Raw genomic sequence first — 72,089 nt, forward strand, 5'->3', positions numbered from 1 at the left:
TGGCTGTCCTTGCAAAAATGGCTGCATGAAGACACTCCAATCAATATACACGCAAGAAAAACTTAGTGTGAAAGGAACTTTTTTTTTTCTCGAGCTAAGAAAAGAAAGAAGACTTACGAGGGCGGTTGAAGTATCGGTGTTCATAGTTGCAAAACCCATTCGACATGAAAAATTGGTCTTTGAAGTCATTGGGATGACTGGGCAGCATGATGACTGCAAACGAGTTCGGGAACTGGGTCAAGTAATAGAACCTGTCGCCTCGTCCCCTTTGGTCTGGGCTGGCTTTGAGGCAAAAGAAATAGAAGATATATTCTGGAGTTAGGACCTCCCACTCGTGCTTCAGAAAGAGGTACTTCAACCCTGCCAACAGCCGATACGAGTTGAGGGGGAGCTGGAACAGCGCCAAGCTCACATAGTTGAGGAAGTCCGCGAAGTATTGGTCGAGGGGGAGGAAGGCCCCGAACTTTAGGTGTTCATCACTCCAGGCCGCGAAATCATCCTGGAGTGGTGCACAACTCCGCTCCCCCTCGTAGGGAGGTCAGGCGATGAGAGGCCCCATCCCAACCTTGATGTTATGGGACAGCAGGATCTTGTTGACCCTTCCTTGGGTCGTATCTTGGAGACAATCCTTTCGGCCTCGAAAAAGGCGCCAGGAGCGACTGCGACCTCCTTCTCCACCACGGGGCCGAACTCAGGCAGGGGGAATCAGGGACGACCTCCTTTCCCTTGTGAGATTCCTGGGACAATGAGCTAGCTACGTTCTTCTTGGATGCGCCTTTCTTGGGTGCCATCAGCTCGCCCTATCGAATAAGAACGACAGAGTTTTTAGTGGGCGACGTAGAATTTTTTGAACAGGAGAAATAACAAAGGCCAGGGGTCCTAGCACACGAGTTGATGCAATATCAGCCCGTGTGATGCCACACGTTGCCTATGCTATGCACCTAGGTTTCCCAACAGCCCCTAATATTTAGGGATCCGTGTGTCAGAAAGTCAGGCCACCACCCTCCTTGGGGAACGGTCTATAGCAAAACTGCCCAAGAAGCGTAGCCCCTACGGAACCTAATGTCTAACCCTAAAAACCTTTCATCTCCTACATGCCTAATGGGTATTTTCTAAAAATTTCCCAGGAATCACCTAAAGATTTACCCAGTTGATGAACACCACCATCCTAGGTATATTTTAGAGCCTACTCAATAAACCTAAACTGAAACATGTGTGCCAAAAATATGTGGGAACAACCTAATGCCAGTAATGGTGAAGTGCAAAGTGGTGTTACAAAGAAGGAAGAAACACACAAAAAACCAGTAAAAGAAAGTTCCAATAAAATAGGGAACTTACAGTGTGTTCGTCGACCGAAGGAATGTGCAGCGTAGAAGGAGAGTTCATAAAAAATCCTTTGTGACTGGGCTCGCAAAGGTTTCAGTGGCAGACTTTTGGGATTTTATGGGAAAAGGAAGAAGGGTTTTCGAAGTTCAGAGGAAAGAAAACTAGGAAAAATTTCAAATGTGAGGTTATGGACACTGAAAATTGCCAGCACTATTTATACGTAACAAGCATAAAGAAACACGGACCGTTCGATCAAGCTAATGCGAGATGCGAGGGTCATGTTTTGAAAGATTAAACGGCGGCCAAAAAGGTTGACAGGCCATTTAATACAATCCTCGAAACCCGAACAGGCGCCAATCGTGGCGTCCCACGTGTCCAGTACTCAAGTAATGAACAAACATGGGTAATCGCAACATAAGTTTAAAAGTCCCCACCGTGTTAGTCAGAGAATGACGTCATAAGACACGGGCAGGGACTTGGGGGGCAAATGTACGCCCTGATATTCAGCCCGGGTCTTTTTTGTCACTCGAGTACAGCTGGCCACCTAAGAATAATACTGAGGGACCCACAAATTGACATCTCCTCGGCAGAGGCAGTTCGACCCCCCCCCCCCCCCCCAAGATAATAAGACGAGTTGAGAAGCACGAAACATTAAGGTACAAGCTAGAGATGGATGTAACTTACAGACTCATGGACGCGAGTTGGCATTATGCTCAGGTTGTAGTCCTCTGACCACCTGCCGCGCCCACGAGTTTGTTAAGCTGGATACGTTATATATAAAACGTGCGTGGTCAGGGATCGCATGTCCATTTATCCCTGAATTCTCGGACACGTAATATAAACGTGCGTAATCAGACATCACGTGTCTGATTATGCCAGGCGACCCCTGATCATTTTTACCTAATGATTAGACCTTACCTTAAGATATATTGTAATATTCACCATTTGTAGAGGACAGGTCACAAATAGGGATGTATATTCACGTGGCAACCCCAACACCTATCCTGGGATGGTTCTTCTATAAATACCAAGACCTTGGATAGAAAAGGGGTTGGGTTTTTCTTTGTGTAATGCAAATATTCTGTCAAAATATAGAGAGACATACAATAATAATTTCGACTCGTGGACTAGGGGGATTTTAACCTCCGAACCACGTAAAAAGGAACGAGTATTCTTAATATATCATTTTAAGTATCTTTAAGAGTGGTTATTATTCTTACAATTTACCCTTAAGCACTAATTTATTCCAGCTAAGTTTCGTAATACACTATTGGCGAAAAACCGCGTCAACAAATATAAATGCAAATGTTATAAAATATCATTCGTTGACTAGCTTTTTCGCTAACAACTAATTATATAAGAGTTTAAAGAAATATAGAAGGAGACACAAAGATTTACGTGGTTCAGGCTATTAATTAACCCTAGTCCACGAGTCAATTGTTTTATGATTAGAGAAGCTATAGTGTTTAAGCTTCTATGAAGTTTCAGGTAGCGTTTTAGCAATGCTCTGAATGCCAAAAATTGGGATCATTTACAATGTGTGCCATATCCCTATTTATAGATGGCTGAGGAAAGTTAATTCTATAATGAGAATTAATTACAATTATTCTCTTAATGGAACATTAAATGAACAAGAAACAACACATTCCAATAGTTAATATGCTGGTGGGCCCAGGCGTATCACAGTGGGCCCAATTACGAGGTTTCGGCCCACTACTTTTTTAGGTAGCACGTCCTTGACAATGTCAGGGACAGCTACGCATTTTCCCATGTTAGGCGGCGTTATGAGACATCTTGTTTGTCGCTTTTATGGAATCGACTCCACGACTTGTGCAACAGTAAAATGTCAGACAACTGCTTGTGGTCCAAGGTTGTAACGACTCGAATCTGCCATTAAGGTTGAGTGCCTGGAGGGCATAATCAGAATTATAGGCAGCATTAGTGGAACATATGTGTGATTATGCGGTATAAATGATTTATACGGTAATGTTAATTTATATATATATATGAATGTTTAGGTAATTAAATATGCATGTGGGACCTTTTTTGTTAATTGGGGCATATTTGTAATTTTTGACCCATTGAGGGTTTATTTTCTCTATGTATATGTTTTGAGCGAGACCCCAATGTTATGGGGATATATATGAGATGTGTGGTCCAAGACGGTCCCAGGGAGCGAATTAGAGAAATAGTCACAACGGAGTCGAATACCTGGCTTGGGGTGGGCCTAGGGGTTTTTGGGGAAACCTGGTGAGTATTCAAGATTTATCAGATAACGGCTAATTATTTAGTGATTATTTGGGTATGTCGGGATTAATTGGGAATTTATAGGGCTACTTGAGGATTAGCAAGAAATGTGGCAAATGACGATTTTTCCCTTGGGACCATTAAAGGATAAGGTTATGCTTAAGGGGCATTTTGGTCTTTTATCAAAGGGATAGACTCTGCTAAGTTGGAAGACCTTAGAAACTAAAAGAAACTATTACAAACACTCTCTATCACGTTTCTTTCTCTCTCCCTTTAAGTTTTTCTTTCAAAGCTTAGAAGTGTAGAATTTTGGAGCTTTTAACTTGGTGATGATCTGAATTAGACTTGAGGTGGTGAGTTTTGAATTTTGATGTCTAGAAATATTTTAGAAGCTATAGGTTGTTAATTATCGTGTATCTGAATTGATGGAATGATTTAGGTGGTTTATTTAGGGTAAAAACGGAGTTTGGAACGATTGTGGGGAGTTTAGGAATTTGAAAATGCTGGGAAAAACTAGGTTCGCAGGTCCAAGTCGTGGCCTTGTTCTTCAGACGGTGCGGCCTGCATGAACCTAGGAGGCTTGGGAGCCTCTGAAATGGTCCAGGCACCGCAGTGCAAGCTGAGAAGCGCCGTGGCCCATGTCCCTAAAAGAGAGCCTCGGGGCCTTCTGACTTGTAGCATGCCGCAGCCCTAAGGGGTTGGGCTATGGCTCAAATAGAGAATATTGGCCAATTGAGGGTTTTAAGCTCGGGAACTCATATCTAAAGGCTCGGGAAGGATTCTACTACCCGGTTTAGTAGAATTCATGGTCCTGGAGGCTAGTATATTATTCTGAAGCTTTTAAATTGGTTAAGGTATTAATGGTTATTCCTTATTGCATTGTGACTAGGTTTTACCACTCAGACTCGGGTTTAGGGGATCATGCTCAGGATCGTACTATACGGTCAGCTCAGGATTAGGTAAGAAAATTGTATGTGCTCATAGAGCTATGTTGTGCTTGGTGTTATGTATATTATTTGTAATTATTACGTCATACATGTGTTTGTGATAGCACGACAAAGACCAAGAATGGCAAAGGCTGGGAGCGGTGAAGGCCGGGAACAACAAAGGTCGGGAATGACATAGGCCGGGAGCAGCAAAGGCAGGAATCGACATTAAGCATGTTGAATGCAAGCTGCCAGGGTGAGACCCTCTAAGGGTGTTGTACTCACTCGCTCGGTGAAGACTATGAACTTGGTGCCTGGTAATGCACGTTGATTAGCGTAGGCTGCTGTTGTGAATTCTTATAGAAACTTGTAATTGTCTGTTGTGTTTGATTAATTATGAATTCCTTGAAATAAATTATTATATGTTGTGCTGTGAAGTTTTCTTGCTAGGCTTCAGTTCATGGGTGCTCTATGGTGCAGATAAGGGCAAAGGAAAGGCTGACCAAACATGGAGTGGCCCATACATGTTTGACCTACTTGGCCGCCACCGCTGGGGTAGTTTTGAGGAATATGTTGTAAATGTTTGATTTTGTCACCTAGGTCGACTGTAAAGTAAATTTTGAAAACATGTTTTAAACAATATTTTGGGATCCCAATGTAACACTTTTATGATTTAAATGAATGTTCGTCCTTTTATACTAAAATATTATTTAAATGACTCTTCATTTTAACTAATCACGCTTTTTGGCATAAAACCTCGATTAGCGAGTTAATTACACATTTTAAAATCACGTGGTAATGGCTCTAGGGTAGTAGGGCATTACAAAGGTCGTCGAGCTTGACACCTGACATCCTACTCCAGACCCGGAGGACTTGAATGGAGGAGAAGATCTGGAGAGGACATTTTACATGTGGTTCTTTGGAAGTAGCCTTTCTCGAAGACATACTTCTCTCGGGGCGGTGAATGGTCAATAAAAAAGCAAGGATTTCCTCCAGGTCAAGTGGCTTCCGCATAGACCTATTTACTCCTAATGCATGCCACATGTCACTTGTTGAAATCACGGAAAACATCATTAATATAATATATATAATCTTAATTTTTATTAAAATTTTTATCATTTATATTTCATAAAAAACATGTTATTTTTTTATTACTTAATCTGACTTATATAAATATATTCATATTAAATTACAACAAATATTATAAATACATTATATGTAAATGTCGTGTGTGTACAAATAATATGATTATGTAACTACATAAGAAATTAGAATAACATTTCTCTTTTATCAAGAATAAGCAAACTTCTTCTCTGATTATTGATGTATGATTTGAATAATATCATAAATGTTGTACCTTAAATAGGGGTGTAGTTTGTGATCTAAAAAGTTATCATATTATTATTAATCATAAAAAATATTTTGGTTAATTTTTCTTTTAATATGTTTTATTATTCTTTTGTATATTATATATTTTTTATTTATTTAAATTTATATGACAATCATAAAAACTTGATAAAATTAAGCAAACATGCATTGCACGTGACTTGCACCTAGTATATACATAAGTACTTAGAGTATAGGTAATTATTATACAAACCCGGTAGAAAAATTTTAATTTGATATTTTTGTTGATCCCAAAAGATGGTGTTTTAATATTTATACTTGCAAGTGCACGAATCGTTTTGGAATATAATGTTCATGTAAGTACGAGGTCAAATCCATGGGAGTTGACTAACATCAAAAGAAACTATTTCAAACAGAGCAAGAATATTCTAACCTAGTTCCAAATATTTGATGAGATTTTGTTTTAGAAAAATAAAAGACAAGTAATAAAAAGATTTAAGATTAAATAGAAAAATGGTTTTCAAATGAGATATGTAAAATAAGATTATTAAGATATTAGAATCCACAAAATGCAAGTTCAATAATATTTATGAGTATATTGATTCCCAAGTTTAGATATAGTTGAAATAAATCACACTATATTTTTTTTCAAAATACATTTTCTATTCAAGCACAAGTTACTTTAAAAAAGGTAGGATTTTTCTTCACTTATATAAGATATAATTTCTAAGCATTAGTTGTGTTACAACCTAATGAAACTACAAAAAATCAAAGAGATTATGTTTATGCAAAATATGATACTTATGCTCTAAGAATTAGATGTGAATAATTTAATGAAAAATATTTAATCAAAGAATATCATATTTTTGCATAATGAAGAACTAAGTGTAATATGCTTTAACAATCAATAATAGATGAAAAGTGCATATCTTTGATAGAAAAATCCATAAACAATGTTGCACAAATGGGAAATCAACATACAATAAAAATACTATCTAGTTACATTTTGCTTCATCATCATCTTAATAATCTTGAAAAGGATTAGAAGCTCATAACTAGATTGAAATAAAAATTACAAAATAACATACTTGACATGCTCTTCAAAAGATGAAAATGGTAGAGAGAAAATAGTGAAAAGAAGAGAGAAAAATATGAAATGTAGGAGAGGTTGAAAAGATGAAGAAGAGCTCCCCAAATGGTCTTACAAGACTCTATTTATAGGCAAAATATGGAGATTAAATTAATCAAATTAAAATAAATAAATTGATTAATTTAATTGTGTTGGGAAGTGGTAGGATAAATAGAGTAAGTGTAAGAGTATTGGAAAGATGAAATGTTTGGTTGGCTAAAAGATTAGTGAAAAGATAGGGTAAAAAAAATGAATTAGGAATGTTTATTTAGGTAAGAAAAATAGGGAAGAGTGAATTGATATTTGAGTGAAAAACATTGGGAATAAAAATATGATTTTTTTTTTGTCTTTTTTGTGGCTGTGGCAGGGTGGGTTCGGCTGAGTTGGTGTTGGGCCTGGCTGGTGGCAGGCGGCCCAGAAGCTGGTGAGGAGAGCAGCTTGATCAGTGGGCCTGGAGCTTGGTGGGATGAAGAATTCGGGCCTGTGTGGCTGGAAGGAGCAGCTGGTCATAGGCAGGCGTGAGGACTTGCTGAAGTTGATGGAGAGACACGGCTGGCAGGTGGAGCTTTGGAGGCTGGCGTTGGAGACAGGTGGCGGCAGGAGACATGGCCTTTGGTAGCTGGTGCAGGATTGATGCAGCTGGAGAGGAGGCACGGGCCTAGGCAGCTTCAGGCTGGGCCACGTTTTGGCTGGTGGGGAGTGGGCTTTCTTATGGCTTTTTAAAAATGCCATTCTTTTCTTCATTTCATTCCTTGAAAATACTACAATTCCTTTATTTTTCTTTCTTTTCAAGAGCAAAAGTGTCATAAATTTCCCTATAAAATAAATATAAAATAAATCATAATAAAATATTTTCAACTATATAATAAATCAATTTAATTTTTTGAAACTATTAATTATAACTTAATTTATATTTAGCATTTAAGCTCAACATTGCATCTTTTTACTCCTAACTTAACAATATTAATTTTAAATAATTAAACTATAACATTTTACAATAATATAACTATAAAAATACACAAAAATATATAAAATCAAAATAAACCAAATAAATTCAAAATTACTTTAAAACTTAATAAATTACTTAAAAACTCAAGAATTAAGCAATAATTAGCACATAAAAAGTGGTAAAATAACTCTATTTTGTAGAGTTATCAATTTTCTTAATTTTCAAATATATATATTTTTAAATTAGACGTGATTACTATAAATATTTTTAAAAGATAAAATATTAGACTGATTTTATCCAAAAAAAATTATATATTTAATAGAATTTTTTTTCTAATTAAACTAAGTGATTAGCAAATATTAATAGAAAAAATATATAATTTTTTTAAGAAGTACTATTATCATTATATATTATACAAATACTTTAGAGTTTAAACATCCAATTTAGATGTGATATATATGAAGTGATTTTTTTAAACTATAGACAATGTTTTGGTTTAATTTTCTTAATATGTTCATGTCATAGATATTAAATATCTTATTTTTATAATATATGACATTATTTAATTATTTAACATTTATACGACAATAGAAATAAATAATAAAAATAAATTAATATGATTTCTAAATAAAACTAAGCAAATGTGCATTGTATGTTGTTGTACCTGAAAAACACGAGCTGACGTGCCATGTTCGTGGTATAGTTGTGCAGCATTTAATGAAGCCTTTTTAGCTCCTGGTTCTTTGTGCTGACTTCCAAATGTTTAGGTTGGTCCAAGCTTAAGTCGTCAAGGAAATGGAGAGATCTTTTAGGTAGATCCTGAGATCGCCTAAACTTAGCTTGTGTGACCTGATAAGCAGATCGAGCTATCTTGGAATGTTTGAGCTCGCATAGTAAGACTTTAGATCATGATTGATAGGCTGGAGGTGCAGACATGAATCCCTAGAGATTCAGGATTTATATCAATATAAGAATTGTTGCGATTTTGGGGCTGGTTGGCTAGGCTTCCAAAAGCCACGTTTTGGCTTTTGAAGTGCTAAAAACACTTTTAGCACTGGTTGGGTTTCCAATGTGTTGACCCAAGATTTGGCCAACTGACACGGAGTCAGAATATGCTTGATATGAATGAATGTGTAGAGAAGAACGTAATGACAAAAGGTAGTAACAACACGATATTTTTATAGTGGTTCGGCCCCAGGATCTGGTAATAACCTACGTCCACTTAGACTGTTATTGATATGAGAACCAAAGGAGTGATCAAAGAACAAGGGTTCAATGAGTTTCACTAACCTCTCAAGAACAATACAATATCACTAGGAGAATTACTATAGTCTCAAATGATTCAAAAGCCAAAAGTCCCTTCCTTGAGCTATATCTTTCTATTTATAGGCTCAAGGGGGATTACATAAAATCGTTACAGATATTCTTTCTTGAATAATCGGATACTCAGGAGATTGTGTAAGTTAAATTCGGGATTTACAAAGATCTTCTCATTAATGTTGCTTTGTATGCGGAACTATCGACCAGACTGGTCGCAGGTAAGACTAGGCTGCTTACTGCTCCGAACGCGTCTTCTGGTTGATACTCTAGCAGAACTTTCCTAGGTGTCAGCCACGTGTCCAGGGACCACTTGCCACGTCATCAATGCCAATTTTTTGGATAACATTTTCCCCCCAAGTTTATTTATTACGAGAAATAAATAAACTTTTGGACGAACGACTCTTCGGTAACCCCACCTTACGTGTCAGAACCCTTCGTGTGTTCTTGGAAAAAGTAATCTACTTCCGTCTAATCACGTCTTTTCGGTTCCCCAGAAATAATTCGACGGCCATTCCGCTTCCCCATACTTCGAAAAAGGGAAACTGATGATTACACCTTTTTAATGCCACAGACAAACTTATATAATACCTTCGAAATCTTCCTTTCCTTTTTACGCACGCCATTGTATTCACAAGAAACCCTAAAAGCCAGAGCTTTAATCGTCCCCAGAGACCGTTTCTTCTGTACTTCCAAGGCTCAGACCGAGAGTTCCTTGATCTCCGAAGGCCCTTTTTCCATCTCCACGATCATTTTCTTGGTAAGTTTTCGAATCCTTATGCTTCAAATTTTTGTGGTGCATGCTTCTGTATGTTGACTGTATGAGTTTATCTGTTTCTGGTTCGAGATGCTTGTGAGTAGAATGTATTGTAGGCAAAAAAGGGTTACGAGTTAGTTTAATAGTCAGGATCATACTTTTAGGACGTAAGATCGAAGTAAAAATTTGACCTTTATGCTAGTTGGAAAATAGGTTTTTCCCGCCCTAAGGGGAGTTGAAAAAGCTATTTTGAAAAACTTTTTACTTTCACCCTTTGATCCGTCTTTCAAACTGTTCGTATGGAACACTTAGCTTTTTGTTAGAATGCTGTTGTATAAAAGCTTGGCTTTCATACTCGACCAGCGCTATTCTAAAAAGCTTTTAAAAATTCTTTATCCTCACCTCCCCATTCTTCTGTTTGCAGACATTGATGCCAGATTTGTGGGGAGGTGAACGGCCCATCGACGACGACCTTCTCGCCCAGCTGCTCGAGGGTGAAGAACAACCGGCCGTCCGAGTTCACGAGATTCCCTTCTCATGATCTTCTACTAGACCCCGTCCTTCTCATCCTCAAATGGTCCGTTCCAAATCCGTAGGCAAGAAAAGACCTGAGTCTTTAAACAGTCCAAACCTTTGTCCCCAGCCTGATTCGTAGGCTAGGGCTCCCTCGACCAGTGGTCGAGAAAATCCTATTCCTGACCCTAATATCCAAACTAGGGCCGCCCTCGCCATCAGAATCTGCCTGATGTCGAGTGGTATACTTCTCCGACCAGCTCAGTGACCGTGCGGATGGTTGCTAACTACTTCAGGAAATACCCTCTTACAGGGGTTTCCATTATAATTCATGCCGCAGACCAAAGGGCTAACCTCCTTGGGGGCATATACATTGCCTGGTCTCGGTACCACTTAGAGGCGGGGGCTTACCTCCCTCTACATCCTTTTTACGAGGGGGTGGCAAATTATTTCGGTGTCGCCCCCTTCCAAATTACTCCAAACGGATATAGAATGTTGGCCGCACTCTATATCCTGTACAAACTCAAGAAATGGGCAGAACCTACCCCTCACGAGGTCAACTATCTTTTTGACCTTAAATCCAACTCGCAACAATATGGAACGGGTTTCTTCCACTTCTGTCACCAGGAGACCAACCGGACGTTCCTGAGTGACACCACGCATATATCGAACGTGGGGCAGTACAATATGGAGTACTTCCTTACACCGGACATAACCAGCAACAACCTGTCCTTCGCTCGAGGAGGTAATTGCTTGTCTTTGACTGGTCGATACCTTTGATCAAAGAGTTTCCTTTCATTTTTCTCAAATTGCACTTTGTCTTTCAGGCCCATGGTTACGTCCGACCCCAACACCAGACATGGTGTTGAGGTCCAACAGACTGGCCAGGATGACAGACGCAGAAAAGAGCGTCAAGTCCCTGGTCACTGATGAAAACTTGAGGCTGTCTGGCCTCCTGGCTCCTCACCATGAAACAAGAGGGTCCGTGGTAGACGATGCCACTGCCGAGGGGGTTCCCGAGCAGCAACCTCCCGCGTCCCCTCGTCGAAGGAGGCCAACGAGGGTTACAATCATGGAGCCCACGAGTAATCCTTCCGCAGAAAGGCCTTCTGCTCCCCAAGGCAAGGGGAAACAAAAGGATCAGGAGCCAGTTGTGGACCTAGGGGAATCCTCTGATGAAAATGGAAAAGTTATTTTGCTTTTAAGTAGCTTGCCAATTCCCTGTCATTTGTTTGACGGGGAAGGCAACTTTACATATACTCCAAATCTAGGGCCAGAGTTCTTCATGCCAGATAATGAGTGTGTGACTAATAGAGTCAATAGTATACCGACCAGTAGTTGTAGCTCGGGTACTAACTTTGTGACCTTCTTCTTCGTTTTGATCGATAGTCTTCATCTGCTTTTATCTTTACCCATTGCATGTTTTTTCTTGTGTGCAGATATGGCCACTCCCAACGTCTTCGATCTATACAATGCTGAGGAGGAAGAAGAAGTTCCTCAGCTCCGAAGGAATTCGTCGCGGAGACAAACTGGTGAAACAAGCCAGAGACCGGCCAAGAAAGGTCGAACAGAGGACCCTCCCAGGGACGTGCCAGCTGGGCAAACTACTATTCATCCTCCAGCTCCTGCTGAGAAAGAGACTCCTCCCGCTCCAAAGATCCCTCCTCCGGCTCCAAAGAACCCTCCTCCGGCTGCACCCAGCAGGGAACAAGATAGGCGGGAAGAGACCCTTGCGGCCAAACTCTCGAGCCGTGCCGTACGAGTAGCAAAAGACCGCATCGCATACATCGGGAAAAATGACCGTGTCAAGGATGCAATGGTTGAGGCAGAAAACATGACGGTCGACCTGATCCTGAACAGGACCCTGAACGAGATAGCCAGCGTAAGTACTTCTTTAATCCTTTTGGCCTTAGTCTTTTAGTCTTTGCCACAGGTTATAACTCTTATCCTTTGTCTTTAGGCTTTGCTGTCCGCCACCACTGCTCGCACCTGCACCCAGGCCACCATCGAGCAGGCTAGGGCAAAGGCCATTGAGGGGTACTAAGTGAAGGCAGCCGAGGAGCTTTCGGCTGCAGAGGCCAGGCACGCCAAGGAGTTGGAGGCGATGGTCCAACAGAGGGACGCTGCAGTGACAAAGTTGTCGGAGGCTGAAGCTGTGAAGGAAGCCACGATAAAGTCGAGGCAGGATTATCAGGATGCCAGCCGCACCCACCTTCGCGAAATCAGAAGATTGGAAGAGGTTCTCAAACCCAAGGACGAGGCCATCGCCACTCTCGAGGGCAAAGTAAAGCAGTTGAAGCTCGACAACTCCAAAAATCTGGAAAGGTATAAAAGGACGACGCTCCGATGTTTCTACAACTTTTGGAAAGACAATCAGGGAGCCGACTTCAGCTATCTTTCAGAGGATATCAGGGCTGCTGAGCTAGCTCGCTGTGCTACCCAACTGGCCGAAGAGGAGGCAAGAGCGAGGATCCCTGCTTCCCCAAGCTTGGCTGGTGCTGAAGAAGAAGGGGCTGTTGAGGATGCTGTTAACCAGAATACTGCTAATGACCCTCCGGCCCCAAATGCCTCTTGAGCCTTTCCATTATTTTTTCTTTCTTTTTGATTACACGACCCACGGGTCGTGATGTAAAGACAATATTTTTATTTTAAACTTTGCTGCACGGGCAGTAAATCTTTTTCTTTTATTTGAACAATTACATCCAAGCAGTGATGCTTGCGGTGTAAAAGGTTGCATGATGTTATAACATTTTGATTTATTATAACATTTGTTCGTATGACCGAACTTAGCATAGTACTTTGGCATGATTTAACAAAATATAAATTTTGAAAAATACTCTAAGTACCTTAGCATGCTTTCACTCATTTTGTTCATGTGTTTACATACCTCATGGTATGCTTTGCTATCGATGTGCCTTATATGCCCCCCAAGTGATCGAGGAGCTTTAGGTCCTTGGTCACTTGCCTTGACCATGACCTGTTCGAACATTCCTGTTCGTGTGCAAAAATAATACTTGTAATACAGCAAAACAACACACGTAATGAACAAATACTTGCAAATATAAATTCACAATGGTTGGCAAGAATGACTGGCTGCGCACAGTCCCTTATAATCTCGTATTAAAAATGGACTAAACATGTCTTTACGAGTGATTCTGAAATAGAATCTTACATATACGAGTGATTAGCCATATAGCGTGGCTAACCCTCTTTGCTAAACTTGTAAAAAGAAAAATTAATACAAGCCAGTCCTTTAAAATAGACTGTTCATTGATAATACTTGCGTAGGTGTTCTCCATTCCAATAGCGTGGAACGAGATCTCCGTTTAAGCGTGCAAGTTTGTAGGTGCCCGGATGAAGGACTTCTTCAATTTGGTAAGGCCCTTCCCAATTAGATCCAAGCACTCCAGCAGTAGGGTCGCGGGTATTTAAGAAAACTCGTCATAGCACCAAGTCTCCGACGTTGAATTTTCTTTCTTTAACTTTGGAGTTAAATTACCGGGCGACTTTTTGTTGGTATGCAGCAACTCGGAGTTGGGCCTTCTCCCGTATCTCATCAATCGAGTCTAGGGATTCCATCATTAGTTGGCTGTTCTCGTCCTGGTCGTATGTTAGACGTCGATGTGAGGGGGGATCTAATTCGACATGCAACATCACCTCATATCCGTAGGCCAAGGAAAATGGGGTATGTCCTGTTGCTGTTCGGTGAGACGTTCTATACGACCAAAGGACTTCAGGCAACTGCTCTGGCCACGCTCCCTTAGCTTCTTCGAGTCTCTTCTTCAAGGTGTCTTTAAGAGTTTTATTCACGGCTTTGACCTGCCCATTCGCCTGGGGGTGTGCAACTGAAGAAAAGCTTTTAATGACTCCATGTCTTTCGCAGAAATCGGTGAATAAGTCGCTGTCGAATTGAGTCCCGTTGTCTGAAACTATCTTTCTAGGCAAACCATATCGACAGACAATGTTTTTGATAATGAAGTCAAGGACTTTCTTGGTCGTGATGGTAGCGAGTGGTTCAGCTTCAGCCCATTTGGTGAAGTAATCGACTGCTACGACTGCGTACTTTACTCCGCCTTTCCCTGTAGGTAGGGATCCAATCAAATCTATTCCCCATACTGCAAAAGGCCACGGACTTTGCATCTATTTTAATTCGTTTGGAGCTGCTCGTGGAATCTTGGAGAATCTTTGACATTTATCGCATCTTCGTACAAACTCCATCGAATCCTCGTTCATAGTTGGCGAGAAGTAGCCTTGCCTTAGAATCTTCTTTGCCAAACTCTACCCCCCAGCGTGATCCCCACAGAAGCCTTCATGCACCTCCTTCATGAGTTCCTTAGCTTTTTCTGGTGTAACGCACCTGAGTAGTGGCATTGAATATCCTCTTTGGTACATAACACCATCGACCACTATGTACCTAGCGGCTCGCCTTTGTAGAGTTCTGGCTTTGTTCCTATCTGTTGGCAGCGTACCATTTGTCAGATACTCCAAATAAGGTGCCATCCATGTGTCTTCCATCCGTATCTCTATACTGGATTCGATTGTTTGAATGCTTGGCTCACCTAGTCTCTCTACTGGCACGATGTTCAAAGTGTCAGCATCCTTCGCGCTCGCGAGTTTGGCTAAGGCATCTGCGTTCGAATTCTGATCTTGCGGGATTTGCTGGAGGGTGTACTTCGTGAACTGGGATAGCAGATCTTTTGATTTATTTAAGTAGGCCACCATTTTCAAGCCTCGCGCTTGATATTCTCCCAGGATCTGGTTCACCACCAGCTGTGAATCACTGTAGATATCAAGCATCTTTATGCTCATATCCTTTGCCATTCTCAAACCAGCGAGGAGTGCTTCATATTCCACTTCATTATTTGACACGGTAAATTCGAACTTGATGGCGTAGTTAAATCGATGCCCTTCCGGCGTTATCAATATCACTCCCGCTCCAACGTGGGATTCGTTGGATGAACCATCCGTGAATAGCTTCCACGAAGGAGCTTTGTCTTGAGGCTCGGGCGCTTCAGGATGTTCGTACTGCTCGTTGTCTGGGAGTTCGGTAAACTCCGCAATAAGGTCGGCCAAGACTTGTCCCTTGACTGCTACTCGTGATGAATAGGTTATATCGAACTGCCCCAGTTCGACTGCCCATTTTAATAATCGTCCAGCCGCTTCTGGTTTTTGGAGGACTTGCCGAAGGGGCTGGTCAGTTAGAACTGTAATAGGATGGGCTTGAAAATAGGGGCGTAGCTTCCTAGAGGCCAGGATCAAGAAGTATGCTAACCTCTCAATTGGTGGATATCTCAATTCTACCCCAATCAGTCTCTTGCTGACATAGTAGACTGCTTTTTGTATACCTTCTTCCTCTCGCACTAGTACCGCGCTAGCAGGAACTTCAGTAATCACCAGGTAAATAAACAAAGTTTCTCCTTCAATTGGCTTTGATAAGATGGGAGGTTGTGCCATGTGGGATTTCAAGGCCTGGAATGCTTGCTCGCAGTCTCCTGTCCATTCAAACTTCTTATTTCCTCTAAGTAGATTGAAAAAAGGGACACATTTGTCTGTTGATTTTGAAATGAATCTACTTAGGGCTGCGATTCTTTCGGTTAAACTTTGTACATCTTTGATCCTTTCTGGCGACTTCATGTCGATCAGGGCTTTTATCTTGTCGGGGTTGGCCTCGATTCCTCTTGAATTCACAATAAACCCCAAAAACTTCCCTGATCCAACTCCGAAGGAACATTTGAGGGGATTTAACTTCATCTGGTATTTGTTCAATACACTAAAGCACTCTTGCAAATCCCTCACATGTCCTTCTGCCTTCTTTGACTTTACCAGCATGTCGTCCACGTATACCTCCATGTTTACTCCGATCAGCTCCTTAAACATGTCGTTGACTAGTCGTTGGTAAGTCGCACCTGCGTTTTTCAGTCCGAAGGGCATTACTTTGTAACAGTATAAGCCCGTATCGATCCGAAAGCTGGTGTGATCCTCGTCAGGGGGGTGCATGCTAATCTGGTTGTAGCCTGAATATGCATCCATGAACGAGAGGATCTCGTGTCCTGCAGTTGCATCGACCAGCTGGTCGATTCTTGGGAGTGGGAAGCAGTCTTTTGGGCAGGCTTTATTGAGGTCCGTAAGATCCACGCAGGTCCGCCATTTGCCATTAGGCTTGGGAACCAGCACTGGATTTGAGACCCACGATGGGTAAAATGCCACCCTGATGAACCCATTCTCCTTTAGTCTTTCAACTTCTTCTTTTAAGGCTCTTGATCTATCTTTATCGAGCAACCTTCTCTTTTGTTGCACGGGTGGGAAGGTCTTGTCTATATTCAGGACATGGCTGATAACTGCGGGATTTATCCCAGCCATGTCTTTATGCGACCAAGCGAAAACCTCCTGGTTCTTTCGCAAAAATTCCACCAGTGCGTTCTTCGTGGTAGGCTCTAAGTTTTTCCCAACCTTTACGACTCTGGTCGGGTCTTCTTTGTTGAGTTGGACCTCCTCCAGGTCCTCGACGGGTCGAACATTCTCTTCAAAGTCCCCAAAGAGAGGATCCAAATCTCTATCCTCACTTTGGGCAACACCCTATTTGGTGACTTCATCACCGGATTGGGCTTGTGTATCAACTACCATCTGCAACCTATCTGAGGTAGCGATCTTCGACGTTCCACTCTTCGCCTTTGTGATTGAGGCGTTGTAGCACTCCTTGGCTTCCCTTTGGTTTCCCAACACGCGACCTACCCCCGCGTCTGTTGGGAACTTCATGGCCAAGTGCCACATAGAGATGATGGCCCGCAGATCAACCATTATGGGTCTTCCAATAACGACATTGTACGCCGAAGGACAATCGACCACTACAAAAGTGGTGAGTAATGTCCTTGTTGCAGGCGTTGTACCCGTCGTTACTAAGAGTTTGATCAATCCGGCGGGGGCGAGTCCTTCTCCAGAGAAGTCGTATATCGTTTGGTTGCAGGGCTCCAAGTCCTTAACGGACAATTTCATGCGTTCCAGCGTAGATTTATACAGGATATTCACTAAACTTCCTGTATCGACCAGTACTCTCTTCACCATCATGTTGGCCATCTGGATGTCCACGACCAGCGGATCGGAATGTGGGAACCTGACGTGTTGGGCATCGCCATCAGAGAAGGTTATCTCACCCTCCTCTGACCGTGCCTTTTTTGGTGCACGGTCCTCCACAGTCATCATCTCGATGTCCTGGTCGTGGCGCAGAGTCCGAGCATATCGTTCCCTGGCCTTTCCGCTACTTCCCGCGAGGTGTGGGCCTCCACAGATGGTTAAGAGTGTTCCAGTCACGGGGGTAGGCTGCAAAGGTGGCGAGCGTTGGCGTGCGGACGCTTGCTCGTTGCTACCCAGAGCTTCTCATTGGGAATTTCCCGAGGCCCGTACGTATCTTCTCAAGTGTCCTTGTCTAATAAGGAACTCGATTTCGTCTTTCAACTGGTTGCATTCATTGGTGTCATGTCCGTAGTCGTTATCATAACGACAGAACTTGGTAGTGTCTCTCTTCGAAATATCCTTCCGAATGGGGCCAGGTTTTTTGTAAGGCACACTAGAACTTGTGGCCTGATAAACCTCTCCCCAAGACTCAACGAGGGCAGTTTAGTTAGTGAACCGAGGTTCATAACGATTACCCTTGGCTGGTTTGTTGTCGGAGGTGGAAGGCTAGTTATACGGCCGTTTTCCACTGTTCTTGCCATTGCCGTTGCCGTTCCCGTTGCCTTTACCGTTGCCATTAGGTTTGGACCCATTGGCAGCTTTGGCGGGTTCGGAAGCCTTCTTACCCCTGTCTGAGGGCTTCCCGTCATCAGCAATGGCTTCTTCGAGCTTGATGTAGCGATCAGCTCGGTCGAAAAATTCTTGGGAAGTTCTCACTCCTTCCTTTCGGAGACATTTCCAGAGGGAAGAACGACGTTTTACCCCTGCGGTAATGGCCATCATTTTGCCTTCGTCCCCCACCGTTTTTGCTCTAGCCGCCGCTCGCATAAAGCGCTGGATGTAGTCCTTTAATGACTCCCCATCCTGCTGACGGATTTCGACCAGCTGGTTTGCTTCGGTTGGATGCACACGACCTGCATAGAACTGTCCGTAAAACTCCCTTACGAACATTTCCCAGGAAACTATGCTTGCAGGAGGGAACTTAAAAAACCATTCCTGCGCAGCTTCAGAAAGTGTTGCAGGGAAGATCCTGCACCGAGCGTCTTCGGACACTTTCTGAATGTCCATTTGAATTTCAAACTTATTGACATGAGACACTGGGTCTCCATACCCGTCAAAGTTTGGGAGTGTAGGCATTTTGAACTTGCTTGGAGTTTCGACATTAGCTATCCTCTGTACGAAAGGAGTGCCTTTCCTCCTATCGTCGAAGTAAGATGTCCTTCCCCCGACCAGCTGTTGCACTGCCTGGTTGAGGGCGTCTATATGGGCCTGTACAGTGACAGGAATCGCTGCGGCCTCTGTTGCCGGGGGGACATTCTCGCCATGCCATTCGCGGCGATCGTTGAGTACGTCACGCAAATCCTCATCTCTTCTCCGCTGCTCGCTACCCCGGAGCCTGTTGAAGACATTATTTTGTTTGGGCTGCCCCCCGGCATCCCATCTATTGGGTTGGTCATCTTGAGGTACCTGGCTCCTGCCTTTACCTCTTTCTTCATTCCTTCGGCTAGCGTTCCCCTTGCCTGAGTCAGCCTCATTATATCTGTGGCCATCTCTAAACCTCGACTGGCTATGGGATCGACTGTTCCCTCGGTTTCCATTCCTGGCTGAAACGTCCTGAGCGTTAGAGGGTGGCCTGCGCTGGTCGTGGTGTCCCCGGGCACCATCGTACCGTGGGGGACCTCGGACCGCAGAGCCTAACTCTGAGTCCCTCCTGTTACCAGGGGAATATTGACCTCTGTTCGGTAGGTTTTGCTCATCACCCCTACGACGTCTTGGACTGCGAGGCTGATGCTCGGCCCTATTCTGCCTTTGTTGCGGGGGATTGCCGCGACCAGCCTGGGATGGTGGTTGCGCCTCAGGGTCCAGCGGGACGTCGTCATGGGGCGCTTGAGGCTGCTCGGGCCTTTGTGGACTTGAAGGCTGGATCGGTGGACTTGGATTAGGACCCCTCTGGGGTGGCCCATTGCCAGGTTGGTCAGGTTGCGACACAGGTGCGGCCTGATTCCTTGCCAGCTGCAAGGCCGCCTCAAGGGCTTCCATGGCTTCACTCTGGCGGCTGTCCATCTCCGCCTGCCTTTCGCTTAGTTCCGCGCGTTGCCTTTCAATCTCCTGCTGCTGCCGTGCCACAACTCCGGCAGCAGTCTCCTGACTGGCTCTCAGATTAGCTAGCTCTTCCTGCAACGCGCCCAGGGTACTCTTCAGCGTTGCATCATCCATTTCTTCCTCCTCAAAGTCCAGATGTGGCTCATCCTCTGCCACGCTTGCAGGGGGAGGAGGAGGTGGATTTGATGGCGCAGCAGCGACCGCCTGTCATCAATACTCTAGCAGAGTACCCTGCTTACTGCTCCGAATGCGTCTTCTGGTCGATACTCTAGCAGAACTTTCCCAGGTGTCAGCCACGTGTCCAGGGACCACTTGCCACGTCATCAATGCCAATTTTTTGGATAACACAATGCACTTTGACTTTGAGCTCTAAAGAGTGATTTTAGAAGAAGCTAGTCCCATCAACTTTTGGGGTACTACTACAATAATAGGCTTTACCTTCGGTTTTTATATATAGAATTGTTGAGAAATACATAAAAAGTGAAGTTAAAGCTTTTAACGGACTTTTAACTTCACTTTTTGGTTTGGCACTCAAAGGAATTAACCTATTACTTCGGTTTTATTAAAGATAAGTAGAACAGAGCTTTTAACTTAGCTTTTTTCTTTTTTTTTTTTAAAACCGAAGTTAAAAGGTACCATTTAACTTCGGTTTTTTTAAAAAAACGAAGTTGAAAGGTACCCTTTAACTTCGGCCATTTCTTAATAGCCGAAGTTAAAGGGTACCTTTCAACTTCGGTTTTTTAAAAATAAACCGAAGTTAAAGGTCTTTAAAACCCTTTTCCACCTGCACGTCTCCTCATTCTGAAATGCAAACAAACCCGAAAACCCCCATTACCACCGTGAGAGAGAAAAGAGTTTCACCTATTTTCCATCATTCTTTTTGTTTTCTTCCAATTTCTTCCATCATTTTTGCTAAAAATACTCATCTTGATCATAGAAAACTGATTATACTTAGTTTTTAGTGGAAAAAGTTGTTCATTTTATAATGGGTATGGTTGGTGGTAAAAAATACCCATTGTTTTGGGTTTTTGAATGGATTTTCAACATCCAAACACGTTTTTGAGCTTTGAAATAGGTATGGATCATTAAATATTTGTTCGCATGATTTTTTTACATTTTTTTGCTTATTATTTCAGATTTATTATATTTTTGATAATGTATAGGTTCTTAAGGGTGATAATCTTGATTTGGAGTTGCATTTGACTATTTAAAAAGGTATGAATCTTCCAACTATGTGTTTATTATAATTTTCTTTATTAATCCGAATTTAATATTATTATATTAATAAATTGATAATTTTTTGTTATTTTATAAAATATTATTATTTATAATAACTATTTGGTGTATTAATCAAGTAAATATTTTCTTGTTGAAAAAAAAACAAATTAATATGTTGTTGTTATAAAAAAAATCAAGTTAATATTTTGTTCAGAGAGTCATTTGTATAAATATTTTTTAATGTTAAGTTTGTATTAAATTAAATATTAAATATGTCTGGTACTAGTTATATTTAAACTCAATAATTTAATACTTTATTTTTGTTTAAACTTTTTAGGATGATTATTATTTTGGCGGTATTTTGGTTTTGAATTGGCAGTTACTAACTTAAAGATTAAATTGAAGGTGAGTAAGTATTTTAGTTTTATTTATTACTATTGCATATATTTATAGAATTATAGTTAATTTATATTGAATTTAGTAGAAATTAAGTTTAAGAACTAGTGAAGTAGGTTCTGGAAAATTTGTATGTTGTAGTGGTATAAAGATTGAATTATGCATGTTGATTGTTGTTTTTCTTTGTATTGAATTAATAGGTACTTATGAAATTGGGATATGTTGTAGAAACATAGGAAACTCTGCCCAAATTTTTAGGATTTATTAATTGAACATGTTTTTAACTATGTTGTATTTATTCATAGAGTTGTAATTTAAACTTTTTAGGTTTGGCGGTAGGTTTTGAGTAGGATATCGAGAATTTGTGTGCTGCGGTGATAACCATAAATCCCTAGTTTGAAGTAACATTATCATGTCTCTTGACTAGATAATGTTACTTTGAACTACGAGGCTTATGGATACCGTCAAAATTCAAGGCAAACATTCAAGATGGAAAATGGATTAACATGAGTTCTATTGTAATTGGAGACTAAGCTTTGCTCCAATTTTTTATAAACTTGACATGATTATGCTATTCTGCTCTATGAACTGTTGCAAATTTTAGTTGTAAATTGAATGTCAATAGGTTTGGGTAGTCTTATTTATATGGAAAATTTTGCTAAGTTTTTTAAAAAAATATTTAATACGTAAGAAATTTCAATATTTCAAATAATTACTTAGGTGAACTTCACATGTTTAGTTGTATGAACACTTTAGATATTTATGTGGTACTTAGCTTTTATTTCTGTATGAATGTATATATATATATACATTAAGTCTATATAGTTGTGAATTTATTTTATTTTAAGTTTATTGGAATGTTCAAATATATTTATTAATATTACAATAATTGAAAATTAGAATTAAAAAAATAATTATGAAAATATTTTATAAAAAACCAATATAATAATAAAAATGATATAAATTTTTTTTTTTAGGAAAAAATACATTTAACTTCAGTTATTACAGTTATTAGGTAATAACTGAAGTTAAAGTGTACCATTTAACTTCAGTTATTATATTAAAATCGAATTTCGGTTATTATGTAAAAACCGAAATTAAAGGGTTTTAACTTCGATTTTTAAATAATAACCGAAGTTAAATGCTACCCTTTAACTTCGATTTTTACATAATAACTGAAGTTAAATGGTACCCTTTAACTTTAGTTTTGAAATAATTTTAACTTCGCTCGGATTAACTTCGGTTAATATCTCCACGAGATCTGAAGAATAACAAGTGAAAAAATCGAAGTTAAAGCCTATTTTTGTAGTTGTTGGGGAAGTACTTTTTGAGAAGCTAAAAGTTAAAGCAAAAGGCCAACCAACTGGACCCTTTGTATAGTAAATGTAATCAATCAGGTAATTGATGTAATCAATGTAATAAAGGGTGGTTGCCCACTTTTGTAAGTTACCGAAACTTTTCTATTTTCCCCTATAACTAGAGAGGGAATGGACATGAGAAGGGACGAAAACTTTTGTATACCAAAAATCTGGAGAAATTTTATCAAACGATTCCTTGAGAAAATACAGAAATAACATTGACTCATAGACTATGTGGATTTATCCACTAAATTATGTAAAAAAGTGTGTGTTTTTATTATTTATGGTTTATAGCAAGCTTAATCTCTCTTTCTAATTTCTTAATTCTCAGTTTACGAAAAACCGCACCAATAGTTTGGTGCTTTCATTGAGAGAAAAATTAGGCTTGAATTTTTTATCCAAAGTTTTGAAGAAATGGTGATGGTAACTAGAGGATCAATACGTGAGGATGAGTCAGCCCTGCTTGCTGACCAAAGGGACTATCAGCTACCAATCCGAATTGGAGAGGGCACTTCTCGACGTGCTAGAAAACATCCCTGTAATAATGTTGGAAACAACCAGGATACAAGCAGCTCGTCGATGCGTCCTATGAGAGAAGCATGCGTATCCTTGTATTATGTGGGACTGGTTGAATAGGAAAATGCTGAGCTTGAGGACCAACAGGCCCACGCTAATAGGCGTATTGATGAGACTATGTCTTGATTACCCTTGTAGCTAACCTAAATGTTGGGAAGAGAGCTAGAGACTCTCAAAGGACCAGGTCGCATAGATGTAACTGTGCAAATATTAGTCGCTCGGATAGAACAGCTACTCTTAGCTTCATACCTTCGGGACAAACCCCCAAGAATGAGCAACTTTCTCAATGAGCTAAAACCAATGTTATGTGAGCAAAAAGAGATGGGATTCCCCTGAAGCCACTAGCGCAAGTCTCATCCAATAATCAAAATCGACAGGAAAGTCCACTAGCAGAAAAATAGAATGTGGTGGATGAAAGGAGACCTCAGACTGTACGTCCAAGTGGTCGATTAGCAACTTCCTTTATATGGTATCCTCCATCATCCACTCATCATTCGTCACCTCCCTGAGCTTTGACTCCCTTAAATCGAGCTCGGAAAAACTCTGCTCAGAGAGAAGTCACACATGTTACTCGATCTTTTGACATTGGGATCAGAGTCCAGATCAGCAACCAACATCACCGACCATAAAAGAGGGTAGTGAGCTTTGCTAAAATGAGCTATTGGATGGAAATTTGTCATGAGAACAGGATGGAAAGTATTCATAACACTTTATCTTGGAGGCAAAAAAACCCGACCTAAGAAATCATCACTTGAATTCTGCTCATAGTATTCGTAGTAACTATCAACCTCACCTGCGTGAGCACCTTAACTCACACTGAAGGAAACATAGTCGAGATTGCGAGCTGAGTTATATTCAGCCAAGGGATGACCCTACTATCAGGCACGAAGATAGGAGTGTCCCAAATAATCGAGCTCATATTTGGAGGGACAATAACATGGATAATGTGTAGCTAGTGAGCTAATAATTAGCTCCCCCATCAACTCGACAGTATGGGTTCCAACCCAGTAATAACTCGTGTTCATAGAAGAGCAAATGAGACTCTTTCTGGCAGAAAAAAAGAAGGATGATTATAATTCTAATGAAGATCTCGAGCCCTTTGCACCCCATATTGTTGCAGCTTCTTACCCACCTGGGTTTAAGATGCCCCACATGGCGACGTATGATGGGACCCCTAACCCATCTAACCACATTAGGGCATTTAACACTCTGATGCGAGCTCATAATGTGGGTATCGATCTTCTATGTGTTCTATTCCCAACCACATTAATATTTGCTGCAAAAATGTGGTTGACAAGTTTCAAAGACTCGATCACCTCTTGGAGTTAGCTATCCTCGAATTTCAAGAAACAATTCTGAGCTAAGATAGAAAGAACTTGTACTGTTTGGTCTACATCATCAAGAAAATCAATAGATAAGTGTAGTGGCCAAAAATTGCACCAGGCCCAAATCAATTATGCCATCGGCCCAATCAGAAACTATAGCCCATTAAACACTAAAGAGACCATCAAGTTAAGTTCGTAAGAAACTACTCTAAACAACCAGGCCCAGTCTTTTCCACAAACAAACCTTAGCCCACTCATCAAGAGTAGAGTTGGACTCTGACTACTCTGTAAGCCCAAAAAGCTTTATAGCAACAAAACAAGTCAAAAATGTGGGCAGGGGAGTTGGGTCAATCTATAACTCACTCAAGAGAATAGGTCTTCCTCCTTTTCAGGAGGAAGATCGCTTCTCACACTCACTCCTCAGTGGCTAAGAAACAGATTATTGAAAACTCTATAAAAGCAAGTTTTTGGACCTGAAAGGGAAAAGACATTTTTTAATTCAAAAACTCAATCTCTCTTGAATACTGTCAGACCGATCACTTAGATCATCCCTCACCACCACTTTATGGTGGATTTATTCACTTGTTGTTTACTTTTTTTTTTTTACATTTTCTTTAATCTATACTTGAATTGCTTACTGACTTGACCATCGGAGTCCCTTCGGCTGGCACCACCCCGGTGTCCCAAGGCTTTTACGGTCTTTCTTCCTTTGTTCTACAGGCTGTCAGTGCCCGCGATCCATCCTTTCCGATCATTGTAGATTTTAGCCTCTACAATTTGGCGCCCACCGTGGGGCCCTGACAGACTGAATCAGGAGCAAAGGATGCACATCCATCGCCATGGAAAACTTGGAAGAAGGAGAGATCAAAGTCCAAGCTCAGCTAGCTGCCCTGATGGCCCAGATGAGAGATACTAATGAAAGCCTTAGAATGGTGCAGCAAGAGAACATAACATTCAGGGAGGAGAATGCCTTATTGAAGTCAAAAATGGAGATGTTGGAATTTGCTCAACGCAGCGCAGCTAAATCCCAGATAAGGTTCCGCACTCCAATTCCACCCATGCAACCGTTCGATACTACCGCAGGAGCGGCGTCCATCCAAGCCTCAGGCCAACAATCGACGGTCACAGAAAGACCACAAGATCATACAACAGGCCAACAGTCGACCCCAACAACTAATGGAACTGGTGGATTAATTCCAGGGGGATCAACCCAAACCCATGGACCTTCGTCGGTTGTCAATAATCCTATGGCAAACGAACAAGTGCCACCTGCTCCAATAGGAGACAACCCAGTGTCGAGTACTCCAGGGGGCCCACCTAGGACCTTTGATCCAACCCTTCCAACTACTCTACCATCTAACATTTCTATTGTTCCATCTGGAGGACGGAGCACTACGTTAACACACGAAGAGATGATTGAGTAGATGGTGGCAAAGAAGCTTGAAGGCATGGAAGCCATGATCCATAGGATCCCAGAGGTCCCAACGCCAATCTGGAAGAGCTTACCTAGTAGCTTTGCAGACTCTCCATTCGTGGATGCCATAGCACTCATGCAGATGCCAAAAAAGTTCGTCTTCCCACTAATGAAGATGTACGATGGAACGACAGATCCAAATGATCACATAGCAAGCTACAAGCAACGAACGTTCACAGCCGCCATCCCTCGTGAGCTACGCGAGGCTTGTATGTGTAAGGGGTTCGGATCCAGTTTGGTAGGGCTAGCCCTCCAATGGTATACGAACCTACCTAATAACTCTATCTCTTCATTTGCTCAATTAACTAACATATTTGTAGAGCAATTTGCTAGTAGCAGGAAGCTGGAGAAGTTATCTGATGATCTTTATAGGATCAAACAAAGGAGGGGCGAGTCACTTAGAGACTACGTTGCTAGGTTCAATACAGAGAAAGTATACATCACGTCATGCAATGTTGATACAGCGATTACAGCCTTTCAGAAAGGACTAATGGTAGATTCAGACCTTTATAAAGAACTAACCAAGTATCCTTGCAGGACCATGGAAAACGTGCTAGCCAAAGCTTGGGCTCAAATCAAATGGGAAGAAGATGAATCAAACTGACCTACATATTCACCCTACCCAAATACAAGAGAAAGCAGAAGCACAAGGAGAATAGAACACAAATATAGCCCATACCGCGAATTGCACCCAACTACCAGAACCAGCAGACCAGGAAGGGAGCCCAGGCACACACTACCATCCACAAGACCAAGAGAACAAGAGAAAACACCCATCCCATAGTATAATCTAAATATAGACCCAGTGGAGATCGTAGCAGTAATGAAAGGGATAGGAAACAAAGTCAAGTGGCCTGGAAAGATAAAAAAGCCAGCTGATAAATGAGATACCACAAAGTGGTGCGAATTCCACAATGATCATGGCCATACGACAGTAGAATGCATCGCTCTACGATTTGAGGTCGTAAGACTTCTCCGTCGAGGTCAACTCAGAGACTTTTTGTTAGATAAAGGAAAAATCACCATGACCGAGGGAGATATAAGACCAACCACTTCCTAGAGCCACCCCAACACACACGGACATGCAATGTAATATCTAGAGGATCAGAAGTGAGTGGAGTGACATACTCAGCTGCCAAGAGACATGCAAGGGAAGTCTCAGGGATGGACGGAAGACCAAAGAGGCCACCAACAAACTATACTGGACAGACCATAAGCTTCGTCAATGATGAAGCCTGAGATTTGCTTAATCCTCATCATGAAGCTTTAGTCATTTCACTATATATTTCAAACTGCTTAACTAAACGAATATTGATTGACAATGGAAGTTCAGCTAACATCTTATTTTTACATGAACTCAGGGGGATGGGGATTGATGAATCTACCGTCATCCGTAAGTCAACCGTACTTGTGGGATTCAACGGTGAGCAAAAGCATTCTATTGATGAAGTGACATTGTATGTGTATGCCGAAGGAGTCAATCTCCAAACCAGATTTTTGGAAGTTGACTCACCCTCAGCCTACAACGCCATCCTTGGCCGTCCTTGGATTCACGCAATGAAAGCAGTCCCATCTACATACCATCAGGTCATCCGTTTTCCAACTAAGTGGGGAGTGAAGGAGATCTGTGGAGCACAAAATATGGCTCGAGATTGTTATCAGACTACATTGAAAGACAAACAAGCCTCAGCATAGCAACTACAACACACTACATTATCGAGTGCACCTGTAGAGCCTGAGATGGAGGATCTCAATGATGTGAGCATCAGTGAAGACTTCCCGGAGCATACCATCAAAATAGGATCAAAGTTGACACCTGAGTTTCATGCTCGACTCATCGAGTTCCTGAAAAAGCACCATAACTGTTTCGCATGGTCTCACGAGGACATGACAGGTATTGACCCTAATATAATTGTTCATAAGTTGCAGGTAGACCCAAAATATCCTCCAATCAAGCAAAAAAGGAGGAAGTTTGCTCCAGAACGCAACAAAGTAATCAATGAAGAGATCCAAAAGTTGATCGACATAGGGTCTGTTCGAGAAGTCGAATATCCTGACCGGCTAGCTAATGTTGTTGTGGTAAGAAGAAGAATGGTAAGTGGCGAGTTTGTATTGATTTTACAGATCTAAACAAGGCATGCCCCAAAGATTCATTCCCATTGCCACACATAGATATGATGGTGGATGCAACAGCTGGACATGAGCTACTCAGCTTCATGGATGCCTTCTCAGGACACAACCAAATACTCATGCATCTGGAAGATCAAGAAAAGACAGCATCCATTACCGAACGAGGGACGTTCTGCTACAAAGTCATGCCCTTCGGACTCAAGAACGCGGGGGCAACATACCAAAGGCTAGTTAATCGGATGTTCGCAAAGATGCTAGGAAACTCGATGGAGGTCTACATAGATGATATGGTAGTCAAGTCGTTGGTTTCCCAAGACCACCTTGACCATCTCCAACAAGCGTTTAAGGTACTTGAAAAATATAACATGAAATTAAATCCCGCCAAATGTTCTTTTGCTGTATCATCAGGGAAATTCTTAGGCTACATGGTGACCAAGCGCGGAATAGAAGCAAATCTAGAGCAAATAAGGTCAATCCAAAACACACAACCACCTAAGAACATCAAAGATATACAGCGTTGAAATGGGAGGATAGCAGCACTAAGTCGATTCATATCAAAGTCATCTGAACGCTGCCATATATTCTTCTCAAAGCTTAGGAAGACCGAAGACTTGATCTGGATAGAAGAATGTCAGAAAGCACTCGACTAACTCAAGGCATATCTCTCGTCACCACCATTGATGGCCAAGCCTAAAGATGGAGAAACACTGTACATTTACCTAGCAGTATCAGAAACAGCCGTCAGTGCCATTCTCACAAGAGAATAAAATGGTAAGCAACAACCTGTGTATTATATATCTAAAACTCTATTGGATGCAGAAACTAGATACAACCAGCTAGAGAAGCTTGCTCTGGCACTCGTCACAGCAGGACGAAAGCTCAGACCCTATTTCCAGTGTCACCCTATAGTGGTACTCATGAAATATCCACTCCGTGCCATACTACACAAACCAGAGCTCTCAGGAAGATTGACAAAATGGGCTGTAGAGCTCAGCGAATATGATATCACATTTCAACCAAGGACCGCAATCAAATCTCAAGTATTAGCTGACTTTATTGCAGACTTCTCTAGTGATATGCAGATTCAAGCGGAGAAGGAATTCTTATGTTTGGAACAACAATCAAATACCAAATGGAGGTTGTCGGTTGATGGGTCAAGCAACAACAAAGGATGCAGACTTGAGATAGTGCTCACAACCCCAACTGGAGACATTATACAACGATCCATTAGGTGTGAATTCAAAGCTACAAACAATGAAGCAGAATATGAGGCATTGATAGCTGGACTTGACTTAGCAAGGGAATTGAATATAAAGAATATCGAAGTCACTTCGGACTCCCAGCTGGTGGTCAACCAACTCAATGGAACTTACAAAGCAAAAGACCCAAAAATGACAGCATGCTTGGAGGTAGTAAAAGAAAAGGTAAAACACTTCAGTGAATTTTCAATTGTTCAAGTTCCTAGATTAGAGAATGACCATGCAGATGCACTCGCAAACTTGGGCTCGACAATCCAAATTAAGAATGAGATTACAATCCCAGTAGTGTATATGCAATGGCCAGCTGTGTGGAAGCAACCAGAACAATCAACGAACACCATCGACACTCAATCTTGGATGACATCAATTATTGAGTACCTGCACCATGGTACTCTATCGGAGGACAAAAATGAGTCAAGAAAGCTAAGGACAAAGGCAGCTAAGTTCACCCTCAGCAGCGGTCGACTATACAAAAGATCATTCACTGGTCCTTTACTCAGGAGTTTGAATCCAGCTGAGGCAAAGTATATACTGACGGAGCTACATGAAGGCGAATGCGGAAACCATTCTGGATCAAGGAGCCTGTGTAACAAAGCCCTTACAACTAGGAACTATTGGCCAACAATGAGGAAATACTCAGTTGATTTTGTTAAGAGGTGCGACAAGTGTCAGAGGTTTGCTCAAGTGTCGCATATGCCACCTGAGAAACTCCATTCAACATTGACGCCATGGCCCTTCATGAAGTGGGGAATGGATATCGTAGGAAAGATGCCAATGGTGCCGGGACAAAGAGTATTTATGCTAGCAGTGACTGATTACTTCACCAAGTGGGTTGAGGCAGAAGCATATGCGCAAGTCAGGGACCGAGAAGTCAAGAGTTTTATCTAGAGAAATGTCATATGCAGATTTGGGGTGCCAAGGGAGATTATGACGGACAACGGTTCTCAATTCATAAGTATCGAGTTTCATGATTTTTGTAAAAATGGGGAATACAACTCTCGTTCTCGACACCCAGATACCCACAATCAAATGGACAAGCAAAAGCGACAAACAAGATTGTGGTAGCATCGCTAAAGAAAAGACTAGACAAAGCAAAAGGAAGGTGGGCAGATGAACTTCTAGGAGTACTATGGGCCTACCGAACAACAATAAAGACTTCAACTGGAGAAACCCCGTTCTCGCTAACCTATGGAACCGAGGTAGTCATTCCCGTAGAGACATGACTCCCTTCTACAAGATTCGAGCACACGAAAGATGCAAGAAACTGGAAAAACATGAGTCACGAGCTTGACGTATTAGATGAACGAAGGGAACAAGCATTAATAAGGATTGCAGCCTACCAACATAAAGTGGCGCAACACTTTAACAAGAATATCAGAGTTCGAAAATTCCATGTTGGTGACTGGGTCTTGAGAAGGGTCTTCCAGAATACAAAAGAAGCAGGGGATGGAAAGTTGGGTCCGGCATGGGAAGGGCCCTATAAGATTACCAAAATAGTAGGACAAGGTGCATACAGACTTCAAGCATATGATGGACGCAACATAAGTAACAGCTGGAACGCTATTCATTTAAAACTGTATCATTTCTAAACTCTTAACTCTAATGGAAGAAACACGTACTTAACCTTTATCATTATTTTAATCACAATACTGACTTAAGCATCAAAGCCGTCGACCACACCCCCTGACATTCCAGGATTTGAAGACCAGCAAAGGAAAGCCAACCCATGACTACCCATTAAACAGGTAAGAAGTTTCAATTGTTTATTATTCTTTATTATAAGATCTCAATACTGACTTAAGCATCGGAGGGTCGACGGCTTTACCGTCGACCGCACCCCCTGACATTAAACAGGATTCAAAGATAATAGTCAAGAGGCTAGTGTGTGATGATTCATGTATCAGAAGTCTGAAGTGAACCTGGACAAACACCTGATAATGCATAATAATTCAGACTCGACACAAGTCCAAGCATCGCCATATAACATACCAACACTTGGACTAGGGAGAAAGGAGAATGTCCTAGAAATGCTTGAGAAGACCAAGACAATAAATGTAGAGACAACTTATGATGATTCCAGGTTTGAATATCTTCTTTTGAAACTTTACTTTACTTTTCTCAGCCGAACAAAAATATTGATTATGAATATTGTCATTTTACAATAAAATTTACACTTGGTCAAGTCTTACATACAAAATCAACCATTCCTTTATTTCCTGACCACCCCAGATGGATGGATTACCCTAAGTTGCCACTCCTTGTTATGCGACCATCCCCAGATGGATGGATTATCTTAGGTTGGCACTCCTTTTTACGTAACCATCCCCAGATGGATGGATTGCCATAGGCTGTCACTCCTTGTTGCATAACCATCCCCAGATGGATGGTTGGCCCAAGGTTGCCACTCCTTGTTACGTGACCATCCCTAAGTGGATGGCTTGCCCTAGGTTGGCACTTTTTGTCACACGACCATCCCCAGATGGACGGTTGGCCCAAGGTTTCCATTCCTTGATACGCAACCATCCCGAGTCGGATGGATGACCCTATGTTGCCACCTCCTTATTACACGACCATCCCTAGACGAATGGCTTGCCCTAGGTTGGCACTTTTTTTCACGCGACGGTCCCCGGACGGATGGACAGATCCTGGATGGATGGTGGACACCAGTCGGATGGATGGCCATAAATAGGCATTGTTCGACACTCGACGGTCCTCAGACCAATGAATGGATCTCTGACAGATGGATGATGAATAGCTATTGTTTGTCGCCTAACGTCTGATATCGTTGTAGAATACTACCAATGGTGCTATCTAAAATAATCACATACCTCCTGCAGAGGACCGTGATCACAATCACTTTATGCTTGGTCAATTTGTATGATATTCATTAAACATCAATCACAGTTGACTACCAACATTCAACTGTAGTGAAAAGCATGGTTTAACATAAAAAAAAACCTCAACAATACAATAGAGAGCACAATTCAACATTCAAAAGGCTCAACAATCAACATCACAATGTTAAACCAACAAAAGAGCAAAGCGTAAAAATAAAAAAAAAACTAGGTGTTAACAAAATAAACATCATCCAACCGAGAAACAACACTCGACATACTACTAAGTCACCTCAGAATCAACAATAAACTGATGCTCAATAATATCCCCAACGGCATGTCCAACAATCTAGTTGCCCCCATCCTCATCTTGAGGAAAACCCATACAAAACCTAGGACCAATAGACCCCCCATCGACAAGGCCAGCCTCATCCTCAAACATACCAACGTAGAGTTCCAACTCTTCATCTACCTTCCAATCCTTAGACTTGCCTTCTTTGAACTCTGTTAATAGTTCTTTACGAGCTTTCCACATGGGCTTCACCGCAATGTCCTCCAGCTGAGCACATAAATCATTGGAATTCTTCTTCTCCTTAACTAGTTCGCTCTCTTTATCCTTTAATTGCCTCTTCAAGTCTTCGTTTAATTCCTTACTTGCCTTAAGCCTCTCATCAACTTTCGTAAGACCCGACCGAAGCTTGGTGTTGGACTTTCTAAGATCACGGTTTTCCCTTGCGAGGCGTTGATGGTCTCGACGAATATCAATCACATTAGAGAGCATCTGTAAAAATAAACGAGTTAGTGCAAAAAAAACATACAAAATTGAAATAAGTAAGATAGGTTGCTTACCCGATAGGCTCCAGACACCAAATCATTGGATGACTCGATGGATCCCATTTCCTTCAAATGAGTCTCATCACGAGGACACAAGAGGGCTTCGACATATCCCTCAATAGACAAAGGGTTTGAATACACACAAGTATTCTTTGGAATAATGACAGAGATATTTTCTTCCTCCTCATCAAAATCAACCCTAGGCTTCTTGCTTGATCCTCCCCCGTCGATGGCCTTTGAAGGAGCAGTACTCTTTGAGGGCACGGGGTTTATTGATGGCTCTACAGCCAACGAATGACATTTCTTCTTACTCGCTGCCTTCTTGGCTTTTTCCAAGGCATCAGGACCGGAAGGCATTGTGAATGACATCTTTTTCGAAAACTTATCCGCTAGATTACATTCTTCTTCTGTCAAATGATTAAGAAGAATAAACTCGATACCAATCAATTCTAAAGCTCGCTTCAACAAAAAAAAACAGGAATTCGACTATCCGGTCCAATAAGAAGATTACCTTCACTACGCTCCTCGACTTTGCTCCAAAGAAAACTGGAAGTCAAATTTGATTCCTCCAGCAATTTCTTCAAACTTCGTTGCTTTTCAGGGATTGCTAAAATTTTCTTCAAATTCTGTTCACTATTGTACGACAGAGCAGGAAGTATGGTCAATTCTTTATCTACAAAAGGAAAAAGAAAAAGAAAAACACCAACATTAGGATTTCAATGGGTTGGAAACGAAAGACACAAGAAAAATAGGTAAAATAATCTAGCATGCAACACCTACCTAATACCCCCGCCAACTAGTAGGAGACCTATCGGCTCCAGGCGAGAACATTTCTTTCCATGAAAGAAACAATAGTATTCTTTCCACCCACGGTCATTGGATTTTATATTACAAACCAAGGACTCGTCTTCATTACGAGACACAAAACTATATCTTCCCTTCTCTTTATCATGTTCTCTCACTGTGTAATGAGCATGAAACTCTACTAACTCAACACTCATCCCGAACACCTCAGTAAACCTTTCGATGCCTAAAAGCATTCTCCATACATTAGGCATTAGCTGACTAAGGGCTATCTGATACCAGTTAAGTACTTTTGAAACAAAAGGGGGGAAGGGGAACCTGAAGCCTTGATGAAAGGTGTACTCATACATACCACACCAACCAAGGGTATCCCAATTGACCCGTTCGACAAACCTGGGTAACCTCATCTTAATATTATGAGGAATACCAAAAGATAATCTCATCTTAGTTAAAAGGGGAACTGTTAGTTGGGTTTCACGATTTGCCCGTAGAATACCTTGTGATCGGCTAGAAAAGCTTGGCCCATCATCTTCACCCACCAGTTGCGCCAAGATATAACCCATCATAGGAGCTTCTTCGCCAGGTACCGCCAACCCGATGGCATCATGGTCTTCAATATCCCCACCATAATAATCATCTACCACTATATTGATAACTTGTTGACCATTACAATCAATATCGAAATCTACCTCTACAAATGCGGGGTGGAACGTGCTCCCGGCGCTCGACATAAACTCCTATTCATGACATAGTTTGTCAAAATCTTAAAAATATATATTATGATATTGCAACACAAAAAGCCTGATTGGCTATTTCACACAACAAATTAAGGACATAGAATCTCAAGGGCTCTATTCTCACACAACGATTCCACTGGAGACACCAATAAAAGCGTCCCATTTTAGCGCCTAACACTTGTTCACGATCCACCAAAGTATTACGACTTAGTTCCCTACACTAGGGACAGCCTAAGGGATACTCCCTTTTTTATCACCCTATGTCAAGAAAAGAAGTTTTTTGGTGGCACATCCCCGCGACCGTCCTTATATTTATTAGGGACACCAACATGGAAGTGCCCCCTCATCCGGCACTTGACGATCCCTATACCGATAAACAACTTGGGAGTGACCCTCTTTGGTACCCTACGATCCCAAGATGGATACACTACTTGGGAGTGACCCTCTTTGGTACCCTACGATCCCTAGACGAATAAACAACTTCGGAGTGACCCTATTTGGTACCCTACGATCCCAAGACGGATACACTACTTGGGAGTGACCTTCTTTGGTACACTACAATCCCAAGACAGATGCATAACATTGGGTCCACAAATTCTAACTCTCTACAATCCCCAAATAAATATGTGATATCAAGACTAGCATTTTCTCATTCTACAATCCACCAAATTGTCTCAAACACTTAGTCAGAATTTGGGCAAAATACTTGCCAAATAAAAACCTAGAAAAATCCCAAAAACACCAAAGCCCATAAACACATTTAAGTTTTTCCCATCACCCATTTCAGATCAAAGAGCAAAGAAAATCAAGAACATCAAGAATCTCAACATGATTCTGGAAACCCTAAAAATACATTTGCAAAATGTGCCCAAAATCTCATCATAAACCCAAAGAAAAAACCAAAAAATAGGGATAAATGCAAACTATAAAATACAAAAATATATATATACATAAATATATAAACTCACCTGAAAAGAAATGGTCTTCGTGTTTGAAGAAAGCTCCTCGTCGACTTCACCAGAAATCAACAAAAAAAATTGATAAATAAAACCTCAATACTTTATATGAAAGGAGAAATATGAAGTGGTCTCCAAAAAGTCAAAGAGGATGTCAAACCAATCCATATGTCAGACACAATGCCATGATTCAAAAAGAATCATCTAGTGATAGTATACGTAGCTATGTGTGTCTATATTCATGTGTTGAGTGCTCAGCATGTCAAAACAATAAATGGGAAAAGGAGGAAAGGACTGACAACAGTCCTTGAGGCATTAAAAAATGAATCTTGAATTTGCAGACACGCAACACACTTTGATTTTAAATATATTATTAATATATAAATATATAATGTCAAATATGCTTGTCTTTTCTTTTATGATATGTTACCTCTCCTAAAAATTATATAATATGCATATCATATTAACTTCTTATAGAATCGTCATATAGAGAATGTCTTATATTAGTTTCTTTCTACAAGGTCATGTCCTACATACTAAGGTATTCAAATATGTGTCAAGCAACCAAGTGGACACCTGAGCCCTTAAATTTATCTTTACTCAAAAAAGACACATCTTGACATCTAGCACTACAATTCAAGACACACATAACTTCACGGTAAGGCCCATTCCATTTAGTAAATAAGTCTTATTATATATAATATATATAAAATAATTAAAACACAATTATATTTGTTTACCAGTATTGCTTTTATCCTTATGGTTAATTGTAATGACCCACTAATCTAGTCTATTTGGACCATTATCGAACTATACATACAAATTCTTACTAAAATATACATTTGCGAAAATACCATAATTTATTATAAACTTGTAGAAACAAATGTTACTTTCATAAAAATAAGTAGGATATGGGTACCCATTGTCTTTAAACAAAAATAACTTAAAGTAAAAAGAGTTACATAGAAAATGCGGAAAATACATTTAAAACCATAAAAACATAAACAAGACTACATCCTCGAATCGAATAACGCTCGGCCCCTTGACTCCATTCACCATCGATACACATCCTCTAAGCATCACGAATCTTTCCGCCTCTAAAACTTATTTCCTGCACATAAACAGAAAGGAATGAGCCTAATGCCCAGCAAGGAAAATCTAACACAGAGTCATAAACATAATTTCATAAGAAACATAAAGACATATCATAACACATAATACACTTATTATAATGGCCATTATTACTTGGGGTCCCTTAGACTAAACAAGCTTATGCCCATGAGATTAGTGGGGTCCTACCAGCTAAATAGGCATATGCCCACAATCTTTTTGGGGTCTTGTTAGTCAAAAAGGGCATAAGCCCAAGCCTACAAACATACACATTCATAACATATTCATAACATATCATAACATAACACATAAGATAACATAAACATAAACATATAGATTCTAGCCTATTTTCCTTACCAAAGTTACCGGGATATGTGGACTGAGTTGAGACTTTTTGGAACACTCCTAAAACCATAAGAAAGAGTGAGTCTAAAGAAGAAAGGAGATGAAATGAAAGGGATGGAAAGACTAAACCATTGAAAGTCACACTTACCAAACTTATGTGCTTCAAGAACTTAGATCCCCTAACCAAAATGAAGATTAAGGTTAGAGATTGAGTAGAAGACTATGAGGAAGAAAATAACATAATACATAAATGAACTAGAGTTTTGGTTACCTCAAAGACTTGTAAGATAGATCTACACCACAACCGAAATACTATAGAATCTCACTTCCCAAAGTGTTTGATAAGCTTATGATGTTTAAGCTTATGATTTCCCAAACCAGGTGTTTACACTCTCACACTCACTTAGCACTAGCAGCTTCTGAACTTAGAGTAAAAGGTGAATAATGGCTGGGTACTAGGTCCTATTTATAGAGTTTGGGAATGAAAGTATCTTGATTTTACTTGAATAAAAATAATGGCTTTTTAGGTGAAAATCATTTGAATAATCGTTCAGCAGAGGCTGAAGACTCGTTCAAAAGATGCTGGATTGTTGAAGGAGTTTGAATGGCTGAAAGGAAATGAATTCAAAATAGTTTGAATTTATGCTGGAGGAGGCGATATATCGCCCCCTGTAGGCGATATATCGCCTGGGCCAGTATGCCCGAGGAGACCGTGCATCGTTTCGTGTTTTCCGTATCTACGTGCTGCGATATATCGCCCCCTATAGCTGCGATATATCGGCACACGCTGAATAATTAAACACGAAATTACACATTTTTAGCTAAGTTTGAATGGAGTAAACAGCCTTGACTAAGCCCTCAACGTATTCAAAGCTGCTGACTGACCCTATAACATTCAAACTTTACTCCTTATTAAATTTAATCCTCAAAAATACTTAATCCTTAATCACCATTCATAACATGTGCTTAAAATCCTATTGGTTTATATCTAAACCTTATAGTATAATAAATATAATCCTTAATATCAGTCACATTAATCAAACCTTAGGTTAACTTAATATTCTTAAACTATAGATTAAACTTAGAAAATCTATAAGTACTACTATGAGTGTCCAAATAATTCCCAGTCTGAACCAAAAATCCACAGTTACAAAGATAATGCTATAAATACTATCATACTATTATCTATCTTAGCTAAGTAAAGTTCTTGGACTCTACAATTCTCCCCTACTAAAAAGAATTTCGTCCTCGAAATTTACTTATCAAATAACTCCGGATACCGGCCTTGCATGTCCTCCTCCAACTCCCACGTTGCCTCGCGTTCAGAACTATTGCTCCATAGGACTTTGACTATAGGAAGGCTCTTAGACTGTAACTACTTCATCCCTCTATCTAGGATGCTAACTAGTCGTTCCTCGTAACTTAAGTCTTTCTGGAGCGCTATCGTATCGTACTTGAGGACGTGAGATGGGTTTGACACATATTTGCGTAACATCGAGATGTGGAAGACGTTGTGACTATCGACTAGTGCTGGCGATAGGGCTAGTCTATACGCAACTGTTCCCACTTTGTCCAATATCTAAAAGGACCTATGAATCGGGGACTAAGCTTGCCTTCCTTTCCGAACTGCTTGACACTTTTCATAGGAGATATCTTGATCTCCAACTTGGAATTCCACATCGCGTCGCTTGGTATCCGCATAACTTTTCTGACGGCTTTGAGCAGCCAGCATACGCTGTCAAATAAGCGTTACTGCTTCTTGAGCTTGTCTAACAGCTTCGGGCCTTAGAAGCTGCCTTTCTCCTACCTCGTCCTAGTGCAACAGTGATCGGTACCTTCGTCCATATAGCAACTCATAAGGTGCCATCCCGATCGTCGACTGGTAGCTGTTGTTGTACGAGAACTTGATCAGCGGTAAGTACTTGTTCCACGATCCTCCGAAATCAAGTATACACGCGCGTAGCATATCCTCTAAGATCTGAATCGTACGCTCAGACTGCCCATTTGTCTGAGGATGGAAAGCTGTACTAAGACTTAACTTAGTACCCATGGCTTGCTGTAAGCTTCTCCAAAATCTTGACGTAAACACCGATCCTCTATCTGACACTATCGTCTTGGGGATTCCATGCAATCGTACAATCTCTTGGATGTAGATGTCTGCATATTGGTCTGCCGTATATGAAGTCTTAACAGGCAGAAAATGAGCCGACTTGGTTAGTCTATCTATGACTATCCAAACGGAATCATGCTGCTTATTCGTCTTTGGCAGACCCGTCACGAAGTCCATGGCTATATCGTCCCACTTCCATTCCGGTATGCTAAGCGGTTGCAATAATCCTGCAGGCCGCTGATGCTCCGCCTTCACTTGCTGGCATACCAGACACTTAGATACATACTCCTCTATGTCCTTCTTCATCCCTGGCCACCAATAGACTGCCTTGATGGACCCTGGATGAACTGAGTACGGGGTATTATGCGCTTCTTCTAGAATCGTCTTCTTAATACTTTGATCGTCTGGCACGCATACCCGATCCTTATATCTCAATAAACCTTGACTGGATATTGAGAAATCTGTAGTCTTGCTTTCTCTGACTGCATCCATGTGTGCTGCTAGTGTGTCGTCATGTCCCTGACCAATTCGTATGTCCTCTAGCAGATTCGATTGGATAGACAAGTTAGCCAGCTTGCCTACAATTACTTCTATTCCGGCACTGATAAGCTCCTGCTGTAGCGGCTTTTCAATTCCGGATAAGGCTGCTAAGTTCCCATAGCTTTTCCTACTAAGCGCATCGGCAACTACGTTCGCCTTCCCTGTGTGGTATAGGATTTCACAATCGTAATCCTTTACTAACTCCAACCACCGGCGCTGCCTCATGTTAAGCTCCTTCTGTGTAAAGAAGTATTTTAAACTTTTGTGGTCCGTATAAATCTTGCACCGTTCTCCGTAAAGATAATGGCGCCAGATTTTTAACGCAAAGACCACTGCTGCCAACTCCATATCGTGAGTTGGATAGCGTTGTTCATACTCCTTTAACTGACGTGAGGCGTAGGCTATCACCTTGTCATTTTGCATCAGTAGGCATCCCAATCCTAACGTTGATGCATCACAGTAGACAACGAACTTGTCGTTGGGTGTTGGGACACTAAGTACTGGTGTTGAGCAAAGCTTATCCTTAAGCAACTGGAAGCTTTCCTCACACTTATCATTCCAGTTAAACTTTTGTTGCTTCCGGGTCAGGTTGGTGAGTGGAGTGGCTATCTTAGAAAAGCCCTCTATAAACTTTCTATAGTAACCTGCTAGCCCTAAGAAGTTTCTTACTTCTGACGCGTTCTTTGGTCTAGGCCAATCCTTCACGGCCTCTACCTTCGATGGATCTACTGCAACTCCGTCTTTCGATATGATGTGCCCGAGGAACGCCACTTGTGAGAGCCAAAACTCGCATTTCTTGAACTTCGCGTAGAGTTGGTGCTCCTTCAATCGCGTCAAAATCATCCTCAAGTGTTCCTCGTGCTCCACTTCATCCTTGGAGTAAATTAAAATGTCGTCGATGAACACAACGACGAATTTATCCAAGTAGTCTTTGAAGACTCTATTCATTAAATCCATAAACGCGGCTGGTGCGTTAGTAAGACCAAAAGATATAACCAAGAACTCGTAATGTCCATAACGAGTCCTAAAGGCTGTCTTAGGGTCCCAAAGGCTATCTTAGGAATATCTTCTCCCTTTACCTTGAGTTGATGATACCCAAACCGTAGATCGATCTTTGAGAATACCGTCGCGCCTCGGAGTTGATCAAACAAATCGTCAATCCGAGGTAGCGGGTACTTGTTCTTAATCGTTACTTTGTTCAGCTCATGATAGTCTATGCATATCCGCATACTTCCATCCTTCTTCTTCACAAATAGTACCGAAGCTCCCCATGGTGAATGATTGGCCTAAGTCTAGGAGTTCTTGTAGCTGCGTCTTTAACTCCTTGAGTTCCGTGGGTGCCATCCGGTATGGTGCCTTAGAGATAGGCTCGGTGCCTGGTACTAATTTTATCGTGAAGTCTATCTCTCGAGTTGGCGGCAATCCTGGCAAGTCATCGGGAAATACCTCTGGAAATTCTTGTATAACTCGAACATCTCCATCCTTAAGTTGCGTCTCCCTTTCCACGTTCGTGATGCTGGCTAAGAACGCTTGACATCCTTTCTCTATCCTTTGTTGAGCTTTGAGAGATGATACTAACGGGGTGCGTAATCCTGAAGCTTGTCCCATGAAGCATCGTCTCTGGCCGTCAGGAGTCTCGAACGTCACCTTCTTGCGTTGATCGTTGCGCCATGCCGTGCTAGCCGATCCATGCCCAGTATTACGTCGAAGTCCTTGATCACTAGCTCTATCAGGTCTCCTTCTAGTTCTATGTCCTCAATCTTGATCGGTACGCCTCGTACTATTCGTGATGATAGAACTACTTTGCCTGAAGGCAACTCGGTTACAAACCTAGTTCTAAATCTTTCACTAGGTTTGTCTAGTTTTTCTATCATTCCTAACGAGATATACGAGTATACTGCTACCAATCAAGCGATACTAGAACATATACTATCGAGGATAGGATCTGACCTGTAAATGCTTGTTACTAGCATGGGTTCCTCCTTGGGTCAAGGCAAAGACTTTGGTCTGGAACCATCGTTTAATCCCTCTTCTCCTTACTAACATTCCTCTGAATCCTTTTTACTTTTATTACCATTTCTAGAATATTGGTATAGGTTGTAGTTCCCAGGTCTGCTAGCTTAACCCCTAATTCCATCTTTGGTCTAAGTCCTCTGACGAACTTGGTCAACCTCGTAAAGTCGGTTGGGACCAACTCTGGTGCAAACTTGACTAATCTGTTGAACTGACGAGCATATTCTTCTACCATTAGCGATGACTGCCGAGGTGTAATCCTTCTTGTGGAAAGGCTCCACAAATCTTGTCCATATCATGGTGGTGACATCGTTAGTCTGGTGAACTAAGTCCCACCATATTTTGGCATCCTTCTTGAGTAATGACGAGACGCAGGATATGCGGTCTGCATTACTGAGATTCATGTGCGTAAGAATTGGCTCCACATTCCTTAGCCACTCTTCTGCCTCAAAGGGGTCTATAGTCCCTTCGAAGTTTGGAGCGTGCTGCTTGCGGAACCTCTCATACACTGACTCCATATTCGGTACTGGATGTGGCGCGTAGTTCGTCACTGGCCATCCCCCATATGGACCAACTTGTTGGGGTGCTAGGGCCATTTGTTGTAGCTGCGGCTGCGGTTGCGGCGGAGGCTGAGGCTGAGTCTGCGCTTGTTGACGTTGTTGCTGCAAGAGTTCCTCGACTTTTTTATCGCCGTCTAGCGATTTCCGCGGTGTTGTCAGCTGATGGTGTCGGCGCGTTGCGGCTAGTAGTAGCACGCACTCCTCTTCTGCGAACTGGAGGGCATCATTGGTCATTGGAACAACGTTGGAGGCGTTTCCGTTGGTGCGTGCAGATCTTCGGAGCGACATCTTCACCAAAATTTCTAACAGTCGAGAACTTGTTAGAACTTACCCTAATAGGCTCTAAGGAAAAAACTTATTCTAAAACAAACATATCTCGGACCTATTTATTATGACTTCTTATGAAAAATTATATATGTCTTTATTTATTATTAGAGTGGGTTTCTATACTTAGAAAAACAAGTCATCTTTATTTTCTAAGTGTGTTTCTACTCATCCTATATGACTTAATTCTCAGGCTCGAAACTTATCTTTGTTCCAAAGTTAACCATATTGAGGGAGGGCTGGGATCAGTAAAATCGTTCCCACTACTAAGGCCCCCTAACTCTCAATAAGGAAACTTGGTTCATTGATTTGTATCCACCCTCACTGAACTTAGTCATTATTCATTTTATTTATTACTTATTATGATTGTGAAAATAAAATTAAACTCATACATGATGATAAAATAACATGAAATTAATTTGGAAAAATAATTTTCACTTATTACAATCATAAAATAAAGAAATAAACAAAACAAACAATGAAAAACTAGCTATTCTAAAAATCGGGATCTTCTACATCCGATCCTTCATCTAGCATATCATCATCTATCTCCTTATAATCATCATTGTCTTGAGCCTCAAAATTTCCTCGGGGAAGATTCAAGAAGATCCTATGTTGTTGCTCATTAGTGAATTGAAACTCTAAATCATAGGTGAACTTAAGTATAAGAGAATAATATCTTAGGGCTGCTTGTAAGTCATCATCATTATTTATATTCTCCCATATTTCTTCTAAAGTTAAAATTGCTGAAGGAAAATCTTTTAAAAGCCTAATTACTAGGACATATTGTTCTGCAGCTCTCATCATGATTTGCTTAGACTCTTGAAGGTGACCTATCTCTTTGTGGAACAAGATCAATCTTCGAGTGATCTTTTCTAGTGCTCCTACGGTGTTTCTTGGCTCCCTTATTCTTTTTAAAGCCTTAATGGCTCGGATATCCTCATTGCTTAAAGCTCCGTTCATTCTTAACTGAAAACATAAACACTAAAGGTGTTAGCTATACACATAAGTAATGTAACTTGTAACTTAAACACTTACTTGGCGGTCCGATTCGGAGCTTTGAGCGTGCGTATCGAGGAGAACTTCATGCAAAGGAACCGTTGTCTCTGATACCAACTGTAATGACCCACTAATCTAGTCTATTTGGACCATTATCGAACTATACATACAAATTCTTACTAAAACATACATTTGCGAAAATACCATAATTTATTATAAACTTGTAGAAACAAAGGTTACTTTCATAAAAATAAGTAGGATATGGGTACCCATTGTCTTTAAACAAAAATAACTTAAAGTAAAAAGAGTTACATAGAAAATGCGGAAAATACATTTAAAACCATAAAAACATAAACAAGACTACATCCTCGAATCGAATAACGCTCGGCCCCTTGACTCCATTCACCATCGATACACATCCTCTAAGCATCACGAATCTTTCCGCCTCTAAAGCTTATTTCCTGCACATAAACAGAAAGGAATGAGCCTAATGCCCAGCAAGGAAAATCTAACACATAGTCATAAACATAATTTCATAAGAAACATAAAGACATATCATAACACATAATACACTTATTATAATGGCCATTATTACTTGGGGTCCCTTAGACTAAACAAGCTTATGCCCATGAGATTAGTGGGGTCCTACCAGCTAAATAGGAATATGCCCACAATCTTTTTGGGGTCTTGTTAGTCAAAAAGGGCATAAGCCCAAGCCTACAAACATACACATTCATAACATATTCATAACATATTCATAACATATCATAACATAACACATAAGATAACATAAACATAAACATATAGATTCTAGCCTATTTTCCTTACCAAAGTTACCGGGATATGTGGACTGAGTTGGGACTTTTTGGAACACTCCTAAAACCATAAGAAAGAGTGAGTCTAAAGAAGAAAGGAGATGAAATGAAAGGGATGGAAAGATTAAACCATTGAAAGTCACACTTACCAAACTTATGTGCTTCAAGAACTTAGATCCCCTAACCAAAATGAAGATTAAGGTTAGAGATTGAGTAGAAGACTATGAGGAAGAAAATAACATAATACAGAAATGAACTAGAGTTTTGGTTACCTCAAAGACTTGTAAGATAGATCTACACCACAACCGAAATACTATAGAATCTCACTTCCCAAAGTGTTTGATAAGCTTATGATGTTTAAGCTTATGATTTCCCAAACCAGGTGTTTACACTCTCACACTCACTTAGCACTAGCAGCTTCTGAACTTAGAGTAAAAGGTGAATAATGGCTGGGTACTAGGTCCTATTTATAGAGTTTGGGAATGAAAGTATCTTGATTTTACTTGAATAAAAATAATGGCTTTTTAGGTGAAAATCATTTGAATAATCGTTCAGCAGAGGCTGAAGACTCGTTCAAAAGATGCTGGATTGTTGAAGGAGTTTGAATGGCTGAAAGGAAATGAATTCAAAAGAGTTTGAATTTATGCTGGAGGAGGCGATATATCGCCCCCTGTAGGCGATATATCGCCTGGGCCAGTATGCCCGAGGCGACCGTGCATCGTTTCGTGTTTTCCGTATCTACGTGCTGCGATATATCGCCCCCTATAGCTGCGATATATCGGCACACGCTGAATAATTAAACACGAAATTACACATTTTTAGCTAAGTTGGAATGGAGTAAACAGCCTTGACTAAGCCCTCAACGTATTCAAAGCTGCTGACTGACCCTATAACATTCAAACTTTACTCCTTATTAAATTTAATCCTAAAAAATACTTAATCCTTAATCACCATTCATAACATGTGCTTAAAATCCTATTGGTTGATATCTAAACCTTATAGTATAATAAATATAATCCTTAATATCAGTCACATTAATCAAACCTTAGGTTAACTTAATATTCTTAAACTATAGATTAAACTTAGAAAATCTATAAGTACTACTATGAGTGTCCAAATAATTCCCGGTCTGAACCAAAAATCCACAGTTACAAAGATAATGCTATAAATACTATCATACTATTATCTATCTTAGCTAAGTAAACTATTGAAAACTCTATAAAAGTAAGTTTCTGGACCTGAAAGGGAAAAAGGCATTTTTTAATTCAAAAACTCAATCTCTCTTGAATACTGTCAGACCGATCACTTAGATCATCCCTCACCACCATTTTACGGTGGATTTATTCACTTGTTGTTTACTTTTTTTTTTTTTGCATTTTCTTTATTCTATACTTAAATTGCTTACTGACTTGACTGTCGGAGTCCCTTCGGCTGGCACCAGCCCGGTGTCCCAAGTCTTTTGCGGTCTTTCTTCCTTTGTTCTACAGGCTGTCAGTGCCCGCGATCCATCCTTTTCGATCATTGTAGATTTCAGCCTCTACAATAAGTATGATTTGGCGAGATTCAAGGTCTGGCGAGCTTCTTCCTTCTAGAGTTGGGGTTTTAGACCATCTCCTAAACAATTACCTAAGGATCTTAATTACCACCTTCAGACCTAATGATGAGTATAAAGCAATAAGAAGTTTTATGTATGTTTATTTTCTTTGAAGTTAGGAAGTCTCAATTTTCTAAGAAATTGGTTGATATGTATATGATATAATAGTATATTTAAACTTTTGAATTCATGAACTTCAATCTTTTAATAAAGTTTAAACATTATTTTAACATTTCATTATTCACATTTATATAAGCACCTAATAAAGTTGAAAATTTATTCTTTAAAATATTTAATATTTTTTTAATATTGAACTCCTAAAGAATTATAATTTATTTTTAAGTATTTAGAAAATAAAAAATCTTACATTTTAAATACTTAAGTTAAAAATGTCTTTTTCCACATTTAATAAATCAAAATTCTTGAAATATGAGAACCTAATTATGCCTTTTTTAAATATAAAATATATCTTGTTTATTTTATTTTTTTACTATCTTTGATAATTAAATTTTTAGACTATGAACATGGATGAGGAATCTCTGATGAGGTTTCCTGTCCTTTTCCTAGTCCAAAAATTCAAAGAGTGACATGCCAATTAATGATTCTTTTATCTCAATAATTTCACCGAAACAAGTTTCCATCAACATATAATTAAAACTCATTTTAAAGAAAAATTAAACAATTGTGAGAATGAACACATACAGTCCAATCTCAGGAAGAGGGAGAAAGAATGTATGGAAAATGGAAAGTCTGGTGAAAATAGATAGGAAAGAATGAAGGGAAATGTTTGAAAGTATGATTTTGTTTCTTTTCATCAAATCAGTAAGAGTTGGAACATGTTGACTTGTTTTTTTCATCAATTTGCACAGAGCAATAAATGAAGAGTTGTTTTGTGTGTAAAATCCGAAAGTGGAACTTAATGATGAACAGTGAGCCAAAGAAAAGGGAAATGAATTCGGTAATAAATAAAAAAGACAAAGATTTATAGTAGTTCGGCCCAAAAAAGATGACCTACGTCCACTTTAGTCAGTATTATTTGTGATGAATTTTGAACCCTTAAGAAAAAGTACATTGAGTTTGATCTTATTCTTAGGGCAATTACAGTAATGGAGAGTAGAAGCTCTCTATAAAAATGAACAATTACTGACTTGTTTGTTGACCCTTATTACATTTTGATTTGCACTATCTATAGCCGCGGAGATGGGAAGAGCTAAGGGTGGCAACTTGTTTCCCAATTAGGCTAATTTTTGGTACACTTGGATGAAGGCAGATTTATGTCTCACACCCAAAAATGGTAATCTGACGTGTTCTATTCATTTTATGGTTGAAGGCACACTCTACTACGGGAGAAGGCTCTGGTGGTGAGAACCACTAGCGAGCGGCGAGCGGCGAGGGCCTCTAGTGACCAGCTAGGACTCCTGGCAACTAGATGGGGCTTGTGGTGTGTACTCGTTTAGCTAGCGCAACTGGCTAGGGTGATTGGCTAGCGTAACTGGCTAGGGCGTTTAGCGAGCAAGATTGGCTAGGGCGATTGGCTTGTGGTGCTAGAATCATTGACTAGAAATTATTTTGCTTCACGCAATGGGAGAAGTTTTTTGGTTCTTGTGAGATCCACCTTTTCCTAAGTGTGGGGAGAGTGGCGAGGGCCACTCCTCTTGGTGACTGGTGGCAACTTTTGTGTCTTTCCACTTTGTCTTGATACATCATTGCTTCGTTGGCCGCCATGTGGCAGTGTCAAATTTTGGGTATAATATTTGCCCTCAAGTCAAGCTCCATGCAGGCGTGGGGATGACTTGAATAGACAAAGGGTGGTCCGCTTGCTATAGTTTGTCAGTTTGTCATCTTTGGATTTCTTCTGGCCTTGAATCCTTTGGTTGGGGATGTCACCGAGTGGAACAGATAAAGTTGAAGCTCTCCGAAAGACTACTGGGAAAGATTTTCCTCATTACTAGAAACAAAACTTCCACTCGTTCCCATCCTTCTTCGCTTGTGGTTGGGAATGGCCAGGATGGTGGACTTTGACTTCAGGGGTGATCAAAGGCTCCAACGGATTGGTGGAGTCATGTGATCTCCTCCCTCGCCAATTTCCTTAATGGACAACCCGTCTGTGGTTGGCCCAAGGCACTCTCTCAGTTGGGAGTCGGGGCTTGACCAACGAGAAGCGATGGGCCTGTCTATTGCCAGCTCGCTGGCCTTTTGTTCGGAGGTCGCCTAACAAGGGTCCTTACCTCTAATATTCCCTTACTGGTGCTCTCAAATTCTTGGGGCCGCCTGCCCCATTCCTTGGTTGCTCGGGCACTAGTTGCTGGCTTTACATGCTCGGACCTGATTGGTTTTCACAATAGTAGACAAGCTGTGGCCCAGAATTTGCTCAGCACTGATTGCTCTTCATGGAGGGAGTTGGAATCTCCTCTGTTTTCATTTTCTAACTCGTATATGGACTCCAGTCATTTTCCTTAATAGAGACTGCATGTGGAGTAGTGTTCGACGTATAGTGGATGCACTCAATTTTTTGAACAAATGTCTTCACTTTGAGGTGCCTGGGTACCCCAGATTTTATAGGCAGAAAATTCCCCATTTATTGTAGGTATTTACCACCGTTACTATGCAAAGCTAATGGACTGATAAAGCTTTAACACTTACACCTAGTGATGGGACGGCTACTCAACCCGTACCTGCGTGGTATGACATGGAGTCAGGGAATTCAATTTCTCGCATCTTTTCACTGTAGCAGGATATGGGCACCATCGACGAGGTGTCCAAAGGCGAGCGGCGACGGGGGGTTCACGTGCCTACTATGGAATCTTGGGAATTTTGTCCTCTTGGTGTCATTCGTGATTTTCCCATTTTTAGGAGTATTCTTGAACACTGAGCATTTCCTTTTCTGTGGTGTGCCAGTGGATTCCGCCTTGGGAGTCCTTCCACTAGCGGTAGTAGGGAGCCACCTAGGCATTCCCTTTTATAAGGTGGAGAGAGATTACCTTGGGTTCTTACTTATTTTATTTCTTGGCTCAAGGGAAGCAAGACCATTCTCTCCTTCTCTTTCTTCTTCACATGGAGCACCTTGACCATCGGAGGGTTGGTGTTGAACTCCAAGAGCAAGCCAAAAGAGCCTATAAAATCAGCCATCCGCCCACCACATTAGGGAATCCCTTAATCTATCGCCTCTCTCCTCCTTGCCATGAACCCGTTGCCTCTTGGGATCATATCTCCTGCTGAGTTCACGCTTCTCGCCCTTGGGTCCACTCCTACAAGATTCTCCTTTGTCTTGGTAAGCTTTCTTGCCCATTAATTTCACACGTTGGGAGAGTTTTGCTTAAACTTTGTTGAATGCTTGAGCTCTTGGATGTTCTTGGATGATTTCTTTATTTCTTGATTGATTCATGAAATTGATTGGGCTAGGTAGGTTTAGAATAGATCATGGAAAAATTGCCTCTTTGGTTGCCTACATTCGACGTGGGGAGATTTGAGGCATTTTTTGTAATGCCCTGAATTCTCCTATGTGGTTTAATGGCGGGATTAGTAGGCCGGGAGGGCCATACTTGTTTAATTATGCCATTAAGTGATATTATGCATGTATATGTGAATTATATTATGATATGATGTTATATGCGTGCATGTGGGTCTACATTTGATTAATTATGCTATTTTGATAATTTGGCCCATTGAGGGTGAATATGTGTATTTGGGTGCATAACTTGATTTGTGAATGAGATTCCATTATTATGGAGATATATTCGAGCTATTCGGCATGAGACGGTCATATATAATGGATTAGCGGTTTTGTCATAACAGGGTCAATTTTGGGGTAATAAAAATGTTTATTTGATGATAAATTGGGAATATTTGAGATCAGGGTGAAATTTCAGAGGTTTTGACTATAATGTCCCTGGGGGTATTTTCGGGACCCCGAGCATTAGGTTTTATTTGAGGTTACTTAAGCTTGAAGTAGCTGTCAGATAGAACGTACGATTAGAAAACCTCTCGTTCTCCCTTTCGATAGTCCGTTTTACCGTTTGAGCATTTTCGAAGATATTTCGAGTTCTAGGAGTCGGAATCAAGCGAGGATCGAGGCATAGCGATCCTAGGGAAGATTAGAAGCTTCTTAACCGAAGGTTTTGACAGAAAACAACCCAGTCAAAGGTAATCTAAGTTTAAAGTTTTGAGTTTTCTGAGTTTCTAAGCTTTGAATTGGACTTTGTGAATTGTTGAGTTTTTGGTGGGTTTGAACCTTGGGTTTTGAGAGTTTTGGAGTTTTAGGAAGCTTGGGAACTTTGTTTTGATGATTGGGGATGGTTAGGTATGATTTTGGAAGCTTGGAGAAGTTGAAAACACGTTTGGGAATGGCCCAGGGTTGGGGGTCGCGGCCCTGTTCTTAGGCGCCGCGGCCCTAGCTCGAGGTTGAGGGAGAGGTTCTGTTTGCGCTGGACGCCGCGACCCTTGGGTTGGGCGCCGCAGCGCTTGCCTCTGGATTTTCTGGGGGCCGTGGCCCATGGTGCCAGGGCCGCATCCCTTGCCCTGTCTTCACCCCGTTTGCTCGTTTTGACCCTGGGAACTTAGCTATAGGCCTCGGGAGTGTTCCTACTACTTGGATTAGTTGGGATTGATCTTCCGGAGGCTAGATATTGGTGTGGAAACCTATGTTGATCATTATTATTGATGATGTTCCATGTTTGGTTATGATTAGGTGACCGCTAAAGGACTAAAGGTTGATCGTTCTCACGGGTCGTTCTTTTAATCTTTCTAGCTCGAATCTGAGGTAAGAAAACTGCACCCTATGTATAAATGACATGCGTGTTTGTTATTAAGGCATGTTTATTGATAAATGTGGACATGGATTGCCTATTGAATGTTAGTGAATGGTGAATACTCGTATATGTATTGGCTAGTCAGGGACACTGACCTAAAGAGTCAGAAATGGCATAGCGTCATGAACGCCGAGCCAAATGAAGATTAGATCTAATTGGTATCAGCGTTGAATGACTCATATGGGGTATTAACGCTGGACCGACCCTAAGGTCGATGAACTTATAAGCGCTTGTCTGGTCTAAGACCAGTTATTCAGAGCCAGGGCATATGGCCCTGGTGACTGTTTGTCACATGGCTAGGGAACGCTGTTCCAGGGTTATGACTGTAAGTCATGAGGAAGGTTATGTTGGTGACTAATCACCATACACCTGTCCTGTTCAAACTTATGAAAGGTTCTCTTATCAGTTAAGCCCGAGTGACCCTAACGTCACATGGCTAGAGGGGGCTGTACCCACTTTTGTGACTGTTGCGACTTTCACCTATTTGTTGGGACTGATAGTCCTGAATGATTATTACGATCATTGTTGATATTATCTCATGCTTTATTGTGTTTTCTTGCTGGGCCTTGGCTCATGGGTGCTATGTGGTGCAGGTAAAGGGAAAGAAAAGCTCACCCAGCCTTGAGTGGAGAGCTTAGGTGGTGATGTGTACATATGCGGCCGCTTGACCACCACAGCCAAGGCATTCTCAGAGGAACTAGGGGGTTTGCCCTATTTTTCCGCTTAGGTCGGCAGGATTGTACATTTGAAACAGTAATGACCATTTTGTACTGAGAACAACTTGATAATGTTTTGATTAGCTCTGCAGAGCAGTTTGTAATGAAAATATCCATTCCCTTTTTAGTAGTTTTTCACCTTAACCTGTTAATTACACTTAGAGCACGTTTTGACCAAAGGACTCGGGTAGCGGGTCAAATTTTCGGTCCACCGTAACTGTTCTGGGGTAACCAAGGCGTTACATTTTTCATGGATTGGCCATGGGGGCCAATCGGCGATGGGAATCTATGGCGATTTAAAATCCTTCGTTTTGACCAGCTGGCAGCTGAGGACGACTCCTCGGCGGGGGGCGGCACCATTGCTTGGGAAAGCGTTCACTACCACCACAACTATAACGCCCTGGATAGCCAAGACCGTTACACTGTGTGTTTATAAAGGTGCAAGACTCGCTAATCAAGTCATTTAATTCAAAACGTGTTACCGAAACTATGGTTGAACTAGGGTTAAAATATTTTGGTCTCAAAAGCTTCATTTCTTTTTAAATAAACATTCTTTTTACATGGGATCCCAAAGGTAATAAGTTAAAGACTATTTACAAAAGATTCAAGATTTAAATACAGTGATTAGCCACTCTAAGGCAAAATAGACAGTTAAGCATTTCTCGTCCTGTTCCACTCCTCGGTCGTGGAGGCCGAACTACTGACTATGTACATTTAGCCCTACAGCTCTCCATCTCAGGGTGGGTCTAACTTGCCTTTGTCTTTACCTGCACCACGTAGCATCTGTGAGCCAAGGCCCAACAAGAAAACACAATAATAGAGCATAATCATTAAACAGACAATCAAATAACTCATACCGCATAAACATGTACTCGACAGTCTAAGCATTCATGTTAATCAAGTATTCAACATACCAAATATATCATCTCATATCACCAAACCACAAGTCCAAAACCTAGCCTCTGGACCAATCCCAATCCCTCGGCTAGCTTTGTTCAATTTGATCCTCAAGCACGATCCCATCCGAGCCCTAGCGTACACCTAGTCACAGCCATAGATCAGAATCATCACCAAACCACAAGTCCAAAACCTAGCCTCTAGACCAATCCCAAGCCCTCGGGAAGCCCTAATTCCACCAGACGGGGTGGTGGAATCAACCCCGAACGGGCGAAAACCCTTGAAAATAACCCAAAAATCCTTTTCTGGAATCAGGGTAGTGCTACAGTGCTCTAAGGAGAGCGCTACAGCACTACAAACAGAGCCCAAAATGCCCCAGACCACATATCCTAGCGCTACAGCGCCCAGTGACTAGCGTTGTAGCGCTAGTCACAGCACAGCACTGCACAACATTTTCTCCTTCAAATTTTCCCAACCCAAACCTACTCAAAACTTAACCAAACCTCAACCAAACTTCAAATCAAGCCTCCCAATACCCTCCACTCATCCCATAAGTCCCAAACACACAAAACTTAATCACATGCACTCCAAATCACAAAATTCACCATGGTTGATCCTAGAGCTCAAAATCTTAGCAGAACCACAGAATTCACAAAACTTAAACTAGAGTTTCTTACCTTTCATGGATGAGCTCAAATTAGGTTATCCTCCACACTAGCTTAGCCTTCACCTCCTCAAAGCTTCAGCCTAAACTCCCTAGAATTCCCCATCAAAATCCAACTCAAAATCCATGCTTACATAAAACCAGAAACTAAAGAAAACAACCTTAGATCTTACCTCAAGTGGATTGATTACTCTTGCTAATTCCTCAAACCAGACCAAAGACCTTAGCCTCAAGCTCCTACCTAGACTCCCTCTGAGTTTTAGCTCCAAACTTCTTCAAGAAATGGAGAAAAGACCTCCAACCGAATGAGAGAGAGATAGACTCCTAATTTCCCTTTTCCTTCTTTTCTTTCTTTCCTTCAGACCTCTACTACCTTCTACACATTCCACTAAAGTATAAAACTTAATATTACTTATCCCTTATAAACCAAATGACCACAATACCCTCCCATTAAAATTTAAGCCCTTAACCCTTCCAAGGGCATTCTGGTCATTTATTCCCAATTCCCGCTAATTCCTCGAGTGTCTCTAATATTTACCGCTTACTTCCCGACACCTAACCAATCAGGGATTATATTCCCCAATATCAAAATAGACTCCAATATATTCTCTAAATTCCCAGAAATACCCCCAGGCTCGCCCCAAGCCGGGTATAAATCCCCGCCGTGACTTTTTCGCTGAACCACTCACTAGGATCTTCTCCAGCCACAGATTACAAATATATCCACATAATAATGTGGTCTCATAAATTTATCACAAATATATACAGTTATGCCCTCAACGGGCCAAAATTACGAATATGCCCTTCTAACCTAACCAGGCCCTACATGCATGCTAATACACATAGTCATTCATCACAGATATTCAAATAGTCATGTAACATGTTTTTAACCATTAAATCACATATAATCCAATTATGCCCTCCCGACACACTAATCAAAGCCCTTAAGCCTTATTAGTAAATTTGGGTCCTTACAACTATCCCCTCCTAATGAGAATTTCGTCCTCAAAATTTACCTGAATAACTCGAGATACTGATCCCACATCGCTGTCTCAAGCTCCCAGGTCGCTTCTTCGACCCTACTATTCCTCCACAATACTTTAACAAGAGGAATCGTCTTATTCCGTAGTACTTTATCTTTCCGATCTAAGATCTGAATCGGTTGCTCCTCATAAGCCAAATCTGTCTGGAATTCCAAGTCTTCATACCTCAACACATGAGTCGCATCTGAGATGTACTTCCGGAGCATAGAAACATGGAATACGTCATGTACTCCTGATAGCGATGGTGGCAAGGCTAACCTGTAAGCGACCTGACTGATCCTTTCTAGGATCTCAAATGGTCCGATGAACCTAGGGCTTAGCTCGCCCTTCTTTCCAAATCTCCTCACCCCTCGCCAAGGTGAAACCCGGAGAAACACGTGGTCCCCAACCTGGAACTCCACGTCTCTACGCTTGGGATCAGCGTAGCTTTTCTGTCTGCTCTGAGGGGCGAGCATCCTAGCTCAGATCTTCTCTATAGCTTCACTTGTCGTCTGAACCATATCTGGCCCCAAATACTTCTTCTCAGCCATCTCATCCCAATGAATGGGTGATCTACACTTCCTCCCATATAACATCTCGTAGGGAGCCACTCCAATCGTTGATTGGTAACTATTGTTATACGAAAATTCAATCAACATGAGATACTTACTCCATGATCCCTCAAAGTCAATCACACACGCTCTGAGCATATCCTCTAATACCTGAATCGTCCTCTTAGACTGTCCATTAGTCTGAGGATGAAAGGCTGTACTAAACTTCAACTGAGTCCCCATAGCCTTCTGCAAACCACCCCAAAACTTGGAAGTAAAGATGGGATCCCGGTCTGACACTATAGACTTACACTACAAGAAAAAATGCTTTTAATAAGACCAAAAATGTGTTATCAAAACATACCATAACACTTTTTGACGTGTTAAGACCGACTATGTTATTGTAGGTCAGGGTACTTTACATAACACTTTATCATTGTTATACAGATGTGTTATTATACTGTCAACGATAACACACTTTCTGTGTTATTTTAATAAATAGATAAGTGTTAATTATATTATTTATAGTCGATTATTTAACACATTTCAATACTTATAAATTTGTGTTATACTACACTTGAGTATAACACATTTTTTGTGTTGTACTACACTTTAGTATAACACATTTTTTGTGTTTTATAATGAAGTTTGCATAACAAAATTCTTTACATATAAAAAGTGTTATTGTAATAGATATTATAACATCATCAAATGAAGTACATATAATACGATAACTTACTAATATATACTAGCATCATCAAATGAATTTGATTTTCAAATAACAAAAAGTAAAAACATTCAACATTGTATTAACAATCCACAAATTAGTTTAAAACATTCAACACTGTCATCAACAACAAAATGTTCTTTAAGTATTCAAGTAGTCTTAAATATTCAACATATTGAAAAGTTACTACTTTCAGCACAAAATATTCTACAGCTGCCCAACACAAAGCCTTCAAAATTAAGTATCCTTTTCTATTTCGCTTCTCACATCTGCAAAATAAACAAAGAAATATTTTATTGTTATTTTCTAGCATCACAAATTACTTCAAGAAAAATGCTATGGAAATTATTTCCAAGAGAGGACACCACATACAAAATAATGAATTCACAACTACACCAAAGCAAACAAAGAAACCAAACACTAAATTATAAGACATTGGTTCTTTTTTTAGTATGAAAATGTACCTCTTGGAATATCAAAATATTCTACCGCTTGTCACACCTCATATAATCCAGATAAAACATATCAAAAAATAAATAAATAACTACTGCATGCAAGGAAAAGTAAAAGTATGTCCTCTCCCAAGCAAAGTAGACATTGATATGCATCTGACCACATTTCCAAATATAGCCAACTACTCCAATAAAAAAGAAATCAAAACAATGAAGTACATATAATACGATAACTTGCCTAGACAAAAATATGAAATTCTGATACTGTATTATAAAAAATAAAAACTGACTTTTTAGTTCTGAAGCACATCTCACAACTCAATTTTCTTTTGGTAGCTAAATCTATTTGGGCCTAAATATATAATTGAAAACTTTATGTATTTTTTTTGGCATTACCATTTTATTTTTGTAGCAAAGAAAAAACATTTACCTACTAATTTTTTGGTAGCTAAAAATAAAGTTTCAATCATTTTATTTTGAAAAATTTAGCTACTATTGTGAGAGTCTGATCTAAATCAGGTTTTTATGTTTAACAATGCTAAAGTTCTGTGTATCATAATGAAATTAATATTTGAGAGTCTAGTGAAAAACTTGTTCATTAAATGGTGTCTCCTAAGGAAATTGGCAATCTAAAAAGTCAGTGTGTGACTAATGTCCAATGCTCAATAGTGAAGAATATAATGTCAATCAAGATCCCAAACTATGGATAGTTATCGTTAGATTCTCATATTGCTTTAATATTTTATAAATTTTCCTTTTTGGTACTTCAATCTATTGAATTGCAAATTTGAGGCGTATCTATTTACAATGCACCAATTCATCATGAGTTTACATCCTATCAATTAGACATCACACTTGTGTTTATTTAGACACCACATGAACAAAGACAGCCAAAAATTTACAGAACATACCAGCAACATGAAAATAATGGATTTAGCGAGGTTTTCCTACTTTTCAAGTTTTTCAAGGTTTGACACAAAGCAGTAAACGTATCACTTAAATTTTAGAAACTTACATTAAGCAGTATTTAAGAAGCACCTTCGGTCGTTGCAGATGGCTGAAGGTTCAGCGTTGACGGTGTCGCACATGGCTGGTGGACTTCAGCGTCGACGGTGGCTAGAAGAAGCAGTCGCACACGGACAGGAAGAGAAAAGTGGGAAAAAGAAATACCAAGCCACCCATGACTTCTCCGTGAGACCGAGCCATCCACGACCCTCCGCAAGCCCGAGCCCTCCAACCCCGTCCATAGCCCTATCCGCGAGCTGCATTTGGAGTCTTGATCAAGGTCCTACAATATGAAAACATAGAAAAACAGTATATTCATGCACAATTTTCAATAGAAATGAAAGAATATATATTGTACAATTTTCAATAGAAAGGAAAGAAAGAAAGAAAAACAACATCAGTCATACAAAATTATTACCATTCGTTATCAATGAGAGTCGAAGCTTTTATGTACACCTTTTCTAGTAAACAACTATTTTTACTGAAGTGTTTTGGCCACTAGCAATTTTAGTCTCTCGTTTACCTTAATCACAACATTACAACCAGAAGAAACAACACCATATGCAATACAAAATATCAACAAAGAAAAAATACAACAACTCAGGCTAGGCAGAGGTAAAAAATGATACAAGAAATCATTTCTTGATGGGGTAGAGAAGGAGGCGGAGAGCAAGGAGGCGGAAATCAGGGAGAAAAAGAGGCGGGGGCAGAGAGCACAACCCGATTGAATGAAGCCTAAACCCCATCGCTGAACCCAGCTTCGTCGAACTTGAAACCAACCCGCCATCCCACCTTGCGTTGCTAGCCTCCCCATCCCACCTCGCACTGCAAGCCCTGTAGCCTCCTTTAGCCACTACAAGACAGAGAGGGAGATAGAATGAGAGAGAAAAAGAACGGAAGAGATCGAGGGCTGAGATAGGGAATATAGGGTTTTCTTTTTCTTTTTTAAATATATAAAAGATCTACCATTTTTTTTGTTTCCCTCCATTTTAACTTGCTTTCTAACTTTTTAGGTTACCTATTATAATACTTTTCCAATTAGCTTATAATTATGTATTATAGAAAGAGGTATTTGGTGTAGTGACTTCAATAGAATTATAATATTTTGCCTAATCTAGGCTTACAAAATAGTAAATCATCATTGGTAATTGTATGCAAAAGATGTAAATAACTGTCTAAATCATCTACAAGCCTCTAGTGGTATTACTGAAATGGCACAAACTAACATAATGACATTGTGATGCAGTGCTCAATCTTGATTGTAGGTGATCAACTTCAAGCCGATAGATGTATAAAACTTGAAGTAGGCTTACAACAACAAGCAAATTGTACTCCCAACTGTGTAGAATACAACATCCATCCTTACATTCTCATTTTTTGCAACACAAAAAAAATACATGATAAGTAAAAATTACAATAAGGGGATAAGGAAATTACATGAGATAACTGTGAAAAAAAATTACATTAGATAACAGAGATAGATTTATTAAACATCATACCATCTGCATTTACAAATTATATAGCTGAAAAAAAAATCAACATAAGGACAAAAAATCAACTTAAGACATATTTTTTATGATTTTACTACGTTAATGTATTAAAAAAGAAATCTTGAATAACAACACGGTTCTTCTTTTCGTCACCCATATATATGATATATTTATAGCTAATAGACATGAAAATAAAGTATCAACTATGAATTTATATAAATATAATATAATGTTTCACAATAAGCTGCAATGACAATCCTTTAGAAAATTATTGTTTATGCTATCAAACACATCATTTTCTGCAGATAAATAGAAGAAAAATAGAGGAAAAACAGAGAAAAGGGGCAACATTTCAACTTGTATTCTATACAATTACATATGATTTTTTTGATACAAAAACATAAACAAAACTTGTCCAATACACTTCCTCTAAGCTGTTAATCTCAACCCTACATAGCTTTTACAAAACACAAATTATAAATAAAATATACTAATGATAATAGCAGCAACACATTGTAAAAAGCAAAAACAATAAAAATATTTTCTCACGCAACTTAAGAAGTTTATCAACTTCTTTACTTTCAAGCAGCGAGTCATGAGTACATAATATGTTATGCAAGCATCAAAGTGGATTACTAATACTTGACTTGAGTGGAGACCGATAAAACATGAAAGTGGATTGTTATACTATATAGTTAAAGTGGACTAATAAAGCATTTAATGATTCATTAGAACATTTACATTTCTACTACACTCATAATAGTTGAAGATAGTTTAAGCAACATTTTGCAAAGATCCCTACTCTTTATTTATTTTTCTCTTAAAAAACAATAAAAGAAGACTGCTGTAAAACAACGATTCAAATCAAAGAAATGAGATAGAAAACAAAATTATATTATCAAATTAACATAATAATGTTTCTTAATTACCAATTGCAGTCAAATGTTATTTCTTCTCCATCATCCCTTCCTTCTTATTAGATGACCTTTTTATATCCAAGTTTACCAATAGCCATCACACTCTCTCTCTTCTTTGTACAATAGGCGTTCTTCAAAGCTGCAACCCTAAAAGCAACAACAAATAAGCATGAGCATGATAGTCATTCATCCATCTTTTTACCACTAATAATCATGAGCAAAGTAAGCAGGTAAAAACCAGTGGTAGTTCTTAAAAAAATCAATTGTTGTAGTTACAAGTCAATTACACAATCATCTCATATAAATTTTTAAAAATAATCAAAGATGTTTATAACTAAAAAAATAAGAGTGTAGTGATTTTTCTACATGTCAATATTAGTAAGAAAAATAAGTAAATAATGCATTACCTGAACTCCAAAAGTAATCTAGTAAAAAGAGTATTAATAAGCTGAGACTACACTAAAAGTTTGAATTACAAAAGCAAAAATTCAACTAGTGCTTTATTGTTTTTTTTAAATGTAGTAATAAATTAATACTCCATCTTCACATAATTATTGCATCTCATCGTAGTAAATATAAATAGAAAAATAAATGGTGATTGAAATGCTAGTATGAGAACATATGATTGTTTGCTTGAATAAGAACTTGGCAAAGAACGTGATACTAGTAGTCTTGGTCAAATGGACCATTTTTGCATAGACATATGTGAACATCATGTAGTGATATTAAGATTAGGACAAACCAAAGAAAAAATAATTAATCTAGGATTAAGTGTGGTTCCTTTTCATGTGAAAAGAAAAAAGTAATGTCATGCCTAATCAATACCAATTGTACCTTATATGCTTGAAAAATATATATTATAGCATCATCACCATTATCTACTCTTCATTCACTAAATTCTAACTCTAGCACACAATGTTTACCATCCATCAAAATATAGTGCCCAAAAAGACTAGTACTCTATCGATAATAGCATCAATAAAACAATAACAAACAGCTATATACACAATTAGCAAATGTTTAGAAACTAGTAAAAAAATGTTCAATTATAAAACTCAGACACACATATAAATCTATATAGGCCTATTTTACATTAATAAAAAAACTCTCACAACAGATTTTATAGAATTATAAATATATCAACCTACATGTGTGTAGAAATAACGTATTAGTATTATACGAAAGTAAAAAAAAATTCACATGTGTCGGACTCAGTTGAAGTTGTTATTGAGGTCACTAAGGAATTATATCAAACACAGTTTAAAGAAAATACAGATTAATGAGGAATTTAATCAAACATATTATATTCACACCTCATCACTTTAAAAGAATCAGAAACAACTCTATAGATTATGCAAACATATGTTTATAAAAGAACATAACATAAATCGGTATATTAGAAATATGTTTAAATTAAAAATAAAAATATAATAAATTCAACTACAGATAATTCTTTAAAATTAATTAGTAAAATCAAAATAGAAAGAAATGAGAAACTCAACCAAAAATTAATGGACTGCAATACCTTAGTTTTGGTTGTTCGAAGAAAATATCTACCAGATGATGGATAATAGATGACTTGTTGGATGATGAAGAAGCTTGTGATAATAGAAACCACTCAAACTCATTTGACAAGAATAAGAAATACATCAACTCATTATACAAATGAAAAGAAAACTCTCAAAATAAAAAAAAAAAACGTTAAAGAAAACAAAACCCTGTCAGTCCAAGGCTATCAAATTGGGGCTTTTGAAAATTAAAAAAAAAACAATAAAAACAAAAGCAACACTCATACATAGTTGAACTCAAACCAACTTCTAAGGTTCAATTTCGTAAGTTGCAAAAAAAAGAAAGAGGAAAAAACTAATTATAAAAACCCATACCTTTATACTCCCAAAATATTGAAGGCTAGAGCTCCATTGTTGAAAGCTCAAGGGATAGAGATTGATGATACATCAAAATAAAAAAATTTCTCTTTTTGTTCTTTCCAAGCTCTTGAATAATGAGATTAGACAAAATGGAGAGAGATAGAATGGGGAAAAGATGAGAGAGAGAGACGAAAGAAGAGAGAGATGAGGGGAAATGAAGAATTTGATTGTGCTGCTTAATTTTTTGAGTGTAGGCCCAAATTTTGTAAAGTCCGCCTTTTTTTTTTGTTTTGCCGCTTTTTAGTTTTAGCTTTTTAGATATTATAATACTTTTTCAATAGAGTTATATGGATGTGTTGTGAAAACTAGTTTTTGGTGTAGTGTTAGGAACCCTATGGAGACATACGATTTCCCTCACGTACAACTCAACATACTGATCCACAGTATATGTCGACTTCACTGGAAGAAAATGGGTTGACTTGGTGTATCTGTCCACTATCACCCACATCGAGTCATGAAGCCCTACTATTATGGGTAAACCTCCCACAAAATCCATTGTAATGTCCTCCCATTTCCACTCGGGAATACCCAAAGGCTGTAGCAACCCTGCCGGTTGCTGATGCTCAGCTTTTACCTGCTGGCAGGTTAAACATCTGGCTACGTACTCCACCACATCCTTCTTCATCCCGGGCCACCAATATAACGTCCGTAGATCCTGGTACATCTTTGTGGTACTCGGATGAAGTGAGTACGGCATCGTATGAGACTCATCTAGTATCTCTCGTCTGATTCTCTCATCATCTGGAACACAAATCTGCCCCTGATACCGAAGCAACCCAACCTCAGAAATAGAATAGTCCTTAGCTACCCCTGCTAAGACATTCTCTCTAACCTCCTGTAACTGAGCATCTACCAATTGCCCTTCTCTAATCCGCTCTAGCAGGGTCGACTGCAGAGTAATATTGGCCAACCGTCCTACCACCAATTCTATCCCCGCTCTGACCATCTCGTCAGCTAACTCTCTCGAGATTTGGGTGGAACTGAATAACTGACCTGGGCCTCTCTGGCTCAATGCATCCGCCACTACGTTGGCTTTCCCCGGATGGTAAAGAATATCACAATCATAATCTTTCACCAACTCTAGCCAACGCCTCTGTCTCATGTTCAGGTCCTTCTGTGTAAAGAAATACTTAAGACTCTTGTGGTCAGTGTATACCTCGCACTTCTCCCCATACAAATAATATCGCCAAATCTTCAGTGCGAATACCACCGCTGCTAGCTCCAAATCATGGGTAGGATACCGCTGCTCATACTCCTTCAGCTGTCATGATGCATAAGCTATGACCTTCTCATTCTGCATCAACACACAACCTAGACCCAACCTCGATGGATTGCAGTAAACAACAAACTTCCCTTCCCTCAAGGGAAGACTTAACACAGGCGCAGTAATAAGTCGTCGCTTCAGCTCTTGAAAACTGTCCTCACACTTGTCTGACCAGATAAACTTCAGATTCTTTCATGTCAATTCTGTCATCGGTGCCGCTATCTTTGAGAAGCCTTCCACAAACTGTCTGTAATAACCCGCTAGACCAAGAAAACTCTGCACCTCTGAGGCATTCCTTGGCCTCAGCCAATCCCTAACTGCCTCTACCTTAGATGGATCCACCTTAATCCCATCTGCGCCCACAGTATGTCCAAGGAATGTCACTTCTGCTAACCAAAATTCACATTTCTTAAACTTGGCGTACAACTGGTGCTCCCTCAACCTCTGAAGAACCTGTCAAAGATGAAGCTCGTGTTCTGCCTCTGAACTGGAGTACACTAAAATGTCATCGATGAAGACAATAACGAACTGATCCAGAAAGTCCTTGAACACCATGTTCATTAGGCCCATAAAGGTTGCTGGGGCATTGGTCAAACCAAACGACATGACCAGAAACTCATAGTGCCTATACCTCGTTCGAAAGGCCATCTTCGGTATGTCCTCATCCTTGATCCTCAGCTGGTGATAACCAGATCGAAGATCAATCTTCGAGAACATCGTCTTACCTTGCAGCTGATCGAACAAGTTATCAATCCTTGGTAGGGAGTACTTATTCTTGATAGTCAACTTGTTCAGCTCCCTGTAGTCTATACACATTCTCAAAGTCCCGTCCTTCTTCTTCACAAATAAAACTGGAGCACCCCATGGCGAGTAACTAGGCCTGATGAACCCTAAATCCAGAAGCTCCTGCAACTATATCTTCAATTCTTTCAGTTCTATCGGTGCCATCCTATATGGTGCCCTCGACACTGGCTCTGTCCCTGGCACCAACTCAATGACAAACTGAACCTCTCTACGTGACGGCAACCAAGGCATGTCCTCAGGAATCACATCCAAGAACTCACAAACCAATCTGGTTTCTTTCGATCCTATTGGCGAAACCTTGGTGGTATCTACAACACTAGCCAGAAAACCTGTACACCCTCCTTGTAACAGATCTCAGGCTCTGCCGATATCCTGGGTACACAGGGTCCATGCATCTCTCCCACAAAAATAAAGGGATCCTCGCCCTCTGGCTCAAAGGTCACCATCTTCTTCCTACAGTCAATAGTAGCTCCATACCTAACCAGCCAATCCATACCCAAATTCATATCAAAGTCCTCCATACTCAGCTCAATCAAGTCTACTGACAACTCTCTACCATAAACTATCACTGGCAGTGCTCTAATCCACCTCCTAGACATTACCAGTTCCCCTGTAGGCAAAATAGTCCCAAACCCTGAAGTACAATACTCACTAGGTCTACACAGTCTATCAATCATCTTACTAGAAACAAATGAATGTGTAGCACCAGAGTCAATCAATATAGTAAAAGGAGAGCCAGCACTAGAAATCTGACCTGTCACTACCGAGGGGCTAGCCTCGGCCTCTGCTTGCGTCAGGGTAAACACTCGAGCAGGAGTCAAGCTTTCCACCTTTCCCACATCACCCTTCTTCACTGTCGGGCAATTTTTCTTGAGGTGTCCCACCATCCCGCACACACAACAAGCCTTAGCCCGACATTCTCCCGGATGGCATCTTCTGCACCTCGTGCACTCAGGATAAGTCCTCCATGTATCACCGCCTCCCAGACGGCCACCCTGAGTACCCTGACCTCTCCTATCAGTACCAGGAATGGTCGAACCATCAAGAGTCTTCCTCTTTAAATCACTGGGGCCTCCGCCTTACCAGAACCAGAATATGGAGGCACCGCCCTGCGACCCTCCCGTCTCGCTCCACTCTCCCTCCATATCTTATTTTCCGCTTCCTCACCAGTAAGAGCCTTCTCCACAGCCTGGGCATAAGTTGTCCCCCCAGGAACTGTTGTAATTCTCACATCTCGGGCTATCATAGCATTAAGCCCTGTAATAAATCTATCCTGCCTAGCTGCATCAGTAGGCACAAGATCTGGTGTGAATTTTCCAAGTTTGTCAAACTTTAGGGCATATTCTGTAACTGTCATGTTGCCCTGAACCAGCCCCAGGAACTCATTTATCTTCGCTGCCCTGATGGCAACATTATAATACTTCTGACTGAATAGGTCCTTGAATCCTTCCCAAGTCAAAGCAGTAACATCTCTGGTCTGTGATGCCACCTCCCACCAGATTCGGGCATCCTCTCTCAGGATATATGTGGCACAGGCCACTCTATCATGTCCTTCTACCTTCATAAAGTCCAGAATGGTAGTAATCATGGTCATCCATTATTCAGCTTTCAGTGGATTAGGTCCTCCTTCAAAGATCGGGGGCTATTGTTTCCTGAATCGCTCATACAACGGCTCTCATCTATTCCCAACCTCTACTGGCTATACAACAGGTACCAGTGCAGGTGGCACAATGGGGGCAACACTCCCTGATGGAGCCTGCTGCCACAAAACTCAGATCTGTTCATCTTGGCTTTGTAGCTGAGCTTGCATGTCTGCCATAAGCTGCTGCCAGTTCTCAGGGACTGGCAGAGGGGTCTGACCTTAATCATCATCTCTAGTCTCAGACCTGTTGCCGGCTAGTCGTGTAGATTTTCTTGGACGCATAATTATCCAAGTCAATCTGCAATCAATGACTCGGTAATCAGACTATGATGACAGGGTAATAATCCTTTCATGATCCACTATTAGAACCCCAAACATTCACAAGCAATCAAATTACAACAATTCATCCAAAAGTTCATCCATATATTCATTCACATGCATAGCAATGCTAATAAGCATGCCTCAATATCATTATGCAATAGTCAAGGGCCAGGCCCTATCAGTATCTAATGCTCCCTATTAACCAAGCAGATATCAACAGTCATATCTCATTCAAATCATTTAAACACATAGTCATGTATGCACAATTACCAAACCCTGAGTCGAGCTTGTCTTTCGCGGCGAATGTACATGTCCAGCCAGTCTTCAGGAACCTTTAAACCTAGGATGCTCTCATACCAAGTTGTAACACCCTGGATAGCCAAGATCGTTAAACTGTGTGTTTATAAAGGTGCAAGACTCGCTAATCAAGTCATTTAATTCAAAACGTGTTACCGAAACTATGGTTGAACTAGGGTTAAAATATTTTGGTCTCAAAAGCTTCATTTATTTTAAATAAACATTCTTTTTACATGGGATCCCAAAGGTAATAAGTTAAAGAATGTTTAAAAAATATTCAAGATTTAAATACAGTGATTAGCCACTCTAAGCAAAACAGACAGTTAAGCATTTCTCGTCCTGTTCCACTCCTCGGTCGTGGCGGCCGAATAGCTGACTATGTACATTCAGCCCCGCAGCTCTCCATCTCAGGGTGGGTCCAACATGCCTTTTCCTTTACCTGCACCACATAGCACCTGTGAGCCAAGGCCCAGCAAGAAAACACAATAACAGAGCATAATCATTCAACAGACAATCAGATAACTCATACCGCATAAGCATGTACTCGATAGTCTAAGCATTCATGTTCATCAAGTATTCAGCATACCAAATATATCATCTCATATCAGTAATCAATTCACATGTGATAACTAGGGTTATCGCCTTTAGGCCGCACCCTTTATTTATCCCACTGACTCCGACCCACTTAAACCGAGCTCAGTGAATATTAAGCTGTCCTCACCTACCAGTGGCCAAGCCGCGCCCTGTGCGCAAGTATTATTTACGGCACCCTTAGGCTGTTTATCACATGTCCCATGGCATAATACCATCTATGACATCATACAGATATAGGGATCTCTTAGTCCCATCACAAACACATAACCGGGTGCAGCTTTCTTTCCCTGTAGATTCGCTAGCTTTGTTCAATTTGATCCTCAAGCACGATCCCGTCCGAGCCCTAGCGTACACCTAGTCACAGCCATAGATCAAAATCATCACCAAACCTCAAGTCCAAAACCTAGCCTCGGGACCAATCCTGAGCCCTCGGGAAGCCCTAAGTCCACCAAACGGGGTGGTGGAATCAAACCCCGAACCCCCGGGCGAAAACCCTTGAAAATAACCCAAAAACCCCTTTCTGAAAATAGGGTAGTGCTACAGCGCTCTAAGGAGAGTGCTACAGTGCAACAAACAAAGCCCAAAATGCCCCAAACCACATAGCCTAGCGCTACAGCGCGAAGTGACTAGCGCTGTAGCGCTAGTCACAGCACAGCCCTACACATCATTTTCTCCATCGAATTTTCCCAAGCCAAACCAACTCAAAACTCAACCAAACTTAAAAGAAAGCCTCCCAACATCCTCCACTCATCCCATAAGTCCCAACCACATAAAACTTAATCACATACACTCTAAATCACAAAATTCACCATGGTTGATCCTAGAGCTCAAAATCTCAGCAGAACCACAGAATTCACAAAACTTAAACCAAAGTTTCTTACCTTTGATGGATGAGCTCAACTTAGGTTATCCTCCACACTAGCTTAGCCTTCACCTCCTCAAAGCTTCAGCCTAAACTCCCTAGAATTCCCCATCAAAATCCAACTCAAAATCCATGCTTACATAAAACCAGAAACTAAAGAAAACAACCTTAGATCTTACCTCAAGTGGATTGATTACTCTTGCTAATTCCTCAAACCAGACCAAAGACCTTAGCCTCAAGCTCCTACCTAGAGTCCCTTTGAGTTTTAGCTCCAAACTCCTTCAAGAAATGGAGAAAAGACCTCCAACCGAATGAGAGAGAGATAGACTCCTAATTTCCCTTTTCCTTCTTTTCTTTCTTTCCTTCAGACCTCTATTGCCTTCTACACATTCCACTAAAGTATAAAACTTAATATTACTTATCCATTATAAACCAAATACCCACAATACCCTCCCATTAAAATTTAAGCACTTAACCCTTCCAAGGGCATTCTGGTCATTTATTCCCAATTCCTGCTAATTCCTCAAGTGTCTCTAATATTTAACGCTTACTCCTCGACACCTAACCAATCACCGATTATATTCCCCAATATCAAATAGACTCCAATATATTCTCTAAATTCCCATAAATACCCCCAGGCTCGCCCCGAGCCGGGTATAAATCCCCGCCGTGACTTTTTCACTGAACCGCTCACTAGGATCGTCTCCAATCACAGATTACAAATATATCCACATAATAATGTCGTCTCATCAATTTATCACAAATATATACAGTTATGCCCTCAACGGGCCAAAATTATGAATATGCCCCTCTAAACTAACCAGGGCCTACATGCATACTAATACACATAGTCATGCATCACAGATATTCAAATAGTCATATAACATGCTTTTAACCATTAAATCACATAGAATCCAATTATGCCCTCTTGGCACACTAATCAAAGCTCTTAATCCTTATTAGTAAATTTGGGTTGTTACAACAACGATGGGGTGCGCCCAGCGACGGAGCGCGCTTGACGGGTGAGTGGGTGCGGCTGGCGACGGGGAGTGCCTAGTGACGGGAAGCTCCTACTCTTAGGGGCACACTCTTTGTCAAGGGCTGTGCTCAGGATTTTGGGACTTAGTTGCTCAACTTGTCGCTTCCCCATGCGGCGATGTGTAAACCATTCTCAACTCCCGAAACTCACACATTGTCAAAAGAGGTTGTTTCGCCATCCAATGGCGTTGCTTCTCGGTTGAGCCACCAGGGTCCTATGTGTAATGCCCCAAATTTCCTAATAAGGTTTAGGACCTTGATTAGGAGGCCGGGAGGGCCATAATTGATTTATTATAGTATTTCATGCATGCGTATGGGAGAATTATATGCATATTTACGTGAATTATATTATTATATGACGGTGAGTGCATGCGTATGGGAGAATTTATTATTGTGAGGGTATTTTGGTAATTTGGCCACTGTGGGCGTAATTGTATATCTTGGGTGCATGACATGAGACGATCATGAGATGTAAGTGTTCGGTCTAGTCATAACGGGTTTAAGACCGGGGCTCGGGGTGAGTCTCGGGGTGAATTTAATGGTTAGAGCATTACAGGGAATTAAAGGGTAATGGGATATGGCTTATTGGTGTTTGAGAATATTGGGAATAGCGGGAATTGGAGGATGTTAATTGTGATTGATGAAATAGGGGTGAAAGGACGGTTTTGCCCTTGGTGGCTGCTAAGGTTTCATTTTAGACCTAAGGGTATTTAGGTCTTTTTACCCTAAGAGATATATATCAGCCATTAAGGCTGTAAAGGAGTAACAAAAACAGAGTCTCTCCTCCTTCTCTCCCGATAGATTTTCTTCCTCTTTTCTCTTTGGATTTTCGAGCTCAGTTTGAGGAATCGAGCCAAGAAACCAAGCTTAGCCAAGCTAGGGTTATGCTCCACCATTGAAGAGGGTGTGTTGTTGAGATTAAGGTGAGTTTCTAGCCACCAGAACTCTTGGTTTTGCTCTGTTTTCTATGTTAAGTTTCAGCTGGTTTTTGAGTTGGAAACTTGGGAATTGGTTGGAGTTTTGGCTAGGGTTCTTGAGGTTGTGGTCCCTAGGACATGTGGGGATGGTTTTTGGGTTCATTTGGCACCAAAAATGGGATTTGGAAGCATTAGAATCGAGTTAGAATTGAGGAAGTCGAAGAAAGAAGTTTCAGGGGTGGTGCTGTCTGGGGGTAGCGCTACAGCGCCCATCAGAGGGCGCTATAGCGCTACACAGGGCTCAGTTGGGCGGTTTGTGCCTCTGTCTTGAGCGCTGGGGCGCTAGAAGGGCAGCGCTGTAGCGCTCCCTGTTCCTTCAGAACCCTATTTTGGGTGTTTTTAAGGGCTTTTGGCTTGGGGTTTCAATCCTTAAGGCCCGGGATCGAATCTACTCACCGTGTGGGCATGTTTCGAGGTCCCGAGAGTGGGGTTTTGGTTAAGACCCTATCTTTGGTAATTTTCATTAATTGGAGATCGTTTTGGTTATGGCTAGGTGACCGTCAAAGGATTAAGGATCGATCGTTCTCAAGGGTCGTTCTTGTTTTAACTTCTACTCGAACCGGAGGTAAGAAAACTGCACCCTGTGTATTTGTGACATGCATGGCTATTATTGATGCATGTCGGTTGATTATTATGCATGACATGCATGGTTGTTCCTGATGCATGTTGGTTGACTACTAAACGTGACATGCATGGCTGTTATTGGTGCATGTTGGATTTGTGGATATATTGCATATGATGCATAAGAAACATGTGATTAGGACATGCTTGGTATACTGGGTGAGATATCGCTCAGAGCTTGGGCCTCTGTGTTAATGCATAGTCACAATTGTACTAATATCTGTTGAGTAAGCATGCTGAATACCTTGTTTATAGATATTGGATATGTGATGTATGTTTGATGGCATGGCTTACCTGTGTATGGCGCTGACTTATTAGTCAGAATCGACAATGGTGTCAGGTCCGTCTGTGAAGCTGTGACTTATTAGTTAAGTTCACCACGGGCTGAGCACTGGTCGTGTTTTACCGACCCGAGGGTCAGAAGTGACAGTGCGTTGTAAACGCCGGATTATGTAAAGATTGGATCCAATCGAGGTCGGCATTGAGTGACTCATATGGAGTATTAATGCTGGACCGACCGGAAGGTCAATGAGAACTATAAGCGCTTGCCTGGTCTAAGACCAGATGTTTATGGCCAAGGTATATGACCCCGGTGATTGGTTGTCACATGGCCAAGGGACGCTGTCCATAGCACGACTCTAGGGTCGGGAGGAAGGTTATGTTGGTGACCATTCACCATGCACCTGTCCTAATCAAACTTATGAAAGGATCACTTGTCAGTTGAGCCCTGGTGACCCTATCGTCACATGGACAGAAGGAGCGATGCTCATTATTGTGACTTTTGGCTACTGTCACCTATTTTCTTGGACTGATAGTCCTGAATAGTTATTATGATCGTTGTTGATATTATATCATGCTTTATTGTGTTTTTCTTGCTGGGCTTTGGCTCACGGGTGCTACGTGGTGCAGGTAAAGGCAAGAGGAAGCTGGACCATCCTTGAGTTGGAGAGCTTAGGTGATGATGTGTACATATGCAGCTGCTCGTCCGCCACGGCCGAGGTTTAAAGTGGAACTAGGGTTGAACCCTGTTTTACCGCGTAGAACGGCCTGTTGTAAATATTTTCTGTAATAAACTCTGAAACTTTATTTTTGGGATTCCAATGTATATATTAAACGTTCTAGTGAAACGTTACCTCTTAACCAAAATTTTTAATCCCTAAACCGCTAATCATACTTAGTTCACGATTTTGGCCAAATGACTCGGTTAGCGAGTTTAGCACTGTTTACAAGGCACACCGTAACGGTCCCTGGAGTTTGGGGCGTTACACTATGCCTCCTTGCCAATTTTGGGGAAAGATAGGCGAGGTACATGGTACTTTCTTTTGTGAATTTGTATTGACGAGCTACTGTGCTTTCGCTAACGAAGTGTCGATCCGGCGTGTTGATTATTTTTTAATTGTTGATACAGAATCTTTGCATGTTGCTTATTTTAAGTATCCTTTTGAGACAATAGTTTTCCGTGTAGCCTTTAGACACATTGTCATGGTTCCCCGACAACCACATTGGGACTAGGCTCGTTCGAGATGGGATGCGATCTGTCCTACCATTGTGGAGTCTGAGTCATCTTCCAGTGGGGACTCCATCGAGGTCGCCAGGCAAGTTCATGACATGCCACTTTCATCAGTTGAGGGTAAATTTTCCGCCATTCCCTCTGATATGAATGAAGCCCAATTTGACCAAATGATTTCTCACATGGCATGCCAAGCACAGTAGAGTACATGCTCCCTAGGCCCGACGAGTGGGCTGATTGTCCTCCCGAGGACTAGTAGACGTGGATCCCTTGACATTTTGATCTTGGGGCTATCCTTCCGCTGCATGATTATTTGATCAGCGTCGCCAACTATTTCCAAGTGGTGTCATTCCAGTTGACGTCCAACGCATGTTGGGTCATCACTAGGCTCCACATATTGTTCAAGATCATAGGCTGTTTGGAATTTATGGCTTTATACTTTCTAAATCAACAACGAATAATGGGAATAATTCAATATTAGAAACCCTAGATGCTAATCAAGAACCTTATTCAAAGTATGAATGCAAATCTTGATAGTAAGGAAATGAGTTATTAAATGATGATAAGATGAACTTAGAAACATTTAATCATCAATACTAATAATTCAAACACAATAGAGTAACACAAATACAAAGTTAGAGTTTAGATAGATACAACATTTGATTTTGAGCAACTTGAATCTTCAAACTTTGGGAACACCTAAGGCTTATACACAATAAGTATATTGTTGTCCAAAACCTCTATTCCAAGCATTCCCTTTGTTGCTTGAAGCTTCTCAAAAGTAGAATGAGATTTGGGTAATCACAAGCCTTGAAACTCATGCAAGTCAAGCAATGCTTGATGAGTTTCTTGGAGAAAACTTATGGTCTTTGATAGCTAGAAATTCA

The 72,089-nt window shown here is 40.6% G+C and overlaps 2 protein-coding genes across 3 annotated transcripts; one reads left to right on the forward strand and one right to left on the reverse strand.

Annotated features, from left to right (window-relative positions):
- The first annotated feature begins 29,178 nt into the window (after nt 1–29,178).
- On the forward strand, nt 29,179–30,408 carry LOC133779212 (uncharacterized). Its single transcript, XM_062219199.1, has one exon. The coding sequence runs from the start codon at nt 29,179–29,181 to the stop codon at nt 30,406–30,408; it is 1,230 nt and encodes a 409-aa protein (XP_062075183.1).
- A 1,764-nt stretch (nt 30,409–32,172) lies between these two features.
- Nucleotides 32,173–35,775, reverse strand: LOC133780447 (uncharacterized). Of its 2 annotated transcripts, XM_062220187.1 has the most exons (3): nt 35,698–35,775; nt 33,204–33,861; nt 32,173–33,135 (listed from the first exon to the last, which is right to left on the reverse strand). In XM_062220187.1, the coding sequence occupies exons 2-3, from the start codon at nt 33,555–33,557 to the stop codon at nt 32,704–32,706; spliced, it is 786 nt and encodes a 261-aa protein (XP_062076171.1). In that variant the 5' UTR covers nt 33,558–33,861; nt 35,698–35,775; the 3' UTR covers nt 32,173–32,703. The 2 variants fall into 2 exon arrangements, with proteins under 2 accessions (XP_062076171.1, XP_062076172.1); XM_062220188.1 differs by lacking the exon at nt 35,698–35,775 and having other exon boundaries at nt 33,204–33,958.
- Between the last annotated feature and the right edge of the window lie 36,314 nt (nt 35,776–72,089).

Source organism: Humulus lupulus, chromosome 5 (genome assembly GCF_963169125.1).
Source record: "Humulus lupulus chromosome 5, drHumLupu1.1, whole genome shotgun sequence".
NCBI classification, from domain to species: Eukaryota; Viridiplantae; Streptophyta; class Magnoliopsida; order Rosales; family Cannabaceae; genus Humulus; species Humulus lupulus.

What these genes read in the sequence shown, in the direction of transcription:
- LOC133780447 (XM_062220187.1), bottom strand. Translation starts at nt 33,557, where the DNA reads ATGTCATTCACAATGCCTTCCGGTCCTGATGCCTTGGAAAAAGCCAAG. An exon ending in TGGTGTCTGGAGCCTATCGG is followed by an intron (nt 33,136 to 33,203) that starts GTAAGCAACCTA and finishes TTATTTTTACAG; the next exon opens with ATGCTCTCTAATGTGATTGA.
- LOC133779212 (XM_062219199.1), top strand. Translation starts at nt 29,179, where the DNA reads ATGAAATATCCACTCCGTGCCATACTACACAAACCAGAGCTCTCAGGA.